The sequence below is a fragment of the Nelumbo lutea genome, chromosome 3, assembly GCF_056320005.1.
Source record: "Nelumbo lutea isolate HS-2025 chromosome 3, American lotus-T2T, whole genome shotgun sequence".
Taxonomy (NCBI): domain Eukaryota; kingdom Viridiplantae; phylum Streptophyta; class Magnoliopsida; order Proteales; family Nelumbonaceae; genus Nelumbo; species Nelumbo lutea.
Genome location: NC_142686.1, coordinates 67,330,661 through 67,402,749, shown reverse-complemented (window position 1 = coordinate 67,402,749; position 72,089 = coordinate 67,330,661). Strand labels below are relative to the sequence as shown.

The 72,089-nt window shown below is 40.8% G+C and overlaps 2 pseudogenes; both read left to right on the top strand.

Annotated features, from left to right (window-relative positions):
* The first annotated feature begins 24,662 nt into the window (after positions 1-24,662).
* LOC148865411 (ESCRT-related protein CHMP1A-like) lies at positions 24,663-44,065 on the top strand (annotated as a pseudogene).
* A 46-nt stretch (positions 44,066-44,111) lies between these two features.
* Positions 44,112-44,545, top strand: LOC148865410 (heat shock 70 kDa protein BIP1 pseudogene; annotated as a pseudogene).
* Positions 44,546-72,089: the final 27,544 nt, after the last annotated feature.

Below are 72,089 nucleotides of genomic sequence, written 5' to 3'. Positions count from 1 at the left end.
TGTGTCCATGCTTAAATCCATTAGGATCCTGCTAGCTGTAGCAACATACCATGATTATGAGATTTGGCAAATGGATGTCAAAACTGCATTCCTGAATGGAGATCTTACTGAAGATATCTATATGCAGCAGCCGCAAGGCTTCATAGCTGCGGGTCAGGAAACCATGGTATGTAAACTTAATAGATCCATTTATGGACTTAAGCAAGCTTCTAGAAGTTGGAACATCCGTTTTGACTCTGTCGTCAAATCGTTTGACTTCGAGCAGAATCCAGATAAACCCTGTGTTTACAGGAAGTACAGTAGAGATAAGGTTACCTTCTTGGTTCCGTATGTAGATGACATTCTACTCATTGGGAATGATGTAGGAATGTTGACTACGGTGAAAGCATGGCTTTCACAGCAATTCTCCATGAAAGATCTTGGAGAGGCCTCCTATATACTAGGTCTTCGACTCTGTAGAGATAGATCGAAGCGGATAATAGGATTATCCCAATCTGCCTACATTGACAAAATAGTCAAAAGATACAGCATGGAAAACTCCAAGAAAGGAAATGTTCCTTTCAGGCATGGAGTCACTCTCTCCAAGAAGATGTCTCCCAAGACTTCTGAGGAGATTGATGGCATGAAAGACGTTCCCAATGCCTCTACCTTAGGGAGCATCATGTATGCCATGCTGTGCACTCACCCTGACATTGCTCAGGCAGTGAGTGTAGTAAGCAGATTTTAGGCCCACCCAGGGTAGGAGCATTGGATTGCTGTGAAAAATATAATTAAGTACCTTCGAAGGACAAAAGAGTTTTGTCTAGTAGCTCACTACAGATCCAAGGGTATACAGATGCCAATTTCTAGTCGGATCCAGATGATAGAAAGTCTGCATCCGGATAAGTTTTTATGATAGGATCGTGTGCTGTTTCCTGAATGTCAGCAAACAGGGGTCTTGAGTAGCAAAATTAAGAGTCCACAACCCAAGCCGAGCGAATTGCCGTAAGTGAGGCTGCCTTATGAATGAAGGTGTTCATTCCTGAATTTGGAATTCGGCACATCACCCATTCCACTGTTGTGTGACAACACTGGACCTACAGGAGGATGATATTAAGAGGTAGCATCAGCGGAGAATGTGGTAGACTCATTGACTAAGCCACTTTCACAGAAAGTGTTTGAGAAACATGTGGAAAGTATGGGAATCCGGCTAGTACCTGATTGGATCTAAGTGCAAATGGGAGCTGTTAGACAGTTTTGTATGCCCTTAGCTTCAATCAAAATGATGTACTTTATGAGTTTATTGTAAATGAATAAAAGTGCATATTTGATTCATGTTCCCTTGATATGTTTCTGTGTAATACCCTTAAACTGGACACTTAATGAGACTCGTGTAAGTTTAGAATGTTCACAGCCAGTGGGTTGGTCCGGGGAGACCTAGACAAGGCTGACACTGTCGTGCCACCAAGTCGATTGGGGTGGCTTGTCTCAGCTACCAGGGTGAGACCCTAGGCACATACAGTGTGGGATTAATTGAATCTTTGAACTGGACCAGATTTTCAGTATTGCCCTGGACCTTGGATATTGATGGGCAAAACTGGAAAGTTACACCCGACCCCTAGACTTGATTATGATACTGCACTAGGTGTCGGATTGGGATGTTTTTGATGTACCAATCAGTGAGATCCTTAGCAGGGGTCAAAACATGGGTATGTTGGGACAGTCTGAGAATTCATCTAAGTGGGTGATCATAGTAACAAGATCAGCCCCTTTATCGGACAAAGGTAATGATCGGGGATGCACTCTCACTGATGGAAACCAAGACTGCCGACAGCCGATTTCAATCGTTGAGATTTGTTTTGCAAAATATATTTTAAATGAGATATAAAAGTATATATATTATGGTTTCGAAATGTTTGCAAATAGGTTTTAATTCCTGGGATCCATGTTTGAGAGAGTGCAACACTGTTCCTTGCAGCCGAGAGAGAGGTCCTCTTTGGTCGGACAGTGTATGATCATTATGGGCTGAGAGGTTAAGTGTAAGACCATTGAGGATAATACCTGATGGGCTAATCTTGCATCTGCCCACAGTCCCTGGGTGTTACAAGGTGGCTTGGCCCAGGGACCACTTAGGGTAAGTGTTGGGCCCATAGAGCCCATTCGATGGGTTTCAAGGGGTGCACTGTCTTTAACAGTGTATTGACCAGGCCTTGTAACAAAGGCTGGGCCGTACCCATGTGGCTGATGTGTAGATCAATGCTTGAGTCCCACGCCATACAAGGAAGCCCAACTGGGCAGCAGTTTGGAAGGCTTAATGAATACATAACCCTAAATGGGCCTAAAGCCCATTTCAAATTGGGCTGATTTGATTAAAGGGGCGAATTTTGAGATAAGATCAGCTGATAGGATTGGTCCCACACCCTATCCACTCAGAGAGTCCAAGATCTAAATGAGATTTAGATTTGTAAACATCCTAATTAGATTAGGAGCAGGCTGATCTAATCTGCAGATAAGATAAGGATTATCCCTTATCTTAAAGGGACTTCTTATCCAGATATAATTTGGGTTAGCAACTCCTAATGGGATTAGGAGTTGATCCCTTTAAGTCTATAAAAGGAAGAGGGGGGCGGCAGCCTTTAGACACAACATCCAACAAACTCAAGTCTTGTCTTCAGAGCTGAGATCACAGAGGAGAGAATTTTGCACCCTGCAAATTCTTTCTAGCCGCCTCCTTCCTACAGCTGCCGCTATTGCAGTTCGATCTCCATTCCTTAGGAGAAATCAAGATTGAATCTTGATTCCAATCTTTTGGAGAAAAGATTGGTAGGAGTTGTATTTTCAAACCGTCCAGGTGATTCTTAGGAAGAATCAAGTTCTTAGGAAGGACACTATTGATTCTGCTCTACCTTGCACTGTGCCATCTTCAGTGTGAGCAGATTTTGGTTTCTACCTTGGGCGTGAACACCTCCATTGAGGGATACTGTTTCTCTGTATCAGGTATTATCTCTCTCTCCTCCTTTTGGTTTCAGATTTGGTTCAGTGAATGATCATTGAAAATATGATTTTCTAAATAAGGAATTCGATTCCCAGTTGAAGGGAAAAGAAAAAATTTTGGAAATTCGCCCCCTTTATTCCGCAATCTTGGGCGTCCATGTGATGGATTTCCTTTCCCTTCACAATTAAGTTATGGTTTTTGATTTTCAGCTCCCTTGTGTCTTGATAGAATGCTTTCTACTGAGGAACATTATTTTGAGTTTAATTGAACATGATAACTTTGTATACCCCCCTGTGTCCAGAGAAAGGTGTGCTGTGGGGGGAATTACTATCAGATCACTCGGTTGTGGTATGGAAAAGGCTTTGTTGGGCGATATGTAGCAGTCATGGTACTTCGCCCCTCTGTGAGTGAGACTGGTCATTGTGGCTCCATTTAAGTTGTTTTTGAGAGTGTCACACCTTTTTAAGTGTATTCCGATAATTTTCTCTTGTGTCATTTCTTTTCTCATTGAATCAGCGAGGGAATGGTGTTAGACAATTATGCCCATAGCTCCAATCAGATTGATGTATCTTTTGACATTTATTGTAAATGAATAAAATACATAATCGATTCATGTCATTGTGGTGTGTTTCTGTGTAATACCCTTAAATTGGACACTTACAATACTCGTGTTAGTTTAGAATCTTCACAGTTGTTGGATAGATCTAGGGAGATTTATCTTGCCAAGGCTAACACTGATGTGCCACCAAGTTGGTTAGGGTGGCTTGTCTCATCTACAAGGGTGAGACCTAAGGTACATGCAGTGTGGGTTTTCTTGAAATCTTGAACCAGACTAAATTTCAGTATTACCTTGGATCTTGGAGATAGATGAGCAAAACTGAAATGTTACACTTAACCCCTAGACTCGATTATGGCACTGCACTAACTGTCGGATTGGGCTGTCTTTGATATGCTAATCAGTGAGATCCTTAGAGGGGGCCAAAACCTGGGTATCTTGGGACAGTCTAAGAATTCACATGAATGGGTGATCATAGTGACAAGATCAGCCCCTTTGTCGGACAAAGTGAATGAATAGGGAATGCACTCTCTCTGGTGGAAACATAAACTGCCGGTAGTAGATTTCAAACTTGTTGAAATTTGTTTTGCAATATATATTTATATAAAGATATACATATACATTACGGTTTCATAAAATGTTTGCAAAATGTTTAAATTCCCGGGATCCCCATGTGAGTAGATAGTGCAACACTGTACCTTGTAGCTGAGGAAGAGGTCCTCTCTTGTCGGGAAATGTTTGATCATTAAGAGTTGAGAGGTTAAGTGTAAGACCATTGAGGGTAATACCTGATGGGCTAATATTGCATCTGTCCATAGTCTTTGGATTTTCATAAGGTGGCTGGACCCAAGGACCATATAGTGTAAATGTTGGGCCCATTAAAAGCCCATGGTGATGGACTCAGGGGTTCACTGTCTCCTACAGTGAATTCGGCCAGGCCTTGTAACAAAGGTTGGGCTGAACCCATGTGGCTTATTTGTAGATCAATGTTTGGGTCCCATGCCATACAAAGAGAGCCAAGTGCGCAATAGGTTAAGGGGTAAGTGAGCACATAAGCTTAATGGGCGTAAAGCCCAATTCGAATTGGGTTAAGTTAGTTAATTAAAAAGAGGCAAGATATGATTTATAATTTGATTAGGATTAGCTGAATGATAAGATAAGTCTTATCCATTCAAGAGTCTGGATCCAAATATCAGATTTGGATCAAGAAACTCTCTCTCCAAATTAGATTAGGAGGCTGATCCAAAGAAGATTATAAATAGGGGGTGAACTTTTTGTTTTAACACACAACAACCTGTAGATTTCTCTCTTATTCTTGCCATCCCTATCCAGTTCGACCTCCTCTTATGGAATTGATCAAGAAAGGTTCTTGATATTGTTTTTTGGCTGAGGAAACAATCTAAAGTCGTGCTCACCAGCCTTTGTTCGATTCTTGCTAAAGAATCCTGGTTATTGCTAAAGAGCCATCCTACTAATCCTGCTTCATCACATACTGTGTCATCTTCAGTGGAAGCAGGTTTTGGTCTTCATCTTGGGTGTAAACACCTTCATTGGGAGTTATTGCTACTTCGTGTCAGGTATATCCCTCTCCTCCCTTTTGGTTTTAGATCTAGTCCGGTTTTGGGTTCAAGATTGATCATTGAAAATGCAGTTTTCTAAAATAGGGAATGCGATTCCCAAACGGGAGAAAGAGAAATTTTTGAAATTTCTCTCAATCTTCCTGTAGGGTTTGGCCATCCATAGGATGGATCTCTCATCACTTCAGTGGTATTAGAGCCAGGTTCAAGTCTTGAACCGAATTAAATCAGATCTGGATCTACGCAAATAAGGTAGAACTTGCGCAGTTAGCGATTTTTCCTATGAAATTAGTTCCCAGTTTTGGGCGAATGATCTGGAAATAAATCTTTATTATTCTGTTTTATATTTATAATTATTCTATTTATATTTCTTGAATTTTGGGTTGTTCGTATGGAGGAGATCGAAATCTTTCTGCGATGCAAGAAATCTGCACATCTACATTTTTTTCTATTCATTCTTGGTTTGTAATTAATTTTTTTTTTAATTTTAGATGAAATGTATAGGAATTCGATTCTGATGCAATATTAATAGAAAAATTAGGTTTTCTATTTTATTTCATTGAAGACAAAGTTGGAAGCGCGCTGAAGAAAATTTTGCAGATTTGGGTTTGGCAATCTGCGATTTACAGTTTTGGAAACTACAAATTGCAAACTAACTTTTGTTTTGTAGGGTTACAGCCTTATGAACAACCCTCTTGCTATTGTTTACTGATTCTTGATTGTCATGTATCCGTTTCTTTATTTTAAGATCATGTTTCTTGAATTGGATCTTGAATTAAACATCAAACGCCAGACCCATTCGAACCAGATTGGACCAAACTGGTTGGACCAAATCTGTGGTTCGATGGTGGCTGTTCTCAGCCCTAAAATTTCCTTCATGGGCCGAGGTTATATGGTTAATTGCAAAATGCAATTCAGCAAAAATGCTATATGGGCCAAACTGCTCTTTGCAATTCAACCCATATACCTAGATAATATTATGGGCTTTAAATGGGCTGGAAAGGTTTTTAAATTTTAATTATGAGTTTTACAGTTATTTAATTGATTGGATCAATTATGGATTTAATGCATGCGATGTATGTGATGTGATGTGCTATGTACATGGGCCATAAGTGCTTGGCCCATGTTAATTTGATAATGGCTCTTTTGAACACTATGGCTGAATGTACATCATTGTCATGGTCCCATTAAGATCATTGGATGATCTCCCTTTCTCAATGGGGCCCACTTCAGTTTCTCCCCAAGAGGAACACCCCAAAACCCTAGCCATTTTGGGCCCACTTTGAATTTGGCTTTATGAAATTCAATGGGAGCCACTTTGGTTTAACCTAAATCAAATCTAGGGGGTTTTCGTTCCCTCCATTAAATATAAGTAAATGTGATAGGGGATTTCATATAATGAATTCTTTAAAGGCCTTCCATCATTAGTATGTAATTTGACTATATTTGTGGGTGGAGATGCACCATAAAATTGGGCTATCCATCTGCTAAAGCAGTTGGCTTGATTGCTTCATGAGAGGATAGGGGCGTCATAGACCGATGTGGGAGGGGGCTATCCTAAAATAGAAGACTCTCTCATGGTACCTTGGCATTCACGAACATGATGGGTGAGCACTTACTGGATAGAAAGGTTTAACCTAAAATGGCTATGAACTTTGTTTGACAGAGACTAAAGGGAAAGCTCATAAGATGAGTGGATAAGATCCTTCATAAAAGGTGGTGGGGTTTTGTAGTTGAAACAATTGGCTCCATGCACCCCATGTGATTTTCCACATTTCCAAAGGCACATCTATTTCCATCACTAAGATTGGAGGGAATCTCAAAGATGCCCAAAATGGAAATGGAACATAGATTAAAAGCCCTTTCTATGTGATGGCATGAATCAATTAGGTTGTGGACTTATAAATCTACTTTGCCTTTACCAGAAATGGCAAACAAAAGCTTCACCAAATTGTTGGATGATAACAAACTCAAGGGCCTAATTATGCTGACTGGTTCTGAAACCTTATGCTGGTTCTGACGTCCGAGAAATTGGACAAATTTGCTAAGAAACCTACTTCGGATCGTCCGAGTGACAGAGCTTCTGAGGCCCGAAGAAGAGAGTATCAAGAATGGGAAGAGAAAAATTCTCTTGTTCGGTGTTATATTATAGCCTCTTTAGACAATCCGGTATAGCGACAATTTGATAAAATTGAAGTGTCTAAAGATATATTGGATAGTCTAAAGATTATGTACAAAGAGTAGAACCATTCTACTTCACAAAAGGTCTTAAAATTGTTTATGACTGCACAGATGACCAAGAACCAACAGGTTCATGACCATTGTCTAAAGATGATGGGTTATATCAATGAATTGGAGGCTCTTGGGTCAGGGCTAGATCATGACACCAAAATTGATGTTGTCCTCTATTCCTTGCTTCCATTCTTCAATCAGTTTATCATGAATTACAACATAAATAAGCTAAATGTTAGCCTTCAGGAACTCAATAATATGTTACAGAGAGCTAAAGAACTAATTAAGAAGGATAAGCCGATAGCCATGATTGTTGAAGGTAGCAAATCGGACGAGAAAAAGCAAAAGGCTAAAAGGAAGACTTGGAAGAAGGGTAGCAAAACTAAAATGCAGAAGAAAGACAAGCCATCGGATGCCTGTCACTTTTGCAAGCAGACCAGCCACTAGAAAAGGATTTGTCTTCAATACTTGGAGACTAAGAAACAAGGTATATTCGATTCTTTCATCATTGAAACCAATCTGTTGGTCACTTTTTCTTCCTGGTGTATTGACTCCAGGGCTTCGACTTATGCGTGTAACTCACTACTGGGGTTCAAGATAAGCAGAAGACTGAGTGATGAAGAAGCGATAATTTACTTGGGTACTTCTGTAATTATTGCAACTATGGCCATAGGCACTGTAGAATTAGTTTTCAGATAAGGGACTATTGTATTGAAAGATTGTCTTTTCATACCTAATTTAATAAGAAATTTGATTTCTGTCTCAAAATTTTGCATGGATGGTTATTCTATTTTGTTTAGTAATATGATTACTATTAAACGGAATAACAAATTCTTCACATACGGGGAACTTGAGAATGATCTCTATGTTCTCCATCCCTCTCTAGAAACAAACATTGCTGAAACTACATAAAAAATAATCCCCAAGAAAAAAAACTGTGATACAGTTAGCCCCACGTGCCTATGGCATTACCGACTTGGCCACATTAGCATACATCGTATCACAAGGTTGGTAAAGAATGGTCCTTTGGATTTTCTAGCCATAGAAGATCTTCCAAGCTGTGAACCTTGCCTTTAGATTAAGATGATAAAGCGACCATTTAACAGTAAACCTGAAAGATCTACAGGCACTTGACTTGATACATACTGATGTAAGTGGTCCCTGAATGTTAGGACACATAATCAACATGTTTATTTCATACCTTTAACGATGATTATTCTCGGTATGGTTATGTGTACCTAATGAGACATAAGTTTAAATCCTTTGAAAAGTTTAAGGAGTTCAGGCAAGAAGTCAAGAAACATTTAGGGAGAGAAATCAAAGCCCTTCGATCAAATCGACGTGGTGAGTATCTCTCTGACGAATTCAATGACTACTTAAAAGACAATGGGATAATATCACAATTAACCTCTCCCGCTACACCACAATTAAATGGTGTGTCAGAGAGGAGGAATTGGACCCTATTCGATATGGTCCGATCACTTCACATCCACTCAGAATTACCTACATCATTTTAGGGATACGCATTGGAAACTGTGATTTACGTGCTAAACTGGGTTCCAACCAAATCCGTTCTGAAAACACCCAATGATCTTTGGACTAGTATGAAACCAAGTGCGAGACAATTGAAGATTTGGGGTTGTGCAGCACATGTTAAAAGAACTAGTGTTGAAAAATTGTAATTTAAGACCATTCGTTGCCTATTTGTAGGTTACCTCAATGACTCTATAGGTTACCTATTCTATGATCCGAAAGAACAATAGGTGTTTTGCAGTCCAAATGCCTGTTTCTTAGAAGAAAATTACATATTGGAGAATCTTTAGCAAGGAGTTGTTCTTGATGAGGAGAGCCCAAGAGTAGTGGGAGATGTTCCATAAGCTTCAAATACTCAACCTAGAAGGTATACTCGGGTATCCAGGCCTCTAGTTCGTTACAACTATGACCAAGAAAACTACTCGGTGGAAGCCACGATAAGTGCGGAGTATCCCACGACTTATGCGGAAGCTATGTTGGACATAGATTTCCTGAAGTGGGTAGATGCCATGAAAGCCGAGATGGACTCGGTGGAGACCAACAAGTTCTGGACTCTTGTGGACCCATTCTCTAGGGTGAAAGCAATTGGTTGCAGTTGGATTTACAAGAGGAAGAAGGGCCCAAATGGTAACATTGAGACCTATAAAGCTTGTCTTGTGGTGAAAGGGTACACTTAGAAAGAGGGAATCGGCTATGAGGAGACCTTTTCACCGGTGGCTATGCTAAAGTCTATTAGGATCTTGCTAGCTGTAGCAACATACTATAACTATGAGATTTGGCAAATGGATGTCAAAACCACGTTCCTAAATGAAGATCTTACTGAATATATCTATATGCAGCAACTGCAAGGATTCATTGCCGCAGGTCAGGAACACATGGCATGCAAACTTAACCGATCCATATATGGACTGAAGTAGGCTTCTAAAAGCTGGAACATCCGGTTTGACTCTATTATCAAATAGTTTGACTTTGAGCAAAATCCGGATGAACCCTGTATTTACAGGAAGACTAGTGGGGATAAGGTTACATTCTTGGTTTTGTATGTAGATGACATCCTACTCATTGGGAATGATGTAGGGATGATAACTATGGTGAAAGTGTGGCTTTCGCAGCAATTCTCCATGAAAGATCTTGGAGATGCCTCCTACATCTTGGGTCTTCGACTCTATAGAGATAGATCGAAGAGGATAAAAGGATTATCCCAATCTACTTACATTGACAAGATAGTCAAAAGATACAATATGGAGAACTCCAAGAAAGGAAATGTTCCTTTCAGGCACGAAGTCGCTCTCTCCAAGGGCATGTCTCCCAAGACTCCCGAGGAGATTGAGGGCATGAGAGAAACTCCCTATGATTCAGCCATAGGGAGCATCATGTATGCCATGCTGTGCACTCATCCTAACATTGCTCAGGCAGTGAGTGTGGTAAGTAGATACTAGTCTAACCCAAGACAGGAACACTAGATAGCTATGAAAACATACTGAAATACCTTTGAAGAACAAAAGGAGTTTTTTCTACTATTAGATAGTAGTTCACTACAGATTGTCAGGTATACTGATACTGGCTACCAATCAAATCTAGATGGTAGAATATCTACATCTGGTTACATCTTCATGATGGGGTCCTGAGTAGTAAAAATAGTAGATTCCACAACCCAAGCCGAGCACATTGCCATAAATGAGGCTACCTAATGAATGAAGGTGTTCATTCTTAAATTTGGAATTCGACACATCACCGATTCCACTATTGTGTAACAACACTTGATTTACAGGACATTTAGATTCAGAATGTATTATCAGTGGAAAATGTAGCAAACCCATTGACTAAGCCACTTACATAGAAAGTGTTTGAGAAACACATGGAAAGTATGGGATTCCGGCTTGTACCCAATTGGAACTAAGTGCTAGTGAGAACTATTAGACAATTATGCCCTTAGCTCCAATCAGATTGATGTATCTTTTGACATTTATTGTAAATGAATAAAGTACATAATTAATTCATGTCATTGTGAAGTGTTTCTGTGTAATACCCTTAAACTGGATACTTACAATACTCGTGTTAGTTTAGAATCTTCATAGTTGTTGGATAGATCTGGGGAGATTTATCCTACCAAGGCTGACACTGATGTGCCGCCAAGTTGTTGGATAGATGTGGTTTGTCTCAGCTACTAGGGTGAGACCTAATGCACATGTAGTGTGGGTTTTCGTGAAACCCTGAACTAGACCAATTTTTAGTATTGCCCTAGACCTTGGAGATAGATGGGCAAAACTGGAATGTTACACCTAACCCCTAGACTCGATTATGGTATTGCACTAGCTGTCGGATTGGGCTATCTTTGATATGCCAATCAGTGACATCCTTAGGAGATGTCAAAACCTAGGTATGTTGGGATAGTTCGAGAATTCACCTGAGTGGGTGATCATAGTGACAGGATCAACCCCTTTGTCGGACAAAGTAAATGATCGGGGAATGCATTCTCTTTGATGGAAACCTAAACTGCCGGCAGTTTATTTCAAACGTTGAGATTTGTTTTGCAAAATATATTTATATAGAGATACACACACACACACACACACACACACACACACATATATATATATATTATGATTTCAAAATGTTTGCAATAGGTTTTAATTCCCGGGATCCATGTGAGTAGATAGTGCAACACTGTACCTTACAGCCGAGCAAGAGGTCCTCTCTTGTCAGGCAATGTTTGTCATTAAGTGCTGAGAGGTTAAGTGTAAGACCATTGAGGGTAATACCTAATGGGCTAATCTTGCATCTGCCCACAATCCTTGGGTTTTCATAAGGTGGCTGGACCCAAGGACCATTTAGTGTAAATGTTGGGCCTATTAAGAGTCCATGGTGATGGACTCAGGGATTCACTGTCTCATACAATGAATTCAGCCAAGCCTTATAACAAAGGTTGGGATGAACCCATGTGGCTTATGTGTAGATCAACATTTGGGTCCCATGCCATACAAAGAGAGCCAATTGGGCAGCAGGTTAAGGGGTAAGTGAGCGCATAAGCTTAATGAGCCTAAAGCCCAATTTGAACTGGGCGTAAGTTAGTTAATTAAAAGGAGGCAAGATATGATTTATAATCTGATTAGGATTAGATGAAGGATAAGATAAGTCTTATCCATTCAAGAGTCCGGATCCAAATATCAGATTTGGATTAAGAAACTCTCTTCTAATCAGATTAGGATGCTGATCCAAAGAAGACTATAAATTGAGGGTGAATTCCTCAGTTTTAACACACAACAACCTATAGACTTCTCTCCTATTCTTGCCATCCCTACCCAATTCGATCTCCTATTGTGGAATTGATCAAGAAAGGTTGTTGATATTGTTTCTTGGCTGAAGAGACAATCTGAAGTCGTGCTCACCAACCTCTATGAATGGATAGGATATCCATCACATGGATGCCCAAAGATTGCGGAATAAGGGGGCGAATTTCAAAAATTTTTCTCTCCCTTCAACTGGGAATCGAATTCCCTATTTAGAAAATCATATTTTCAAGGATCATTCCTGAACCATAAATTGAACCAAATCTAAACCAAAAGGAGTAGGGAGGGATTATACCTGATACGGAGAAACAGTATCTCCCAACGGAGGTGTTCACGCCCAAGGAAGGATCCAAAATTTGCTCCCACTTAAGATGGCGCAATGCAGGGTGGAGCAGAATCAATAGTGTTCTTCCAAAAGAACTTGACCCTTCGCAAGAATCAACTGGATGGATTGTGAATACAACTCCAACCAATCTTTTCTCCAAAAGATTGGTATCAAGATCAAATCTTGATTTCTTCCAAGGACTAGAGATCGAACTACTGGAGGCGGCGGCTGTAGGAAGGAAGTGGAAAGAGAGTGTTTGTAGGGTGCAAAATTCTCTCTTCTTGTAATCTCAACTCTGAAGACAAGAGTGTATTGGTTGCATGTATGTCTAAAGGCTGCCGCCCCCTCCTCCTTTTATAATCTCAAAGAGATAAACTCCTAATCCCATTAGGAGTTGCTAACCCAAACCATATTTGGATTAGAAGTCCCTTTAAGTGATAAGGGATAACCCTTATCTTATCTGCAAATTAGATCAATCATTTCCTAATCTAATTAGGAGGCTTTTAGATCTAAATCTTATTTAGATTTTGGACTCTCTAAGTGGATAGGGTCTGGGCCCAATCCTATGAGCTGATCCATCTCAGAATTCGCCATTTTAAGTGACTAATCAAATTAGGCCAGTTCGAAATGGGCTTAACGCCCATTTAAGGTTATGCCTTCATTTAACCTTCCAAACTATTGCCTAGTTGGGCTTCCTTGTATGGCGTGGGACCCTAACATTGATCTACACATCAGCCACATGGGTTCGGCCCAGCCTTTGTTACAAGGCCTGGCCGAATACACTGTTATGGACAGTGCACCCCCTAAAAACCATCTCATGGTCTCTATGGGCCCAACATTTCACCTTGTAACACCTAGGGACTGTGGGCAGATGCAAGATTAGCCCATCAGGTATTATCCTCAATGGTCTTACATTTAACCTCTCAGCCCATAATGATCATACACTGCCCGACAAGAGATGACCTCTCCCTCGGCTGCAATGAACATTGTTGCACTCTCTTTTATATGGATCCCGGGAATTAAAAATTTCTTACAAACATTTTAGAAACCATAATATATATACTTTTATATCTCATATAAAATATATTTTGCAAAACAAATCTCAACGATTGAAATCGGCTCCCGACAGTCTTGGTTTCCATCAGTGAGAGTGCATCCCCAATCATTACCTTTGTCCGACAAAGGGATTGATCCTGTCACTATGATCACCCACTCAAATGAATTTCAGACTGTCCCAACATACCTAGGTTTTGACCCCCGCAAAGGATCTCACTGATTGGTACATCAAAGACAGCCCAATCCGACACCTAGTGCAGTATCATAATCGAGTCTAGGGGTCGGGTGTAACTTTCCAGTTTTTCCCATCAATCTCCAAGTCCAAGGCAATACTGGAAATCTGGTCCAGTTCACAGATTCAATTAATCCTACATTGTATATGCCAGGGGTCTCACCCCGCTAGCTGAGACAAGTCACCCCAACTGACTTGGTGGCACCACAGTGTCAGCCTTGTCAAGATAGGTCTCCCCAGACCGATCCACTAGCTGTGAACATTCTAATCTAACACGAGTCTCATTAAGTGTCCAGTTTAAGGGTATTACACAGAAACATACCAAGGGAACATGAATCAAATTGCACTTTTATTCATTTACAATAAACTCATAAAGTACATCATCTTGATTGAAGCTAAGGGCATACAAAACTGTTTACTACTCTGTTTGATTATTGTTGAAAAATCCTGGTTTTGCTAAAGATCCATTCTGTTGATCCTGCTTCATCACATACTATGTCATATTCAGTGGAAGCGGGTTTTAGTCTTCTCCTTGGGTGTGAATACCTTCATTGGGAGTTAGTGCTATTTCATATCAGGTATATCCATCTCCTCCCTTTTGGTTTCAGATCTGGTCCGATTTTGGGTTCAAGATTGATCATTGAAAATGCAGTTTTCTAAAATAGGGAATGCGATTCTCAAATGGGAGAGAGAGAAATTTTTGAAATTTCATCCAACCTTCTTACAATGTTCGGCCACCCATATAATGGATCTCTCATTCCTTCAAATGCTAGTCGGCGACATTAATCAATTGTATGTTGTGGTTTCATCTTCCTACGCATGTTGTGGTTATGTTTAAAAGGACATCCATGGGGAGAAGTTTTCTTTCTTCCTAGGTTTCACTTCGAGTTAAGGGTTTTTGTCTGTTGTATGCTTCATTTCTTGTTGTGGGTCTTGGTCTTGGTTATGCTCTCCTGTTTGTTGTGGTCTATCATGGGTTTCTTATTTTGGATTGAATGGCTCCTCGCAAGCAGAAGAAAGTCATTTGGACAGTCTTCCCTTTTGTTGATTTTGTAAGAAAGGTTCATAGGGCAGAGCTTTTATCCGAGTACAAGCCTGCAATGGTTTCTGATCTTGGCAAGGGTTTCTGGCCCCCTATGCTGGTTTCGAAAGGGAAGGATGACACTTACTATGTTGTGGATGGAAATGATTTTCTATGCTTATATGGTCGATGGAAGCGCAGTATTGTGTATAGGTGTTCTATGCCAAAGACAAAAGGCAAATAGTTCTACTGGTTTCACATCCCGAACTGCATTTATACTTGAGAACCCCATGTATTGTAGGATTCTCTAGGACGCCAGTTCATTAAGGCTTGTGGACTACTTCATGCATTTCCCAGGCCGAGATGGTGCATATTTTATGGAGCCCCTTGTGGCGCATAGATGTTGTCATATGCACACACATTCATTGGTGCCTTTGGTGAATGCAGGGTATTAGTGGAGGGCATTGAAGCTCTTCTTGTGCTTCCCCTGGTTGGGATTGTTTCCGCACATCATCTTCAATATGCTGTGTCTATTCCCAATAGCCTGTCTGGTCTCCATGTGGAGTTAGTGAGGGAGGTCGACCAGTTTAAGGCTCTAGTGGATCTAACTACAGCTCATGGGAGGTGACCACTTGAGGGGTGGCTCAAGTTCTGGTTCGAGTGCAAAAATGCATCAGACACTATGGTTAGGGAGGTTGATAGTCAGTATCATCTCGTTGTGTTCATCCTACACGTTGTATCACAGTTTCTATACCCAAGGAGCCCCAATTACGGCCTTCGTATGGTGCTGGTTCCATTTTTAGTCTTGGTAGCCGACGAACATCAGCTTCCATTAGCTTCCATGTTTTTAGGGTATCTTTATGAGCATATGGACGATACTGTCCATCAGATTATGGGTCATACTTGCAACCGCGTGATTCAGTTTGGATATGGTTCCTCGGAGGTTGTCTCCTCTTATTGTTCATATGGCTATGTTGAATGGTGGTGTTAAGGAGATAGAGGCATGGTTTGCCTCTTCAGAGGGTTTTATAGCCCGTCTATATGCTGCTGGGTATATTCCCCATTCCATGCCTTTTTCTAGAGGTGTAAATCAGGCCAGGTCATATGGCACGGCAAGATAGTCCATGAGCCGTGCTAGGCCCGACACGATGGTCCGTGTCATGCTAGGCCTGGGGTTTGAAGTCCACGGGCCGGCCTGGCATAGCATGATCAAGCGGGCCGTGCCACCCGTGGCCCGCGTGCTTGCACAACCCATATATACTATTTATATATATATTTTATATTATATATATACATAATATTTATATATTTTATATATTTATATATAAATTATAATTTCAAAATAATATATAATATATAATATATTAATAAAATAAACAAATTTTTTTAATTTTATTATACTAATTTATTTAATTATTATATATAAGCAATTGTATACATCAAATTTCATATAAAATTAAAATTTTAAGTTTTTTTTCAATTTTTTTAAATAAATAGGCAAAAATAGCTTTGATCCGGTCTATGGCCCGACTTGGGCCAAGGCTTGGCCCACGTGCCAGCCCGACCCGCGACACAGTCCCGCACGGGCCTAGGTCGTGGGCCATGCCGGGCTGACCCCTAAAATTTTCACCAGAGAGGGCAGCACGGCCCGTATTGGCCCGCGGGCCAGCACGATACGACCCACAATTTGCGCGGGCTACCTACCAGCCGTGCCATATCAGCCCGACATGGCCCACTTTACACCTCTACCTTTTTGTATAGGGATGGACGTTACTGAAGGCAGTGATCAATAATGCGTCGTTGCTGTTGACAATCCCGTTGGCGTTGCTCGTCTCATCTTGTGGTTCGGCGTCATTGCATACTTGGACGGGTCCTGTGAGGCGCAGTTGATTGCGTACCGTCCAAATCATCTTCTTCATCAATTTGGCTATGATAGCATGGACTCACAATTTCTGCAATCTGATTGTGAGGATGTTTTCTGGTAGTGTCATATCAGCCTTGCCTTCACGAACGTCGCACGCTTTCCTTCCATCGAGTATAGACGTACAAAGGTATGCAGATCTTCCTGCCTAGGGTATCTTTTATCCTTTTTAGATGTTTTCAGTTGTTTCTGATTATTGACCCTTGTCCTAGTCATGTTAAAGCACCATAGCCAAGTCACGCGGTGGGTTAGGATGAAGATAGTCCTCTCAGTACCCATAACTAGTGGGTTAGGATCGTACCAATTCCTGAGCCTCGTATTGTGGAGAAGGTTTTTGTTGGAGACAAAGGGAAGCATCCAATGGAGGAAATGGGGGAGAGCAGTTAGCCCCCAGCTTTGAAAAAACAAAGGGTTGTGCACCCATGCAATTAGTACAGCATGTTGCTTCGACTGTGGTTGGTATCCTCCAACGTGCGAGAACTCCAATAGGAAGGATAGATAGGCATCGTCGCGTAGCTTGTCCTTCGTGTGCACCAACTGTGGGGGTGAGATTGTGGCCACTGCTACTACAAAATGTCCTCAGTATGCAGAAGTGGCTACAATGTTTTCCTCTGAGTCGAGACATAGGGGCAGATTTGTTAGACAGTGTATGCCCTTAGCTCCAATTAGATTGATGTACATAAACATTTATTGTAAATGAATAAAAATACATAATTGATTCATGTTATATATGGTGTGTTTCTGTGTAATTACCATTAAACTGTACACTTATGAGACTTGTGTTAGTTTAGAATGTTCTCAGCCATTTGATAGACTTGAGGAAGTTTATCATGTCAAGGTTGACACTAATGTGCTGCCAATTTGGTTGGGGTAACTTGTCTTAGTTGCCAAGGTTGGACCTGAAGAACATGTAGTGTGTGTTTGTTTGAAACACTAAACCTGGACCAATTTCCAGTTGTGCCCTGGACCTTGGAGACTAGTGGGCAAAGCTGAAAAGTTACCCATAACCCCTAGACTCGATTATGGTACTACATTGGGTGTCGGATTAGGCTATCTTTGATATACCAATCAGTGAGATCCTTTGGGGGTGAAAACCTGGATATGTTAGGGCAATCTGAGAACTCATTCAAGTGGGAAAGGATCAGCTCCTCTATTGGACAAAGTGAATGATTAGAATTGCACTCTCTCTAATGGAAACCAAAACTTCTGGCAGTCAATTTCAAACCTGTTTGAGATTTGTTTTGCAAAATATATTTATATGAATATATATATATATATATTATGTTTTAGTAAAAAGGTTCGCAAAAGGTATTAATTCCCGGGATCCATCCGAGCAGAGAGTGCAACACTGTACTTTGCAGCCGAGAGAGATGTTCTCTCTTGTCACGCAATGTTTGATCATTAAGGGCTGAGAGGTTAAGTGTAAGTCTGTTTAGGGCTTTAATACCGGGCTATATGTTACTTAAGTCTATTGTCCTTGGGCCTTTATAGGATGGCTAAACCCAATGACCATTTATTATAAATGTTGGGCCCATTAAGAGCCCATAGTAATGGACTCAAGGTATACTGTGTCAACAATGAATTCGATCAGGCTTTGTTACAGAAGTTAGGCTGAACCCATATGGACTTTTGTGGGGTCATTGTTAGGGTCCCACACCATACAAAGATAGCCAAGTTAGTTAGTATTTAATAAGGGACATGAGACACTTTCTTAATGGGCCTAAAGCCCAAATATTAATTGGATTAATTAGGGTGTCACATGACAGTTTAACCAGTCATGTGACATGGGCGAATTTGGGTATGGATATGGGTTTGGATTAGTAGATAGAATAAGATGAAAGGTATTATCCACTTAAAGAGTCTAACTCCAAATAAAGATTTGGATTAGGAAACTTCTAATTGGATTAGGAGAACTATCCTATAAGGTCTATAAAAGGAGAGGGCAAACTACTCCGGTTCACACACATCATTGCTTTCAGTTCTCCCTCTCTCTTTATATTCTTGCCGCCGTACATACCCAATTCATTCTACACCTTTTGGACTAGTAGAGGCTAGTTCCTACCTCTGATTTTGCAAGAAAATCATATCATATTTTGTGCTCATAATCCCTTGCTTGATCCAACCTGTTGGATTGTAGTTATTGTTGAAGGATTGCATTGCTGAACATCCTAAGCTGCGCCATCTTCAATGGAAGCGGGTTTTGGTACCCTCTTTGGGCATGAACACCTACTTTGGGAATTATGCGTGTGGATTTCGTATCAGGTATTCCTCTCCCATTTCTTTTGGTTTCAGATCTGGTCCGGTTTGGTTCAAGAATGATCCTTGAAAAATGTAGTTTTTCTAAAATGGGGAATATGATTCTCGGAAGGGAAAAAATAAATTTTTTAAAATTCACCCCACCATCTAGTATGGTTCAGCCATCCATATGATAGATTTTCCCTTTCCTTTAAGATTAGTGAACCTATGCTTGTGAAGGATGTATTATCTTCAGGGCTTGCTTTGGCGATTCAATCGCAGGTGATCATAGAAATTGAACGGGGTCTTGGGTAGAGGGAAGGAATGCCTGACACACCTGAGTGGGTCCATCTTGATGTGGTGTTAGATGATGCTCATGAGACTAGTGATAATCATGCCCAACCAATTGAGGTTGCTTTTTCACCTGTCACTATTGTCATCATCCTTTTTATGGGCAGTCGTATTAAAAAGATTGTCACCCGTGCACGAGAGAGAAGCGCTAAAGCACATGTTTTGGTAATTCTTTTGGCCTCATTTGTTTGGTTGTTGATTTGTGTATATGTCACTATTAATGTGTTTGTAAGTTTCATCGCAGTCTTTTCTTTTGAGGAAGGTGGAGGTGGAGGATGATTACGAGCAACATGGATTTGTAGGCCCTTGGATCCCCGATGGGCGTGTTAGTCGCAATGAGGTATGATTACTATCTTGAGCATGTGTAGAGATAGTTAATAGCTCTTAGTGTGTGTGTGGTTCCATCCCCACACTTATTTTATTTTATTATTTATTTACTTTTATTGCAGTTGGGCTAGTTGGGCCTTGTTTATCTTTGTTTATTTGTCTTTTATTTTAAGTAGGGGTATTAGAGTGACTCCTACATTTGTAAGGACACAAATATGTATAATATCTAATGGGGCGGCAAATCTATCTAACTGAACCCCTTTTTATTTTCTCTTCTCTCTTCTCTCTCTTCCCTCTTCTTCTTCTTCTTCTTCTCTTCGAAGCCTAGTTGTTTTTCATTCTTCTTGAATTACATCAGAATACATATCTGTTTTATTTTATTTTAATCAAGTTGGTATTAGAGCTCTTGGCGAGAAAAGACAAGTTCTCATGTGAGCCTGATGTGGTCGACTACATGAGAAATCTTTAGATCAAGATCTTCTGCAGTAGTGCTTGGTTCTTGGAGGTTGCTAGAGTGTTGGAGACCGCCCAAGAAGGTGAAAGACTCTTGGAGATTGCCTAGTGACCAGGAAGAAATAGAGTTTTTAGTGCGACCAAGATTAGGGTTTCAAACTAAGGTGGTGATCAGATTTTTTTTTTGAGAAAGGTACACTTTTTAGTTGAGGCGATCTTAGTTAGAAGTTGTCAAGACCTTTTCTATGCAGCGGCTGATGAATCTGGGTATTCCTCGTTGTTTTATCATTTGCATAAAACCCTTCGACCTTTTTTTTTGAGGATTCAAGGATTGTTTTTTTACTGTTAATGAACTGGGGAGTTGATCTATGACTATGATTGCATTGTTGGAAAGAAACCATTGACTGAGATCAAGTTCTTGGTGTCTATTCATTGCTGTGATTAAATTTTGGGTTGTTTTTCTCTAAATTTCTTAGTGTTTCAGCAAAAAAAGAATCTCTTTTTGGTCTTCTTCTTGGAGTTTTTTGGCCTATTAGTGCTCTACATAGAATTGAGAAGGTTGGAAGTGAGTTAAAAACAAAAGGGGAAGAATTTTTTGGGACTAGTAACATGACTGAAAACTCATTCCAGATTACCACTGTTAGGTTTGATGGAATAAATTACTTGGAGTGGGCCCAATTAGCAATGATGGCCATTGGAGGTAGAGATAAATTAGGTTATGTGACTGGAGACACAAAGAAGCCAACCAAGGAAGATACATTACATCCGAAATGGGTTCAAGAGAACTATTTGGTGATGACTTGGCTATGCCACTCTATGTAGCCCCACATCAACCGAAACTACCTTTGGGCAAAAACAACCAAAGATATTTGAGATAGCATAAAGGAGACTTATTCTCAACCTCTTAATGTGGCTAGAGCTTATAAGCTGAAGTGTGAGGTGAATAACCTCAAGCAAGGGGAGAAGCTAGTCTTAGTGTATTTTGCTACACTGAAATCCCTTTGGCATGAAATTGGTCACTTGAAAACTATTGAGTGGGAAAGTCAGAGGGATGCAACAACATATAGAAAATTGGTTGAAGCAAATAGAGTGTTTGAGTTCTTAGCTGGTCTGAACTCAGATTTTGACATTATAAGACAACAACTTCTCACTAGGGACAGTGTGACTTTATCTCAAGCATACTCATTGGTTCACAATGAAAAAAGTAGGAGGAAGGTTATGCTATCATTTCAGCCTACAAAAGCAACCTTAGCAGCAACAAAATCTAAGGTTGGAGGGGAGAAGGAAAGGGAGATTAAGAAGGAAGACAAAAAAAACATTTTTTGTGATCATTGCAAGAAGCCTAAACACATTAGGGACACTTATTGGAAGTTGCATCCTTACCTAATGCCAATGAGACTTAGAAACAACAAGGGGAGTGCTAATGTGGAAACTATTGCAAGTAGTGCATCCACTTCCAATACAAGGACCACATCCTTAGATGCCTTAATTGCTGCCCAGGCTGCATTGACACAGTCAGAGAATGAAGTTGGTATTTCTGGATCCTCATCTCAACCTTCAGCTACCACATCTGTAGTTCTGCTCATCCTACTTCAGCCTTGGTTCACGTAGGTACAAGAACTACAACATGTCATGCTTCAGGCCTAGGTAATACTAGACTATTCTAGGTAATAGATTCAGGTGCTTCAGACCATATGACCAGTTTATCTACCTTGTTTACCACCTATTGTTTATCTACTACCAAAGATAAAGTATCTATTTATGCTGGCTCCCTTGTGCTGATTTCTATTAAGGGAGGCATCAGACTGTCTGATCCCATCTCCCTATCCTTAGTTTTGCATGTTCCTAATCTTAGTGCTAGCTTGCTTTCAGTTAGTAGTATTACTAAGAATCAAAACTGTTCAATGACCTTTTTTTCCTGACCATTGTGTTTTTCAAGATCTAGAAAAGAAGAAGGTGACTAGGATTGGCTATGAGATGAATAGAGTTTACTTGCTTAAACATTCATAGGGAAAGTAGAGTGAAGTTGGGAAGTTGTTTGTTTCGCAGTCTTGGAGTGAAATTATGCTTTGGCGTATCCGATTAGGTCATTTGTCTCTTGGGTCTTTGAAGAGTCTTTTTCCAAATTTATTTGACCCAGTCCAAGTGTCTAGTCTGAGGTGTGAAAGTTGTGAACTTGCAAAACATTGTAGATCAACTAATCCTTTGAGCAATAAAAAAAGCAATCTTCATTTTGAAATTGTGCATACAGATGTTTGAGGGACATATCATAATCCTACCATGCGAGGTACAAATATTTTTTGTTATTTGTTGATGATTATACCTATTTCTCATGGGTTTACCTTATGCACTCTCGAGATGAGGTCGTTTCTCTAACCCAGGCTTTCCATCAGATGGTACTGACCCAGTTTGAAGTCAATATCAAAATTCTTAGATTTGATAATGCTAAGGAGTACTTTGTAAAACCCTTGGCATCATATCTCCTAGATCATGGGGTCATTCATCAAAGCACTTGTCCCCATACACCTCAACAGAATGTGGTTGCTCAGAGAAAAAATAAGCATATCTTAGAGGTAGCCAAAAGCATCATGCTTAACTTTAATGTTCCCATACGCTTCTAGGGGGATGCTATCCGTACAACAGTTTACCTTATTAAAAGGATTCCTTCATGGATTCTAGATATTGAAAGACCATTCAGCCTTCTGTATCCAGACAAGGACCTATTCACTATTCCCCTTAAAACTTTTGGGTATACTTGTTTTGTTCAAATCCTTGGACCTCATTACTCTAAATTTGATAACAAAGCTGCTAAATGTATTTTCCTTGGGTATGCACAAAATCAAAAGGGATATTGTTGTTATGAGCTTGTTTCAGAGAAATGTCTTGTGTCCATGGATGTCACGTTTTTTAAGGATATACCCTACTATCATAGGGCTTCTCCTTAGGGGGAGAGTAGTGAGGAAGGGATTTTAGTATCAGCCCCAAAAGTTCCATTACATGTCCTATTTACTGAGGGGGAGTGTCGTGAAGAGGATTGTCAAAAGTGCATGGAATTGAGAGTGTATCACAGATAGTGGTGGAGGCAAATTGATTCCGGTCCTCAACAGCAATCCAAGCCAATCCCAACGTCTTCTACAGGCCTGGATCCAGACACTACCATTGCTCCCACTGTTGAGTCCACTACTGTAAATACCTTGCTTGACACTGTTGATCCTTAGCGTCCTCCTTCAGATGACCTTGATCTTCCAATTGCAAATCGTAAAGGGAATCACCATTGTACTTCATCCACTGTCCACTGTCTCTCCAAGTTCTTTTCTTATGATTGTCTCTCAAAATCCTATAGGTCGTACCTGGCATTTATTGCTACTATTCTTATACTTGAAGAGATGCCTAGGGAGAGGCATACTCTCAATGAATAGTGGTCACTTGAAAATAGAAATATATGCAGATGCTGATTAGGTTGGATGTGTTGATGACAGAAGGTCTACCTCTGGGTATTGTGCATTTGTGGGGAGAAATTTTGTTTCCTGAAGAAGCAAGGAACAAAATGTTGTTGCTCGCTCCAATGCAAAAGTTGAATATAGGTCCATGGTTAATGGTGTTGCAGAAGTGTTATGGCTGGAATCCTTGCTTAATGAGCTGTAAATTGATTATGAGAAGCTTCTGATGTTGTATTGCGATAATCAAGCTGCAATTAATATTGCCCACAACCTAATACAACATGACAGGACTAACAATATCAAGGTTGGCAAACATTTTATCCGAAAGCAAATTGCATCTTAAGAAGTGTATATTCCTTATATTGCCTTAGACATGCAGTTAGTTGATCTCTTTACTAAAGAAGTCACAAAAATCAAGTTGGATATAGATTTATGCAAGTTGGGAATGACAAATATCTACTCCCAACTTGAGGGGGAGTGAAGAGATAGTTAATATCTACTCCCAAGTTGGGTCGGTTGGGCCTTATTTATCTTTATTTATTTGTCTTTTATTTTAAGTAGGGGTATTAGAGTAACTCCGACCTTTGTAAGGACACAAATATATATAATATCTAACGGGGTGGCAGATCTATCTAACCGAACCCCTTTTTTTTTCTCTTCTCTCTTCTCTCTTCTCTCTCTTCCATCTTCTTCTTATCTTCAAAGCCTAGTTGTTTTTCTTTCTTCTTCTTCTCAAATTACATCAAAACACATATCTATTTTATTTTATTTTACTCAAGTGCATGTATATGTAGTATCGATTGGTAGTACTAATTTTTGTCTATTATTCTAGGTTCCGTTTCATTCTACTCCCACTAGTGTTGTTGTGTTACCCATTATTAGGCGTTTCGTGGAAGAGTTGAGTTGTCTTTGTCCCGAGGGAGGTGAAGAGAAAGTGCTGGTAGACGATGCTGCTACCGTCGGTGATGTAGAAACATCCCCTATAAACATTGTTGGTTGTCTGGGAAGTGATGTCGTTCAGGAGGAAGTTGCAAGTTCTACTGCCCCCGTAGTCAACAGCCTCTTGAAGATCCGGAAGAGACCACTATTGTGAATGACTTCGGAAACTGACTAGATCACTTAGTTTGGAGCAAGGGCCAATGGCTAGTTATGGGGCACGCGTGGCAGGGGACATCGTCGGTAGCGCAATGCCAAAGGAGGTTGGAACCTATGATGTGTGTCCCAATGACTCGGTACTCCTAGCTGAGCTCTTTGCTATAGAAAGGGAGTTGGCTGAGTATTATAAGAGAAAGGAAATGCTTCCCATTGCATTTGTTGTGGTTGACCCATCAACATCCAAGGTCTTAGGAGGCATTAGCAATTTGTTATCTCTCATAATGTTGTTGATATTATTTTTCTCATTATTCAAAATGGTTGGCTTCCCTTAGATGAGATCCCTACTATGGTCATGAGCGCCTCCTTGAATACTGTGGCCGGATTGATGAATTCGGTCATGTCGCAGTTGATAGATACACTATCTTGGTCGTTGTTCGCTCAATGGCTTAAGACATGTAGTTCTTTTGTTGTGATGGGTTCTAAGATGGAGTGTATTCGAGAGTGGGTTATCTCTCCATGTGTTTTGGAAAGCTAGCTATAAGGACTGCAGTCCTTTGTCTCTAGAGGATCAAGCCGACCTACGCAAGCAGTTGAAATTCATAGATGCGATCATTGAGAAGAGTGAAGAAGCGATAGTAGTTCACATCGAGGAGGTGACACAAACAAGAAAGGATATCACAACTACGAGAGGAATACACAAGCTCACTGAGATACAAAAATAGAAAGTGAAACTCAATGTGATTTCTGAAATGCAGGATGAGTGGTTCTGCCTTGGTTGATTATATCCAACATTTTGTTCCATTTTCATGATCTTTTGTATTTTCCAGACTCTAGAATTATAGTTTTTTTTTTGTCTTGTAATTGTACATCCATTTTGTTGTGCTTAAAAAGAAAAGAGGATTATATATATGATTGGTTTAATCACTGTTAGCTATTTTGTATTTGTCGATTTCCTTGGTTTTATCTAGATGTGTAGGGCCTCTTATGGGCTCGATGACTATATCGCTTTGTCGCACATGAGAGTGTCTCTTTTATTTAATTGCCCTCTGATGATTAGTATTGGGATCTTATAGTAGGAGGTTTTGCATCCTTCGAATCGTTATCCCTAAGTTTGGTTACTTTGCATTATCGTTGTGTATTTTCTTAGTTTCTAGAGTATCTATCTATCATGATCGTTTCCTTGGTCTATAGTTTTATGGGCGATGGGTTGTTGGTACCACCGATAGGCTGGTCTGCTCTAATGAGTGCTTGGGAGCCACCATGGCAAATGGTCTCCTCAGGCACTTGGTGTCACCTGGGCCTCCTGGTAGAAGGCATCTTATCAAGAACCATTTGAGAGTGAGAAGAGGTGTCAAAATTGCAGCCCCCTATTTTTCAATAGAAGTCTTTCTAACAAGAAACATTTGAGAGGTGTATGTAGAACCCCAGGTACGTTGGTAGATGTAGAGAGTTGTCAGAATACTCAAAGCGTTTGTTGCAAGATTAATGTGATTGATGCGTTATTGGTGGGTTCTAAAACGTTCAGAGATAGTTTTGAAATATTAGGACTGTATTTTAGTAAAAAGTATGAGGTAGGGGAAAATACGGTGTTGGCTTGGTGTAATAGGAAGCCCCCATTTAATGTGCAGAATTTCTAAAGGGACATAATATTCTTGTGGTGTGTGACTTAAGGACCTGTTGCGAATACTCTGTTACAACGTGTTGATAAAATGATAATATCGTGGGCCATGATGCATATAGGTTTACTGGGACCATGTTCGGGATATGTGGTCACGTTGATTGGTTGTTAGTATGTTGAAAGGTTAGCAAGCAACTGAAATAGTGCATTCTCCGCTAGTCTTGGCATGAGATGGATGGTGCCAAAGCTTACTAGTGTCAAGCTCTTTTGCGATAGTTTGATTATAGTGAACCTTGTGGTCCGCTATATTTGTGATTGTTTGTGCTATAGGAAAATATAGAGTAAATCACTGGTGCTTGAGACTAGTTATCCAGGGCTTCATAGGAAATGTGCAATGCAAGGGCCTGCCATGGCCTTTTGTAAGACAACTGCCTAGTGTTGCTATGGGTTTTTCTGGGGTTGCTGGGGATTTGAGTTATGCTCCTGGGTTGCTAAGGAATTGAGGTGTGCACCTGGGTTGCCAAGGCCTTTTTGGGTTTGCTAGGAAATTGAAATATGCACCTAGGATTTTCAGGGAACTAAGATGTGCGCTTGGGGTTGCTAGGCAATTGATATGTGCATCTGAGGTTGCTAGGGCCTTCTTGGGGTTGCTAGGGAATTGAGATGTACACCTGGGGTTTCCAAGGCCTTCATAGGGTTGCTAGGGAATTGATATGTGCACCTGGGGTAGCTCGGGCCTTCCTGGGGTTGCCAAGGAATTGAGATGTGCAAATATGTTAGTCGTACATGGCAAATAAATTTGCTTAGAAAATACCATGTTACTTGTAAACAATGACAAAAATTTGTTAAGCACAAGCTCTGAATGATTGAACTAAAAAAGAATTTCATTAATAAATAATGACACAATCATTATATCATTATCCATTGTACAATTTTAGCCAAAGGACGTTCATGGGTTCATCCTATTCATTTGTTTTTGGGTTCCATAATATTTAGTATCCGGTTGGATGGACCTCTTTTATGACGTACGGTTCAACCCAATTGGTTAAGATCTTTCTGGCCAGTTTTCCTTGTTGTACATGTAGGATTGTCTTTAAGACTTTGTCTCCTTCCTTGAACCTCTGGGGCTTGACCAATTTATTAAAGTTCGATGCCATGAGTTGTTTGTATTTTATCTATTTTTTAAAGCACTTCTCTCTATTTTTTTCTACAAACTCTAGGTCATCCTAGAGTGATTCGTCCATTTCATCCATCTGAAAGTGTTTTCCCACCGTGTGGGCTATTCTGGTAGATATTGTTTGTATTTCTGCTGGTAGGACGGCTTCTTGGCCATAGACTAAGGCATAAGGAGTTACTTGAATTTTCCGTAGTGATGCTTGATATGCCCAAAGTGTGACAGATAGCTTATTGGCCCAGTCCTTTTGATTTTCGGCCACCATTTTGCTTAGCAATTAGCATCTTTAACAAGGTCTTGTTGGATGCTTTGGCTTGCATGTTCCCTTGTGGGTAGTACATCATCGAGGTACCTAGCTGTGCCCCATATTGTCCAAGGTGATTGTGGACTTCTTGATTCTTGATTGACAGCCTATTATTTGTTAAAATTCTCATCGGCACTCCAAAGCAGTGAACAATGTGCCGCCTTAGGAAGTTGGCAATGTTTTCGACAAAAAATCCTTCTTAATGGTATTTCTTCTGCCTATTTAGTGAAATAATCTATGGCTATTATGGTGAAGCAATATCCCTTAGAGGGAGGATGGATTTTGCCTACTCCCCAAGTATGGAAAGGCCATGGGTAGTCATGTTGCATATTGGTAGGCCAATGATAGCCCATTCCTTGCAATCTCCTACATAGGGAATTGGTTATGTCCCCACAATATGCTTCTTGCACTTCTTTCATTATTATCAAGACTTATGTCGGTCCTAGGCATCTTGCCCTAACCCCGTCTACCATGTTGTGAGATAGCACCCAGTTACTAACTGGGATTGCAACAATACCCTATTATCATGCATCATAGAGGTGGGGTTCTTTAACTTTTCCAATATTGCTAGCCTCTAGTCACCTTGCCCTACATCATCCTTGGACTCAATCCAATGTGCTAGTCTCTCTATCTATGGCTCACTTTGCATTTGGATACTTATGGCTAAGGGTTCCTCACTATGAGTGTCGGAAAATCGGCTCACTTGCCACTTGGGCTGAAAATGGAGTCGCCACCCATCAGATTAAGAAAAAGAGGTGATGGGACCTCCGAGAATGATTTTTTAAAATGTTTTGCTTTAATAATAACTCTAAAACCCAAGGCATTGGTCCAAACTAGTTCATGTAAGTCTCGGATGGGAGAGGGAAGGGATTAGGCACCCCTCTCCCTGGTCCAAAGGTGGGGCCCATATGGTAGCCCATGAATTAGATCAAAGATAGCACATGAAATAAGAAATCTCCCTACAAACTCAATGAGCTTAACAGTTATTTAGTTCAGATTCAAGAAAAGAAAGAGAATAATAGTTAACCTATTACTAGCTAAACAAATAAATTTTGGATGAAGATCAGCAAGCATCAACATGCAGTACAGCAATGGACTAAAGACTAAAACATATCAGCTAAAATATTCAAAGAAAAAGGGGATGAATAAACTTCGAGATTAACTAATTCAATCTACTAACCATTTTTTGACTGAACTAAATTAAACATCGCATGGGAGCAAGCAGCAAATTTCAGATCGGATTGGGTTGAAGACAGACGGTCTACGGGGGTGAGTTCGATGGAACCCACTCCACCGACCTCCTCCTCAACCTCAAATCCTCCCTGTAAAGAAAAACAAAACAAAATAGGTTCAGTTTTAATTTACTTGAATGATGCTAGAGGCATTTTCACCTTCTGAGGATGGGAAAACCAGGAATGACCTCTACAACTCGCCTGACTCGAGCACATGGACAGGGGAGGTTTCGGTCTGCTATCGAATACCCAGATCAAAAAGGCAATATACCGAACTCTAAGCAAGATGATTGCCATGATCGACTTAGGTTCGATGCGTTCAATTAGTGGTCGTTTTCAGGTGAGTTTTAGTCTATCAAGCAACATGGGGTTGGGATTTTGTCTTGAGATAACTGATGCTGCAGGGAAGATCCGAGAACTCTGTTGTCTAGATCGAAGATTGATGAGAAGATAGTATTCTAGATAGGATTTCATATGATACCTAGAACAAACACAGCCACAAGCCAAGAGAATCACCGCTGCTATAACTCTCATCCTCTGCTCTCGTCAAGAGGGCAGTGAACTGTGGGCAGAGATATGGAGGGAAAGAAACAAAGAAGATAATGAGGCAAAGAAGAAAAAAAAAGAGACAGAGGGTGGCGAGAGAGAGAGCCAGTGGTGGGTTAGATCAGAGTAGAGGGGGCGGCAACTGGTTCAGTGGTGACAGAGGGGATGGAAATTGTGAGGAGCAAAAATAGAGAAAAAAATAAGTGAATAATAAAAAATAGAGGAGAGAGTGAGGGATATGGGCCAGTGGTGGAAGGTTAGAGAGGAGATCCCCGCTGTCTTCGAATAGTTGCAGTGGCGGAAATGAAACAAAGGAAGAGAAGAAGAAGAAGAAGAAGAAAGCCAGAGATGGGGGTCGCTGCCGCTCCCCTCCAATCTCATTGATCACTAGTTGGAATCACTAATCACTCTTACTTTCTTTGCCCTAGAATCTCTTGCAACTATCAATCCTAATAAGAGAGCTTCATACTCCACGATGTTATGGGAACAGGGGAACTATAGTTTAAAGGAATAGATTGTGGTTTATCCACTTAGGGAAGTCAATGTGACTCCTACCCTTGTTGAGGATTTAGTGCAGCTGTCATCGAACATTAAGGTCAATTTGGCACTTTCTACTGTTGCGATGAGGGGAAGTTCTCTGGGTATGTCTTTAGAAATGTGAAACTTGCCACTAGAAGGGAAGGCTACTAGGTGGTTTGCTACAGCTTGGCATTTAATGGCCTTAAACTAGGTATATTCAATGTTATACTCACGCAACTACATCATCCATTTAACCAATCTTCCTAATAGTGGAGGTCTATCGATGAAGTATCAGACCAGGTCTCTTTTCGTTATTAGGACCACCTTCTGCCCTAATATGTAGTGCCTGAACTTCTGAGCAACGAAGACGAATGCTAAGCATTGTTATTCTACATGGGAGTAGTTCTTTTCTGCTGGTTTGAGTGTTCTCCTGGCGTAGTAAATGGGGCACTCTTGTTTCTCTTCATTTTCTTGGGCTAGCAATCATCCTACAGCTTCTGAGTTGGATGCAATGTTCAATTTGAACTCCTGGCCACACTTCAAAGGAGAGATGGTCGGTGCTTTTGCTAGGGCTTATTTTAAATGATCTAAGGCATGTTGGTGTTTTGATGACCATTTGAATTCTACAGACTTCTTTGTTAGCTTTAAAAGAAGGGATGCCACAAGTGCTAAACCTGGGATGAACCTTCTGAGGTAGGACACTTTCTCTAAGAATGTTTTGAGTTGCGATTCGATATTTGGGGGAGGAAGTTCAAAAATTGCTTTCACTTTTCCTTCATCAAGATGGACCCCAGTTTGTTCAACCTTGTTTCCTAAGAACTTTCTTGATCGCACCCCAAATTTGCATTTCAAAGGGTTCAGTTTCAAGTTGAAAACTCTACACCTCGTAAATACCTTTTTTAGGACTTCTACATGATCTTCTCTTTTCTTGGATTTTACTACAATGTCATCCACGTAACACTCAACCTCCTTGTGTCATATGTGGAGCGTCTATGGGATCCATATAAATCTAGTTGTTACCACTATATGCATCTAAGAAAGAGAAGAGTTCATCCTCTACTGTGGAATCTATCAATATGTCCATATTGGGCAGAGGGAATTTGTCCTTCGAACATGCATTATTTAAATCTCGGAAGTCAACACAACACCTTAACCGGCTATTCTTCTTTTTGACTGGTATGATGTTCACCAACCATTGAGAGTATGCAATGGGTTTGATGAAGCCTACTTTTAGGAATCACTCCTTTAATCTTCAAAGCCACTTTTGGCTTGAAGATGTGTTAAAGCTATTTTACGAACCTGTGCTTGGGGTCGATATACAGGAAGTGCTTGGCCAAGGCTAGGTTTAACCCTGACATCCAATTGTACGACTAGGCAAAGACGTCCAAAAACTCTATCAATCGCAAAGAAAGTTTTAGCACAGTGCGTAGTAATGACTTTTAATAGTTAAACAAGTTTCGTTCTGTCTTCTTGTAATTTGGCTGAAATGTACAATGACCTACTATCCACCTTCCCTGCGGCTCGGTCAATTTCCTCTAACGGTTTTTCTACTGTGCTGTTTGAATCTTGCATGTGCTTTGGTGGTGCAAGAATCTCATCATAGTATTCAACAGTCTCTTTGTGTTTGTCCTACTGAGGATGTTGATTTAGTTACTTAATTGTGTTTGTGTCATTCGTATGGTCATATATTTTTTATGCAACGGGTTATGTACCTTATGCATCACTAGCTGCCGCCGGGGTGTCGTATTCTCTTGCGGTGACGTGGCCACCATGATGTCATTGTGTGGTAATTCTAGAAAGTGTTCTTCACAAAATATTTATGATGGAGAAAAGAGGATAAATAATATATTCATTGATAATCAATTAATTACAATAGTCATAAATTAAAAAAAAAAACGAAATGGTCATGCCTCTGTAGTTGATTTCATTGCGATGGGGACACTCCTTTCCTCATACTCGCCGAAGATCATGTAATAGCTTTTCCCATTTTCATCAGTCATTCGCACACAACATGACCGCTTCCTTCGCTCTGTGGGGCCTTGTTTGCTTGTCTGTTAGACCTGTTCATTGGTCGGGCCGGGTCGGGTTTGGGTCGGGATTTTTCTCATCATTAATGGAAATACGTTAGGCCCGAGCCTGAGCCTGGCCCGACCAATGGGCCTATAACTTGGGCCCAAGCCCGGCCTTGATGAAATGTCTGAAGCCCGAGCACGAAGTCCGACCTAATAAAAAAAATTACAATTTTCCCTATTCAAATTAGAATTAAAAATTCATATGGTTTTTGATGTAACCGTTTCTGGTCACGTACCAATGTTTTGTGATGTAAAAATTTTTTGGCTAAGTACCTCGTTATTTGACCCGGTGGTGACGTGCCTTAGTGATGAGCTACTTGGTGGCGAACTGCCTGGGGGGGAACTGCCTGGGGGCAAACTGCCTGGTGGCGAACTACCTGGTGGTGAGCTCCCTAGTGGCGAGCTCCCTGGGGGCGAACTACCTGGTGGCGAGCTCCCTAGTGGCGAACTGCCTGGTGGAGAGCAACCTGGTGGCGAACTCCCTACTAGGCGGCCTGTGACTTAGAGAATGGTGGAGCTCCCTGGTGCAGTGCAACCCGACTGCCCTCAACATGAGGTGGTCTTCTTTCCTTTATAGGCAGTGGGAGCCGAAGGACCTGCTAGAACTCCATATTTTCCTCCTCTTTGTAGGTGGCGGGAGCTGAGGACCTACGAGAACTCCATCTTTTCCTCTTCTTTGTAGGCAGCAGGAGCTGAGGACCTGCGAGAACTGAATTAGAGGACCCGGGGGAATTTTCCCGGTGGGGGCTCTCTGATGCTTAAGTTAGCACTCTGATTATAGAGAGCTTTGAAGATAATATTGGAGAAACGAGAGAGCTAGAGAGCAGGGATTACTTCCATTTTTTCCCTCCCTCCCCTTGTCTTTGGGGGTCGGAGTCCTTATATAGTGGTGTCCTGTCAAATCAGGCATAACAACCTCTGTCAAGTCAGGCGTAACTGCCTCTGTCTCTCTGTTGTGGACGTTGCTGTCAGAGCTGAGGTGGCGGGTGCAAGCGGTTGCTGTAAAGTACGGCTCTGCCAGTCAAGGGACAACTGTCAAGACTGGCAGGCACAATGCCGCCTAAAGAGAGACGTAAGCGCAAGTCTCCGGATCTGTCAGGTACAACTGTCAGGCAGGAGATCTTCCTGCGATATGCCGAGCTGCCCCTAAGTGCCAAGCTACCTGTAAGTGCCGAGCTACCCCTAAGTGGAGAGCTCTTCGTAAGACGCCAGGCTGTCTGTGGAGTGGCCAGCTGCCTGTGGCAAGCTGCCTATGCCGAGCTACCTGTATGTGCCGAGCTGCCCCTAAGTGGCGAGCTCTTCGTAAGACGCCAGGCTGCTTGCGGAGTGGCCAGTTGCCTATGCCGAGCTGCCTATTCCAAGCTACCTGTAAGTGCTGAGCTGCCCCTAAGTGGTGAGCTCTTCGTAAGATGCTAGGCTAACTGCAGAGTGGCCAGCTGCCTATGCCGAGCTGCCCTAGTTATACCGAGCTGCCTATGCCGAGCTACCCGAGCTGTACCGAGATGCCTAGTCGTCAAGAGGCTGCACTTGGTTTGCATGAGGTGCCATGTGTCACAATTCCACTGGAGGACTAAATCTGCCCTCATCAGTTGCCCCCCACTCCCGAGCTGAGAGTAACTCAGCGAAGGGAGTAGATTTCCTTCTTTTGGCCCGTAAGTCGACGAGCTAGTAAGTGCTGATCCAATTCCTAGTGTGGCCGGTAGGCTTTGGGAGTGACTCGTAGTCTACTCTTCTTTGACTTTTGCTTGTGCCAGAGAGGCGACCGGGTCTTAAGCAATAACATGGCCCGTAGGCTTTAGGAGTGACTCGTAGTCTACTCTTTTTTGACTTTGCCCGTGCCGGACTGGCGACTGGGTCTTAAGCAGTAATGTGGCCCATACGCTTTGGGAGTGACTCATAGTCTACTCTTTTTTTACTATGCCAGTGCCAGAGAGGCGACCAGGTCTTAAGTAGTAATGTGGCCCGTAGGCTTTGCTTGTGAGGTGTCGAGCTATGATTGTGCTACATCAGCTTCGTAATGCCGATCACCCACTCCTACAAGAAGCTACTAGGAGCTCGACCTTCGGGGGCAGCACTACCAACTTTTGGTCGCCAGCTCACACGGGAGCCTTGGAAGGCTCGACCGGTAAGGACGCCTATGTAGCCGATTGGCCGCCAACTCCCATGGAAGCCACGAAGAGCTCATCTTTGTAGGGGGGACCTTGCAAAGAGGACTGATGAGGCATTATCTGAATTGAAAGTAAGGTTGGTAGAGCTACTTAGTCTGTTAGCTCCCTGCATAGTCTTTGAGTTCATAAAAGATGTAAACTATAAAGCGATAGCTTCGATTTCTAAAAAGTGAGGATTTAGGTTTCTGGGAGAAGAGGACTTAGCTTTTGTAAGATGAGAACTTAGCTTTTTGTAGTGTTTCCCACAAACGACACCAATTGATGTAACTGTTTCTGGCCACGTACCAATGTTTTGTGATGTAAAAATTTTTTGGCGAAGTACCTCGATATTTGACCCGGTGGTGACGTGACTTAGTGATGAGCTACTTGGTGGTGAACTGCCTTGTGGTGAACTGCCTGGTGGAGAACTGCCTGGGGGCGAATTGCCTAGTGGCGAACTGCCTGGTGGCGAACTGTCTAGTGGCAAACTGCTTGGTGGTGAGCTCCCCTAGTGGTGAGCTCCCTGGTGGCGAACTGCGTGGTGGCAAACTCCGTGGTGGCGAACTGCCTAGTGGAGAGCTACCTGGTGGCAAACTCCCTACTAGGCGGCCTGTGACTTAGAGAATGGTGGAGCTCCCTGTTGTAGCGCAACTCGACTGCCCTTAGCATGAGGTGGTCTTCTTTCCTTTGTAAGCAGTGGGAGCCGAGGGACCTGCGAGAACTCCATCTTTTCCTCCTCTTTGTAGGTGGCGGGAGCTGAGGGACCTGCGAGAACTCCATCTTTTCCTCCTCTTTGTAGGCGGCAGGAGCTGAGGACCTGCGAGAACTGAATTAGAGGACCTGGGGTTATTTTCTCGTGGGGGCTCTCTGACGCTTAAGTTAACACTCTGATTGTAGAGAGCTTTGAAGATAATATTGGAGAAATGAGAGAGGTAGAGAGCAACGATTACCTCCATTTTTTCCCTCCCTCCCCTTGTCTTTGGGGGTCGGAGTCCTTATATAGTGGTGTCCTATCAAATCAGGCGTAATAGCCTCTGTCAAGTCAGGTGTAACCGCCTCTGTCTCTCTACTGCGTCCGTTACTGTCAGAGCTGAGGTGGTGGGTGCAGGCGGGTGCTATAGAGTACGGCTTTGCCAGTCAAGGGACAGCTCTCAAGACTGGCAGGCACGGCGCCACCTAGCGAGAGACGTGGGCGCAGGTCTCTGGATCTGTCAGGTACAGCTGTCAGGCAGGAGATTTTCCTGCGATATGCTGAGCTGCCCCTAAGTGCCGAGCTGCCCCTAAGTGGAGAGCTCTTTGTAAGATGCCAAGTTGCCTACGGAGTGGCTAGCTGCCTATGCCGAACTACCTGTAAGTGCCAAGCTGCCCCTAAGTGGCAAGCTCTTCGTAAGACGCCAGGCTACCTGCGGAGTGGTCAACTGCCTATGGCGAGCTGCCTATGCCGAGCTACTTGTAAGTGTTGAGCTGCCCCTAAGTGGTGAGCTCTTCGTAAGACACCAGGCTGACTGTGGAGTAGTCAGTTGCCTATGCCAAGCTGCCCTAGCTATACCGAGCTGCCTATGTCGAGCTACCCGAGCTGTACAGAGCTGCCTAGTCGTTAAGAGGCTGCACTTGGTTTGCATGAGGTGCCACATGTCACAATTCCACTAGAGTGCCAAATCTGTCATAATCAGTTTTTTTTTTCCTATTTAAATGAACAATGGGCCTAAAAGATGGTTTTTTTCCCTTTCTTTTACGTTTTAAAACACAGTTTTACATTCTTAAATCAAAAAATTTATTCAAATGGACATAATCACAGAACACATTTTAAGTCGAATCGGGTCGAGCTATTTTGACAAAACCCGAGCCTGGCTCGAATTTATTGCGGGCTAGGCTTTTTGGTCCGAGTTTAAGCGTGTGGGCCTATAAACACATACAAGCCCATCCGGGGACCGGGTCGGACTGGGCCAGCCCGTCGGGCCACCCGGCCCATGAACAGGTCTATTGTCTAGGCAACTGTATCACTTCAACCTTCACTACTCGTGTCTCTCCATCCTCAGCGAGCTCTGAATAGTAAATCGCATCATGTAGCTAGGCTTATGATTTCTCAAATGGGACACGGGTTGTTGGAATTCAGATTATCATTCCTCTGTGTTTTGCTTTGGTACATTGATGATAGGTGGATGGTACTAGCGCTAGGTTGTGTATTAGTGGTCGTCCGAGGAGGGCATGATAAGTGGTTCTCCCCGAAATCACTTGTAATTCTTGCTTTGTGAAAAAAAGGCCCAATGACGACTAGAAGCATGAAGGAGCCTTCAGTGATAGATGGCAGGCCTTTGACCACATCCTCCTTTATACTCATTAGTTTCAAGGTGTGTAACGAGATGAGGTCCACATAGCTAGCTTGATCGATCAGCGAATGTCGCATTCGTAGCCCCCTATCCTGGCTGTTATGTACGGGTGTCGATTGTGGTGGGGGTAAGTGGCTTGCATGTCTTCTATCGTGAACTTGACGTTTAGCTTGTCCATGCAGCGTGGCTCTAATGACTTTTTTTAAGGCTTCTACAAATGCTCTGATGGCGAGTCTTCAGGTTGTTGCTTGTTCCTTGTTTACTAAAAAAGTGTTGGAGATAGACGCTCTGCTCAAAACGTTGGACTAGTACATGTGTTGGCGCTATCACGAGTCGATGTGCATATGACGTTGATGCTTCCCCTTATAGACGCGCAGGGAGGGGTTCAGTCTCTACTTGGGCAGGTTTCCTTTTAACTTAAGCATCCAACTTGACTTTTTGGGTGAATAATTGTTGTAAGTCAAAGTAATCATAGTTAGGAGACCGGTGATAATTGCACCACCTTGGTCTATACCTATCTTTGTTGGGGTTAATCCCAGTGGTGGTGGAAGTAGGTTGATAATACCGTCCTCCACTACCTTATTCTTGATCATGATTATGCCGCTTTTACTACAGGCTAATGGTGGGTAGCTGCGATAAATTTCATCTGTTTCTATCCTAGTGAATGACAGCCCTGGTGCCACAGACAAAAACAAAATTGGAGTAGGATGGAAAAATCAAATTGCAAACAAAAAGGAACTTAGGAGTTTACTTAATGTATGTTGGCCTGAAAATTGTTCGATGAAATAAATGGAGATTTCGATCTAAAGAACAATGTTGCAGCAGGGAACTGAGGATCTTCTGTTCCTAACTTCCTCTTCGAATAAGCTCTTGAATGGGATCAAACCTATGTTGCGGGCAGGAGCGAATTGATTGTCAAAAATTCCTCTAATCGATGACGGACCGAGATTGGAGTCAGAGACACGATAGCTACCAAGTTACAGCGGTAGGCAAATGTGGCACAAGTGATACAAGGAGTGAAGTACAGCTGCAGCTGGTGGTGATTGTTGACAAAGGTGTGAAATAGAGAAGAGGAAGAGAGAGAGATCAATTGAAGAAAAACAGAGAGAGGATAGGACGAGAGAAATGATGGGAAGGAATCAGATCACTGCTGCCAAGAGTTGCAGTGGCGATCGGAAAAAGAAAAGAAACGAAAAAAATGGAAAACAAAGGAGGGGGTTTGGGGAGAGAGATGGGAGAATAGGGAGAGGAGGACCAGTCGAGTTAGTCCGGAGTGAATAAAAATCGTTGTCGTCGTTGTTCAGTTATCACGGCGTACCAATAAGTAGATGATGGCGATAGGTGCTTCAATCAGTTTACTCAGTTGATGGGAGACAGAATAGATTGAGAACGAAAGGTCGAAGAGAATGGGAATCATGAAAGAGGGAGAGGGGGAGACAAAAAATAAAAAAGAAGGAAAAGAGAGAAAGAGACTACCTCCGTTGCTAGAATTTGCAACAGCGGCGGTAATCTCAATTGACCAAGAATAGGGTAAAGGGGGAGGAGGAAGTAGGGGAAGAAAAGGAAGAAAGAAAGAGAAAGGGAAAGATTAAACGAGAGAGGAGAGAAAGGAAGTGAGAGGAAATTGGAGAGGTCAGATTCTTTACCGTCATTATTGCCTTTGTTCGGTTGAAAGAAAAGGACGAATAGTGCATTAGCTTAAATTGAAAAGTTTAGGTTTAATTTATAGGTAGGGTCAAAGGGTATTTTTGTATTTTTTAAAATTTAGTGGTATTTTGGTAATTTAAAAAAATGGGTCAAATCGGGTTCCGATTCAATGATGGGGGTTTGGATCAATGATGTGTGAGGGTTGAGATTGGTGTTGGGCATAAAGAGGGGTTTTGCATGTGCAAGTTAATGAGATTAGTCAAAATGAAATCTTTCTAGATAGATTGGTAAAGAAGGGTACTTTTTGACTGAAATTTGACAATGTGTGTTTTTGGACATTCTGAGTTAATTGGTGGGGTTAGATTGGGCCAAATGGGCAGATCTGGAAAGGGCTTAATTTAGTCAATTTAGAGTATCGGAATAGAATCTTAGTGCGATGGAAGGGAACACAAAGGTATTTTTGGTTGAAATTTTATAGGTGGGAATTTTAGGGTATTCAGGATCTAGTGGTAATGTCTAATTAGTTTAGAAGGGTCAAGATCATAGAAATTTGGGTCAACGAGGGGATCCAAAATTGAATCTTTGTTTGATAGAAGGGTAAGCGGAGGAATTTTGATTTGAAATTTGTTGGGTAGGTATTTTGGGAGGTCTTGAGTTTAACAATGGTGTATGATCTAAGAATTGAGATGTAAATGGTGGTTAATCAGAACCATCAGATTGGTATCGGGTAGATTTAACTATGAATTTGAGGGCTTTGGGACTAAAAGTTGGCTTTTTGGGCATTTGGGTGTTTCAGAGAGGTCAGATGGGTCTGATTGGGTCTTTAGGGTATAGTAGAGGTTTAGGCAGTGGACCAAAAAAAAAATCGAGTGCTGACAGAGTGGCAGTTTGCGTTGTCTTCTCGGTGCACTTCCAAAGCTAGATAAAGGTCTTTATTTCGACGTTTTCGATGTCGATCCTATAAGCCAGGTGCATCCCCTATATACACTACTCCATGAAATTTCATGTGCTATGTAGTAGAAAACTCATGTGTTATAAAGCAGACAAACATTTGCTAGTAGCGGAAAACACTGATTTGTGATGTGTCAAAGGTGAAAAATCCATGTGTTATCTAGTAGAAAACTCATGTGCTATAAAGTATAGAAATCAGTGACTTATGATGTGCCAAAATGGTGGAAAAACCTATGTGGTATGAAGCAAATAACTCTGATTTGTGATGTGCCAAAGGCAAAAGATCCATATGTTATTCAACGAGAAAATCATATGCTATTTAGTAGCAAATACCCATGTGCAATAGAGTGGATAAACTCTTGTGCTATGAAGTAGAAAATTTTGACTTGTAGTGTGCCGAAGGTGAAAGCTCCTTATGCAACTCAATGGGAAAACCATGTACTATTTAGTGGAAAATCATGTGCTAGGCAATAGAATTCATGATGTGCTAGAGGGCGGATACTTCATGTTCTATGCAATGGAAAACTCTAATTTTTGATGTACAAAAGGGTAGAAGAATCATGCGCTATGTAATAGAAAATTCCTATTTCAATATGTACTTGTGAAGTGTTAAACTCAATAAACTCATGTGCTATAAAGCGAAAAGAAATTCGATATGGACAATAATGTGCAAAAGCGAAAAACTTGTCACCCGATTAAACAACAAAGTAAATGATGTGATTAAAAACTACAATTCATGATGAGAATAATGTAATTATTATGATGAAAACCAAAATTTGCAATGAATTGCACATCAATAGACATGAAACTATCACAAAATCACATAAATGTAAAATGTGATCAAAGAAGCTCAAGAAATATCACCTCGATAGATTTAGTTTAGTTCAATTGTCATTTCTCGCTTGATCATTCTCCTTGTTGGGAATCATTTTTTTATACATTTTTACCACACTTTGCACATTTCTTTTTATTACTTATCCTTTTATTATTTTTCTTCTTCTTTCCTTTTTTTTTAATTTTTTTGTACACAATGAACAACTAAACTCCTTTTTGAAAGACTTCTGTAGTGGTGTGGCTTGAGCTTTTTCTTTAAGAAACATCTGCAGTCGATTCAAATGCCAAACTCCCCAGGATGACCTCATTTTATCTCTTCCTCTTCTTTTCTTTTTCTTCTCTTTTTTTTTTTTTTTTATTCTTGTAACTTCTAGAGTAGAAAGATAGTACGAAAGTTCAAACAAAAAGGAGACTAAAATTTTCTTCTTTTATTGCACATTTTTTGGAGGCTATAGGATCAAAACAAGAGATGCCACTAGTATTGATTCCGGATAGAACAATTATGTCAAACGGGGCCCACATTGCACCTTAGCAAGAGATAAAAGAATTTTCCTTGTCTTCAAAAGAGCTAATCGAAACCAAAGCAATTATAAAGGCATATGCATCAAAAGTGCAAGGGAGATAATCATAGATTCACTTTGGGAAACACTTGGGTTTTATGGGAAACTGCCCCAGTACTTGGTTAATAGGAAGAATTGTGATGAAAGATATGCTTGATTGAAGAAGTTTCAAAACAAAGTCTCTTATCACCAATCAGTAGGTTTATCTCGTGTTGAATTACCGATTTCTAAAGGATTGAGGAGGACTTAGTGAATGGGACAAAATGTGGTTTAGGATAGGGGATCTAAAATAAAGGGTAAAAGGCTTAAAAACTTATTTACAATGGGACACCAGATGCTTGACCTTTATTTAAGGCTACTATTTTCTCTTCATCATCATTTTTTTTGTTTATATTCTCTTAATCCTTTTGATTTTTCTCCTTTTTTTTTCTTCTCTTTTCTTCTTCTTTTTCTTTACATACCCTTTAAATCTTCAAATATGAACCACATTACTTCACTGATCATGGAGGGCTTCATATGTTAGAAAACTAATAAACAAATACTCGACCCAATTGATTATAGAATGATTGAAACAAATAGTTTGCCCCCATTTTTTTTCTTTACACCACCTTTTTCTTTTTTCTACCTTTTGCAAATATTTCTCTATCATTCTCCCTCATTTTTTTATCTGCCCCAAATTCACTAGTTTGATATTCTTTGATTTCCATTCCCTTAAAGCTTTTCAATTTTTCCATACTTTTTTGAACATTCCTACATACTAAGTTGCCCCAGTTTCTTCTTCTTTGCTCCTTCCTCTATCTCTTTTCCTTTTTTTTTCACTTTTTTCTTTTTATTTTTGTTCTATTTTTTCTTTTCTTTTTCTTTTTCTTTTTCTTTTTTGTTTTGCCCTATAAAAGGCACACCAAGAGTTTAATAAGTTCACCAGGAAAAAGGTATTTATGCATTAGGTTAATTAGGATAACTAGTAGATTTTAAGAGATAAAAGGGTCACTTGAGAATTAAAACGGCCAAAGATGGCCTCTAGTCCTTTCCTTTATCAATTAGTGAAGCAATAGGTTTTAATGATACCCTCACTCTATGCTATCTCAAGGGGATAGGTAGAGGATACATGCTTGAATGGTCAAAACTGTCCCAGTTTAAGATATTTGGATGCTTTTGGAAAAATATTGGGATGCAAGCTTAGGGTTATTTGAAATGTCCAATGAGGTTGGTAAGGGTGGGAATCGGTGATTTTTATTCATTGGGTTATTCTTTTTTGTCGAGTATTTCCATATGCAAGTCAATGATTGCCAGTTAGCCTTTTATGAAGGCATATCTTTGTGATTCATTACAAATTCACAATTATCTTAGGTTTCAATTGTGCAACTTTCTTAGAAAGGGGAATCTTCATCTTCTTCTAAGGGTAACAGGACCCAATAGGATTTATTATTTAGTCATGACTATGTATTTTAGGCTAAAAGAGAAAGTAAAAAAAATGAATTAGGAAAACTGATATTTTATTGATGGAAGTGATCAGACCCATGAGATGGGTTGCTCTACGTACCCCTTTGAAAGGGATCAAGCCAAACATAGTTCAATGTGTGTCTTTGAATGACATGAAAACAGGAAAGGGATAATGACTATGTTCAATGATGCAAAGATGCTCCGATGAATGTGGAAGTAGGATAGAGAGCATTGCCTCCCTACTCTGGAAGCTACATTTAAACGGATGAAGGTGCCCCAATATCAGAGGCAACATTTGAAATAGTAGATCAAATATTCTTAGCTCCTAATGAAACATTCGAATTGATTACAGAGATGCCTTCCTTAGGTAGGCTTTCAATAACACATTTTGTAGTCTGTGCAAATGTGTCAAGTCCTCAATTACCAATGATGGCTCAAAATTGGAATTGGTGACTTTGGTCATTCGAGGCTGAATCGACATCAAAATTCTCACCATATAATGACTATCTTCTCTAAGAGTTGGTGGAGAATTAATGGTATTTTTTGGTTAAGATCGAGAGATCCAAATAGTTAATGGTTTATCTCTAAGATGTCGAGCCGCCAATGGAGCTCCAACGAGAGTAATAAAAATGCTAGGATCACAAAATGCCTTCCCTACTCCTAATAAATTGATGGAAGTGTTGAATTTTTCCCTTGAATCAGGCAGTGGGTTCTAGTTGATTTATATAAAATGCTACATTTGCACAAGGTCCTGGTAAGTAAGAATGTTTCCATTAGACCTGTGCATGGGCCAGGTATCCCGACGGGCTGGCCCGGCCCGACCCATTATTAAGTCAAGCTTGATCATAATTTTAGGTCTACGGGTTTGGGCTCAAGCCTAAAGCATCGTGCCTGACTTTTTTTGCCCGGCCCGACCCATTATTAAGTTAGGCTTGATCATAATTTTAGGCCTACGGGCTTGGGCTCAGGTCTAAAGCATCGGGCCTGACTTTTTTTCGGGTCAGGCTCGGGCTTCCTCAAAATAGCCTGGCCTGAGCCCGAGCCCGAGCCCGACTTGATATTATATATTAAATAATAAAAATATATTTTATTTAATAAAAAATACATATACAATATTTTTTGGGTAAATTACAAAGACCCCTTGTACTTTGTTTTGCGACAAAGACCTCCCCTATACTATGATCATGAGACAAAACCCCCTTCCATTAGTATTCCATCCAAGAAAGCCATTACAATATTTTTTAATCCCCATATTCCCCATACCGATATTTCATCAAACCAAAACCGATAAGAACGATTGAACAAACTCCTCTCTTTTCACCAAAAGAAGAAGAAGAAGAAAAAATTCCTCTTCTTTGTTAGATATTCCAGCTGAAGCTCACATCGAAATCACTGGTTAGGCAAGCGAAGAAGTATGAGCAGGAAGAGAAATCAGAGAGAGGCAAAGTAAAGAAAGCGATTAAAAAGGGCAACATGGATGGCGCAAGGATCTATGCTCAAAACGCGATCAGAAAGCGCAATGAACAACTCAACTATCTGCGCCTTCCATCCCGCCTTGACGTTGTAGTTGCACGACTCGGGAGCCAGAGCAACCTGTAGACAATTGGGAAGTCGATGAGCGGAATAATGAAGTCACTTGAAGGGGCGCTTTCTGTTGGGAACATGAAGAAGATATCTCAGACCATGGATCGATTCGAAAAGAGCTTTGTAAACATGGAGGTGAGGCTAGTTTCATGGAGAAGTCAATGGTGGGCACCACAACTCTGTCTACTCCTGAGGAGGTGGGGTCCTTGATGCAGCAACTAGCTGATGATTACGGGTTGGAGGTATCTCTAAAACTCCCACAGGCCGGGAATAAAGAAGTTGAGCTAAAGGAGAAAGGAGCAGTAGTTTTCGAGGAGGAAATGAATAGGAGACTAGCAATCTTGAAAGCCAAAGGCTAATCTCTCTCATCAAATGATCAAATATGAGTATGACCATGTTAGACGAGTTGTTTCGAACTTTCTATGCTTGTTAGTATCTTTAGAATGGATTAGCAAATTAGCAATCAAAAATTAATTTTTATAACGCAATTTTATTCTGTTAAAAAAACAAAAAAAAGAAGCATCCAATGAAGATGGGGGCAAATTACAGGGCAACAACATTGTTGGTTTTCTTCGCTATGGGTAACATGCTCGACGAGCTTGTTTCAGTTGTTTGATTGCAGAGTCTTGCTCTCTTCTTCTCTCACTGTCGACTTACTTTCTTTACCTTTTTCTTCTTCTCTTTCGATACTTAGAATTTCTGTTAGGATTAGCTGTGGCTTTTGAAGAATCTCCGAAGGTCGGGATTGTAATTGGTATCGATCTTGAGATGGCTTATTCCTATGTCGGTGTCTACCGGAATGGACACGTTGAGATTATAGCGAATGATCAAGGGAATCAGATCACCCCCTCGTGGGTTGAATTTACAGACACCGAACGTCTCATTGGGGAGGCGGCCAAGAATCAAGCATCTTTCAATGCCAAACGGACCATCTTTGATGCTAAGAGACTTATTGGGAGAAAGTAAGAGGAGAAGAAAGGGAAAACTAGGTTAAATAGGTTTTAAGAGAAAAAAGGGCAATAAAAAAATAGAAAAAGTTTAGTGGGGTATTTTGGTAATTTAACGCATTCCGTCATAATGGTCAAAGGGGGTCTTTGTCTCACAGTCATAGTACAGGGGGGTCTTTGTCACAAACTCCATAGTACAGGGTGGTCTTTGTAATTTACCCTATTTTTTCTTTGTTCTCCTCTTTTTTTCCAAGTAATAATGAGATGTTTATTATTTTTGAGTTTTGAAGGTTTTTAATATAAATAAAACACTTTTTATTGAATAAAAAAAATATGTTTTCAAATTTCTAGCCGAGCTCAGGCTCGGGCCCAAGCTTCAGGCTTTATATGAGGGTCGGGCTCGGGCTCAAGACTTAGGCCTAATTATCAGGCCGGGCTCGAGCTTGGGCCTGAGCGTATTCTGTTGATACATATACAAAGCCCGACCCGAACTCGGCATGTCCCATGAACAGGTCCATTTGCCATCAATCAAACCTTGAATTGCAAACTTTAATTGCCAACAATGGTCGGTGGTGTTATCGTGCCCTTGATGATAATCACAGTGAGCATTTTCATCATAATTTTTAGGCTCGTGGAGGTCTCCATGTAAGCAATTGCAAAAGTCCTTGAACTAAAGCATGGGATTAGTTGAGAATGATGACATTGTAGAGGAGGGAGTTTTCTTCTTTCCTTTTGAGGTGACTAATAAGTGATCAACTAGTTTGAGAAGATCCTGGATGGGCTGCAATTTTGAAACCTTTTGTATAATGGGCTTGGGGTACTTGAGAGTCAAAAGCATATATAACTTGTACTTCATTCTCCTCTTGATACTTAGGTGAGGGTTTCCCAAGCAATGATGAATTTCTAGGGATTATCACCGGATTGATTTGACCTTGTCTAAGAGCCTCTTCGATTCTAATAGCTCCCTTCTTGCCATCACTAAAATCCTTTAAAGGTTATGCAATCAATAATGTATGAAATTGATACTTTAATGTCTTGATAAACAACCACACCATCTCTTCCTTTAGCATCGGGTGCCATAATTTAGCTACCATTTCGTGCCACTAATATGCATAATTCAAAAAACTTTCTCTTGAGTTTTATGTCATAGACTCAAGGTTTGCTTGATTAGGTGCTAACTCTATGTTGTAAGAAATTTGGTCCAATAATGCTTCCGAAACACCTTTCTAAGTCATTTTCTTTTCATCTGCCAAATTTGTAAACCAAGTTCTAGCACTCCTTGTAATGCTCTTTTGAAACATCTGAATGAATAACTTCTTATTTGATCCATATTGAAACATATCACCGTAGAAGATTTTCAAATGGATTTGCGGGCATCCCTTCCCATCATACTTTTCAAGGCCTGGCATCTTGAACTTAATAGGTAATTCTGCATCAAGGTATAAACATAACTCTCAAAACTCTATAACTCCCAAATTCCAAACTTCTTTTAGGCTCTTCAATTCATCTTTCATCTGCTCTAATTCAATCTTGAGGGAATCTTGAAGTGGTGACCGGATGGTAGTCATATTCAAACTCTTTCCTTCCGATGAATCAAAAGTGGATTGAGGTATGACTGGATTCTCAAGGTTATGAGTGGGAAATATCCTAGAATGATGAGAATGTATGATTCTTGCAATAAAAACAAAGGGAGATGACTAGTATGTTGTTTCTAGCATGGGACCAGGGTTTTAGGATGAAGAGGATGCAAAGACATAGGATGTAGGAGGGAGAGATGGTTGGGTTCCCATTGCAGGAGCAGATTGAGCAATTTGGGATTTCTCGGCTTCCAATTTGCCAAATTAATAGACATCTAATTCAATCTTTCTTGGAGATGGAGGTAGTCACTATAAAGGACATGAGTTGGCATTATCGTCTTTGTGTTTGGCGGGACCGCTGCTTAAGAGATACAATCAGTCTTATGAGAGACTTTAGACATGGTAAAGAATCTAGGCTGAACTATAATGCTTTCCGAATTTTGGCTCTTTGAGAATAACACTTCTTCTGAAAAAATACATCAATTAGATCATTGTACACCATTATCTCATATTTTTTCTTTTGCATTATTTTACTAATACCATTTTTACGTTTTTATTTTGTGTTTTTTTACTTTACTTTTCTTCACTCAACTTTTTTTTTCCCTTTCATATATCTTCTTTTTCTTCTTCTTTTTTTATGATGATATCCTTTTTGTTCATATTTTTTCTTTTTTATTTGATAAGTTTTATTTACATTTTCCAAAACTTTTGTTGATTAAAACAAATCCAAATCAAAATCATTCCAGCTTTAGGTATTAAGATAAAGGGGTAAGTAGTGTCAGATTTGGTGATCATTTTTGCATTCTACGTACCTATGGTGTTGGATTTCTTATTTAACATAAGATGAATTTCAAGATCAAAATGATCCCAATCGGATGATTAGAATCGGTTCCGACTTTGGGTCTTGAGATGAAGGGGTAAATGGTAGCAGATTTTTGGTGATCTGGGTGTTGTTGGAGTTGGTTTTATGGGATCTATGTACTTATGGCATTGGCTTTCTGATTTGACATGAGATGAGGTTCAGGATTAAAATGAACCCGATTGGATAATTGAAATCAATTCTAGCTTTGGGTGTTAAGATGAGGGGGCTAAATGGTGCCAGATTCATGTGGTCTTGGTGTTATCAGATTTGAATTTTTGGTCTCTACGTACCTATGGCCTCAGATTTTTTATTTGACGTGAGATGAGATTCAAGATCAAAATGACTTTGATCGGACGATTAAAATCAGTTTCGACTTTTGGGTCTTAAGATGAAGGGGTAAATGGTGTCGGATTTGTGTGATATTGGTATCATCCAATTTGGATTTTTGGGCTCTATGTACTATATGTGTTGGAGTTTAAAGTTCAAACTTTTGTGAAATTCTAAAGATACCCACAAGTCAATTGAGAGGTTAGTTGAAGCATGCTTGAAATTTGAAGTGTTGTAGAAAGACTAAATGATGCAAAAATGAGGTGTCAATTAAAGATAAAGTCTTGATCCAAATTTGATTTGGATCAACTCCTAACTTGATTAGGAGAGTGCTCTATATACGGGACTAAGAGGGGAGGGGAAAATTAACTAGTTCACTCCAAAACCCTAATTCGACCCAGTTGTGATAGGGACTGATTTCCATAAGTTCTCTTATGTGTTTTTGTAAGAAAAACATTAGGGATATCAGGTTAGCAGACCGACGTCGATCCAAAGCAAGTTGGTACCAGTTTTGCTGAAACGATGTTATTGAATTGGCTTCACGTACACACTGCACCATCTTCATTTAGAGGTCGATTTTGGGACTGATATTGGGCGTGAACTACCACTCTGGGAGTTGCATATTATGGCCTTTGTATCATGTGTGATCGATTGTAACTTAGTTTTCAAATGTGGTTCTGTTCAGTGCATGATCGTTCCTGAAATTTTCGATTTCAAAATCGTTGAGAAATCAGTTCCCGAGTTGGGTTAGGAAAATTTTAAAAATCCGGCCAGCCACCAAGCTTGGTTCGGCTATGTAAAACCTAATTTCCAACCCTTCCAACATGATTATTATTATTATTAAATTTGGTATTCCATTTATATCATAAATAAAAATAATTTTTATTTTAACAATTATTTTTATATAATATGATGAATATATAACATTAGAAATGTTTTCAAATGTTTTAACAAATTTTTTTACTTTTTCATTTTTTTGTGTTTTATATTTTTTAAATATTTATTATTCAATTATGACATCATGAGTTTCTTTGAAAAGTTGGATCATTAACCCACCATCTAGATAAGAAAATACCTTTGCTTTCAGATCAGTTTGAAATTATATATTTCATATACTTTTTATAAATAACTTTTACTTATAACACTTATTTTTTGTTTGACTATGACATCATTTGACACAAACCACTAGCCCACCATGCAATGATGGGAAGAAACAAAAATGACTTTAATATATGATTCAATGAAGATGAATGCAAGTTAATACCTTAAATTTTGGATTTAATGATAGGGAATTGAATGCATTGAATGTCTTAAAATTACCTATTTTGAACTCATTTAATATCAAGATCCAATCACCTTTTTTGCCCTCATTTTTTTTTATAAGTTTAAATATGGAGGGGTAAATTTTGTTCTCCGAAAATTCCAAAAATATTCTTGAGGCTATTTGTGCCTTTTAAACTAGTATAGATTCCTACAACTATTGTTGTTTTTGATCTTTTTTCAAGGAGGTTGGGGGTACTTTAAAAGTTTAGATCTCTTACCTACATCTACCCATGCCTCACTACAACTGTACACTGAGAACATCTCCTCTGTTTGCATGCCATTCTTGGGGAGACTTTCCCAATGTACAACTATAGTGTCATGTGGGTAGGAGATATGAATTCCTATTTTAAGGGGTAGGTGTCCAAAAATATTTTAGTGCTCATTGAATGTGCTTACATTGTTATGCCTACCATAAGAGTGTTCCTATGTAGGTGGTTCAAGCAAATAAAAATTGAAGGGATGAGATATCCATCGTATGGATGCCCAAATCTTGCGGAATAGAATGGGCGAATTTCAAAAATTTCTCTCCATCCTACTGGGAATCATACTCCCTATTTTAGAAAAATCATAATTTTCAATAATCAATCTTGAACCAAGAACCGAACTAGATCTAAACAAAAGCAGAAGGAGAGGGATATACCTGATATGGAGAAATAGTATCTCCCAATGGAGGTGTTCACGCCCAAGGAACCAGTCAAAAACTGCTCCCACTGAATATGACGTAGTACAGGATGGAGCAGAATCACCAGCGTTCTTCAAAAGAACTAGATCCTTTGCAAGAATCAGCTGGACAGCACGTGAGCACTACTTCCAATCAGCCATTTCACAAAGGACTGACATCAAGATCCAAACTTCATTCCTCCTACTGACAAGAGGAGACCGAACTAGCAAATATGGCGGCGACAGGAAAGAGGTGGTAAGAAAGAATTTGCGTAGAGGTGTTGAATTCTTTCTTCTATGATTTCAGCTTTGAAGAGGATGTGAATATTTTTGTCAAAAGGTTGCCACCCCCTCCTCCTTTTATAACCTTAAAAGGATCATCTCCTAATCCCATTAGGAGTTGTTGATCCAAATCATATTTGGATCAGAATTCCCTTTAAGTGATAATGATAAACCCTTATCTTATCTGTAGATTAGATCAACCTTCTCCTAATCTCATTAGGAGGTTTCCAGATCTGAAGATTTGTATCACATTTAGATCTGGACTCTCTTAGTCAATAGGGTTAAGACTCAATCCTATCTGCTAATCCAATATCAGAATTCGCCCCTTATTTAATTGATCAAATCAACCCAGTTTGCAATGGGCTTTAGGCCCAATAAGTTATGTGCTCACTTAGCCTTCCAAACTGCTGCCCAGTTGGGCTTCCTTGTATGGTCTGGGACCCAAACATTGATCTACACATTAACCACATGGGTTCAGCCTAGTCTTTATTACAAGGCTTGGCCGAATACACTGTTATGGACAGTGCACCCCCAGAAACCCATCACATGGGCTCTATGGGCCCAACACTTACCCTAAGTGGTCCCTGGGCCAAGCCACCTTGTAACACCCAAGGATTGTGGGCAGATGCAAGATTAGCCCATCAGGTATTACCCTCAATGGTCTTACACTTAACCTCTTAGCCCATAATGTTCAAACACTACCCGACAAGAGAGGACCTCTCCCTCGGCTGCAAGGAGCAATGTTGCACTTTCTGCTCACATGGATCCCGGGAATTAAAACCCTTTTACAAACAATTAGAAACCGTAATATATATACTTTTATATCTCATATAAAATATATTTTGTAAAACAAATTTCAACGATTGAAATCGGCTGCCGGCAGTCTTGGTTTCCATAAGAGAGAGTGCATCCCCGATCATTACCTTTGTCCAACAAAGAGGCTGATCCTGTCACTATGATCACCCACTCAGATGAATTCTCAATCTGTCCCAGCATACCCAGGTTTTGACCCCCGATAAGGATCTCACTGATTGGCATATCAAAGACAGCCCAATCTGACACCTAGTGTAGTATCATAATCGAGTCTAGGGGTCAGGTGTAACTTTCCAGTTTTGCCCATCAATCTCCAAGGTCCAGGGCAATACTGGAAATCTAGTCTAGTTCAAAGATTCAATTAATCCTACACTGCATATGCCTTGGGTCTCACCCTGGTGGCTGAGACAGGCCACCCCAACATTTGGTAGCACACCAGTGTCAGTCTTGGCAAGATAAATCTCCCCAGACTTATCCAACAGCTGTGAATATTCTAAACTAACACGAATCTCATAAGTGTCCAATTTAAGGGTATTACAACCATAGGAACATGAATCAAATATGTACTTTATTCATTTAAAATAAATTCATAATGTACATCATTCTGATTGGAGCTAAGGGCATACAACTGTCTAACAGAAATATCATTATGTACTCTCTCTTCTCAATGTGCCTAACAATAATTTCTTCACCATTTGTTGTCGCATTGCTAGGCCTCAAGATAGGTCCACCTTTGGGTCTATGTATTGAGATTCACCCAAATTGGAAAATTATATAGACTAGCTTTCTTTATGGGTCGATATGGGAGATCCAATGGATTCCAATGTGCTGTCAATTTTTGCTAAATGTTTTATTGTTATGTAGCAGTTGGATTGCTAGATGCCGCTTCACCATGAATGGCTTTAGTTTTGATCCTCACCATGGATTCTCCATCTTCTTTGGTGTTCTAAGTTGTTGCTTTTCTCTGCCTTTTTGGCGTAAAATAAAAGAAAAAAACAACAAAAGAATTTTAGATGCTCTAATATACCATAAAAAGTCTAATTACTATATGTATTGCAAAAAAGTCTAGTTACTCTATTAATTAGTCTTTGTAACACAACCTATAAGATCATTGCCAAGGTATTGGTCAATAAGCTCAAAACAATCATAGGAGGCCTAGTGGGACCCTTTTAGAGTGCCTTTATCTCAAGAAGACAATCTCAGATAATGTCTTAGTGGCCCATGAGATATTACATTATATTAAAAAGACAAAAGGGAAGAAGAGATATATTGCTCTAAAGCTATACATGAAGAAGGCGTATGATAGGGTGGAGTGGGCCTTTGCGGATGCGGTGCTGGATAGGATGTGTTTTGGAAGTAAATGGAGGGGCAGGATTAGGCTATGCTTGTCTACTGTTTCATACAAAGTTCTTGTTAATGGTACACCTAGAAGAGTAATCAAACCTACAAGGGGGTTGAGACAGGGAGATTCTCTATCCCCTTTCCGTTTCCTCTTAGTTGCTGAAGCCTTCCCTGTTAATATTCAAGTCAAACAATAACAAAAGAAAATTTCAAGAATCAAGATGAGCTCTAAATGCCCTGTAGTTTCCCATCTTTTGTTTGTGGATGATTGCTACATTTTCACTGGAGCTACTATGGGTGATTGTCCTGAGATCTTGAGTCCTTTTAGTACATCAAATATAGGGTTCAAGAATGGAAGGAAAAGCTTCTTTCTCAAGCAGGGAAGGAAATTCTCATTAAGTCAGTAACTTGATCCCTTCTGGTTTACTTGGGCAAGGAAATAAACTAACAACAGAGATCTTTCTAGTGGGGAACGATTAATGACCACAGAAAAATTTGAAAGTGGAAATATATATATATATATATATATATATATATATATATATTCCCAAGACATATTTCTAAACATTCGAAAAAGAAAACAAAATTAAGGCTTACCTCCAGCCATTGTCTTGGTGCTTCGCAAGATACCTTTTCTCTCACTTTTCCTCTCTATTTTAGATGGTGTAAGTGAGCAGAAGAGAGTAGTGAGAGGACCAAAATAATGGGCTTATATAGTCGTCTACCATCAAAATAGCTTTAGTAAGAAGAAACTGAAACTTAATTTCGCATTACTCCCATTTTTTTGCATTACTGCCATTACCTGCCATCATTTGCACCACAATTATGTAACGTTTTCACGTTACATGTTACACTACAATAATGTTATTAATTGGTGCAAATGTAACGTAAAAACATTTCATTCTCCCACTTGGTGCAAATGTTAACTAATAACCTTCATGAGAAAACAAAATACACGAATCATAGTGATAGGTCCTCTAGATGTGAGTAATATCAATTATGTATTACAATGCATTTTACTTCCCAAGTTCTTCATGTCGTAACAACACTTAATGAATAAACCTTATGTTTATTCTAGGTCCAGAATAAAGTACATTTTCTCAAATAATTTAAAGTGCATACAAATATGAGAAAACATCTGAACATATATAAGAGTTTCATCAATAATCTTAATGTATATATACAATTACAAAGTAGAAACAAGTCCCTTTCTTTCTACATGATCCTTGAATTTCAATGGTGGCATGCCCTTAGTCAAAGGATCAGTAATCATCAACTCACTGCTAATATGCTCAATGACCACTTTCTTTTCTTTAATATGTTCTCTAATGGCTAAGTACTTAATGTCGTTATGTTTGCTTCGACTCCCACTCTTATTATTCTTAGCCAAAAACACATCAGCTGAGTTGTCGCAGAAAATCCTTAAAGGCCTAGAAATAGAATCCACTGCTTTAAGCTCAGAAATGGAACTCTTAAGCCATACACCATGCGAAGTAGCATCAAAATAGGAGACGAACTCGGCTTCCATTGTAGAAGTGGCAGTCAAAGTTTGCTTAACACTTCAACATGAGACAGTTCCACCGGCCATAATAAAAATATACCTAGATGTTGATTTACAAGAATCAACACAGCCATCAAAGTTTGCATCAGAATAGCCAACCACGTCCAAGTTGTCTATTTGTCTATACATAAGCATGTAGTTTTTAGTTCCTTAGATATACATCATGACTTTCTTTGTAGCTCTCCAGTGGTCTATACTTGGATTACTTTGATATCGCCCTAATATCCCAACTGCATATGCAATGTCAAGTCTTGTACAGACTTGAGCATACATAAGACTCCCAACTGCAAAAACATATGAAATATTTTTCATGGATTCTCTCTCAAAGTCATTCTTCGGGCATTGATTCAAACTCAACTTATTGCCCTTCACTATGGAAGCAACACTTGGTGTACAATCCTTCATCTGAAATTTCTCCAAAACCTTGTTGATATAGGTTTCCTGTGATAGACCTAGAACACCACGAGATCTATCTCTATGGATCTTGATGCCAATGACATAAGATGACTCACCCAAATCTTTCATATCAAAGCTTTTAGAGAGGAATTGTTTCACCTCATACAGCATTCCCTTGTCATTAGTTGCAAGCAAAATATCATCCACATTTAAAATGAGGAAACAAATTTTACTCCCACTGACCTTCTGGTATATACATTGATCCATGGGATTTTCAACAAAACCGAATGAAGAAATTACTTCATGGAATTTGAAATACCATTGACAGGAAGCTTGTTTTAAACCGTATATGGATTTCTTAAGCTTACAAACCAAATGTTCACCATCACTAGAAGAGAAACCTTCAGGTTGTTTCGTGTAAACCTCCTCTTCTAGATCACCATTAAGAAATGTTGTTTTCACATCCATTTGATGCAACTCGATGTCAAAATGTGCAACTAATGCCAAAATTATACAAAGAGAATCCTTCTTAGATACAGGAGAAAAGGTCTCTGTGTAATCAATTCCCTCTTTCTGAGTGAACCCCTTAGCAATGAGTCTCACTTTGTATCTCTCAATGTTCCCTAATGAATCTCTCTTGTCTTAAAGACCCATTTACAGCCAATGGCCTTCGCTCCATTAGCATCATTCCACGAATCAGACTCTTTGCAACTCATGGCTTGTGAAAACGTTTCAGGATCATTTTCGGGTCCAATGTCAAATTCTTGTAGATACACTATATAATCACTAGGAACTACTGATTTCCTTTCACAAGTAGATCGTCGTAATGTTGAAAAGCTCGTGGTTCAACTATTTGTTCAGGAACTTGAGGTAATTCCTGAACTGGTTGATCCATTGGAAGATTCTCAGCAACTTGTGGAACTTCAGCGATTGGTTCTTCAACATTTATTTGAACTTAAAGAGTGTTATGAACTATTACCAATCTATCTGAAAACGTGGAAGATTGAGTTTCTGTATGATCGTGATCAGGAATTAAGTCCCTGAACCGATCCCTCCCACTAATCATGTCATTTTCCAGTAACTTGGCATTTATTGATTCCACAATCCTAGTAGAGTGAGATGGACAGTAAAATCTGTAACCCTTAGACGTTTCAGCATAGCCAATGAAAAAACCACTAATCGTCCTTGGGTCTCTTGTGGGTTATATATTTTTACTTCAGACGGACATCCCCAAACATGCATATATCGCAAACTCAGTTTCCAACATTTCCATACTTCAAAAGGTGTTTTTGGGATAGCCTTGGTTGGAACACGGTTCAATATATACACAGCCATCTTTAGTTCTTTAGTCCACAAAAATTTAGGAAGATTGGAGTTATTAAGCATATTCCTCACCATGTCCATTAGTGTTCGGTTCTCTGCAACACCATTCTAGTCCAGAGATCTAGGCATAGTGTGTTGGGAAATAATCCCATGTTCTTGAAGAAACTTAGCAAAAGGACCAGGTGCTTGTCCATTCTTAGTGTACTTACCATAATATTCACCACCTCTATCAGATCTCATTATTTGTATTTTCTTCCCAGATTGGTTCTCTACTTCAGCCTTAAAGACTTTGAAGGCATCCAATGCTTCATGCTTGTGTGAATAATCATTGATAAAGGTGATGAAATATTTCTGACCGGGCATATCCATGTCTGGACAGCATATGTCAGTATATATGATTTCTAATATGTTTGAACTCCTTTTGACACTCTTCTTAGACTTGTTTGTCTGCTTACCCTTGATGCAGTCTACACAAGTCTTGAAATCAGCATAATCAAGAGTACTAAATACTCCGTCATTTACTAATTTCTTAATTCTATCTATAGAGATGTGACCTAATCTTCGGTGCCATAACATAGAAGAGTCCTCATTAATATTACACCTTTTAGTGCCAGTATGAACATGCATTGAACTATTAGTAGCATCATTTTGTAAGTAAATACGATAAAGACCATCAGATAAAATACCATTTCCAACACAACTTGATTTATAAAATAAACTAAAAGAGTTGTCTTTAAAAGTAAAGGAAAAACCAAACGACATAAGTCTCGAAATAGAAATTAAGTTTCGTGAGAAACTTGGTATATAAAAGTTCCTTTCTAAAACTAAAACAAAACCACTACGTAAAGTTAGGGTGCATGTTCCTATAGCCTCCACATGCGAGCCCATCTTGTTGCCTGATAAGATGCTCAGCTCACTTCCTACTGGCTTCCTTAGGTTTTGCATACCCTACAAAGAGTTCGCAATATGGATTGTAGAACCAGAATCAATCCACCAGGTGTTAATATTAACATTAACTATATTAGATTCATAACAAACAAATGAAGATAGATTACCTTTCTTCTCAAGCCACTTCTTGACTTGGCACAATCTTTCTTTACGTGTCCCTTCTTTTTGCAAAAGAAACACTTATTCTCCTTCTTAATATTAGCCTGGGGCAGTATTTTACCTTTCCCCTTCTGATTAGCCTTAGAAGTGGTGGCCTGAGATTTGTCAGCTTCGTTCTTCCCGTTGATCGTGGCCAGCATTGCACTTTCACCCAATTCCATCACAAGCCTCTCCTCTTCTTGAACACACATGGTCATTAATTCATTAATGGACCATTTATGCTTATGTGTGTTATAAGAGATCTTAAAAGGCCCATACTGTTGTGGAAGGTTGTTCAAAATGAAGTGCACCAGGGAGGACTCTGATAAATCTACCTCAAGTTTTTTCAGTTGAGCCGCTATGTCCTGCATTTGCACAATGTGCTCACGCACACCCTTAACAGTTGTGAGATGAAGAGAAGAGAATTTCATGATTAGGGTGCTTTCCAAGGCCTTCTCTGAAGTGACGAATTGATCGTCAATGGCTTTCAACAAGTCGTAGACTTTGTCATACTATTCGACAGAACCACGAATACCAGCAGTAATTTTTGTCTTGATGAACACTACGCTAAGCCGATTGGATCTCTCCCATCGCTCATATAGCACAATTTCAGTAGGAGTACTTTGTTCAGTTACAACTGGTGGTTTGCCTTTCCTTATAGCATAGTCCATGTCCATCCACCCTAATTGAAGGAGGATTCTTTCCTTCCATATCTTATAGTTGTCACCCTGAAGTTCAGGAATGTCAAGACTCATATCAGAGTAAGTAGTAGGTTGAGATACTGTAAAAGGTCCAAATGTTTATGTCAAAATTTGAGGATTTCAAAACATAATTGCATGTGTTCCCAATGTAAAACATGCACAAAATTAAATCTAATGACATAAAGATTGCCTGTGGGTTAAATTTTTATTCAAATAGATCAATATGTCTTTACAATATAAATGTCAACTTATTTACTTTTTGAGTACTTTATGAAATAATTTGATTTTCTATTTTCAATGATAAAACTACCAAACTATATTCCAGTTCATAATCCCTGTGGGTAAATTATGAAAATAATATGATATTTTATCCTAATTAATTATATAGATATAACAAAATTTCCTATAGGATAAATTTTATTATATCAAGTATAATTAATCACAATTTATATGATATTAACTTAATATATAATTTTTAATTAACTGAAGATGTTGTGGCTACTCTTCAATTAATCAAAATTATATTGATCACTAGACAATTTTTCTTATAGTTTTCTAGGCTCTACTTAATGCATAAGAACTATTATTCCTCAAGTGATAAGCATTTACCAAGAATAATCACATAATTCATGCATAAACTTAATTTGAGCAATATAATAAAAAAATGCTCAAAAATAATTGCTTATGTGCTGAAATAACTTAAACTAAAATTGTATGCATAAAATAAAATTATACATACATATTCACAAAATTTAGGCACATATAAAACTAAACACTAAAAGTGTTATTTTCAAGTAACTACCAACATATTGTAGCCCAAAAAATTATTTATGCACTAAAAATTGCATGCATAATGACAAATTAAAATTAAACATGCACATAATATAATTGTTTATGATCTCAGATCAGAAATAGTCAGAGAAACCCAAAGCAGCACATTTAATTTAGCAGCCCAAAATATATAGGCACCGAAACTGTAACAATTTTGTTTACATGTGAGCCAATCTAACATGACAAGGCAGAGAGGCAAAAGCAAGGCTCTGATATCAAATGAAAGTGGAAATTTTATATATATATATATATATATATATATTCCCAAGACATGTTTCTAAACATTCGAAAAAGAAAACAAAATTAAGGCTTACCTCCAGCCATTGTCTTGGTGCTTGGCAAGATACATTTTCTCTCACTTTTCCTCTCTATTTTAGATGGTGTAAGTGAGCAGAAGAGAGTAGTGAGAGGACCAAAATAGTGGGTTTATATAGCCATCTACCATCAAAACAGCTTTAGTAAGAAGAAACTGAAACTTAATTTCGCATTACTCCCATAATTTTGCATTACTGCCATTACCTGCCATCATTTGCACCACAATTATGTAACGTTTTCACGTTACATGTTGCACTACAATAATGTTATTAATTGGTGCAAATGTAACGTAAAAACATTACAAAATTAATTAGATCAGGTGGGACAACCTTTGTAGAAGAAAGGAGGAAGGGGGTTTATATAGGATTTAGAGACCTCCATAGCTTCAATCTAGCTCTCCTAGCTAAACAAGCTTAGAGACTCTTTCATTCTCTTGATGCCTTACGGGTTGAAGTCCTAAAAGCCAAATACTTTCTAGATGGTAATCTCCTACAGGCCAAGAAACTAGCATGGGCCTTTGGGGGTTGGAAAAGTTTGTGGGGAGGCAAAGAGCTCATGAAAAAAGGGTGCATCTAGGGCATAGGGAATGGCCAAAGGGTGGCCATTTAATTTGGAAAGATGCTTGGTTAGTGGACAGACCAGGTCAAGTACTTGAACCTTATAGACCTGCTGAGTGTCAATATGGGTACATGACAAGTATGGGATTCTTATGGCAAAGTCAGCCTATTTCCTTGCAGTCCAATACTTAGCTATTAAGGATAACCTCTAATTCCAAAAATTAAAATGTTTATATGGTGAGTTATGCACAACAACTTAGCTATTAAGGATAACCTCTCCAAATGGGGAATTGTTAATGATGGACTGTGTCGAGTTTATGGTGAAACTATAAGAAACTGCCTTTTCTCCTGCTATCTGGCTCCCGCAGTTTGGTTTAGAGTTTCTTATGGTTTCCACTTTCAGAAATTGCACATAAATTCAGTTTTACAAGCCTTTTATGTCATTGTGCTTAATAACTCTATTAATAGAGAAGGAAAGGACAAGTGTGTATTCTTTTTGCTTATGTCCTATGGATGTTGTGGAATCCATTTGGTCTACATATTACAAGAAGAGATGGAGACTATCAAACAAAGGAGGCTGACCCCCTACCAGAGGGTTAATTTCTAAATCTTATGAAGACTACACCAGTGCTCACTACACGTGTTTTGCCAAAGTTATTGTGGATGGCAACTGAGATTTGGATATGGGTGTGCTATTTATATGACACTTACGGAAGGCAACTGAGATTTGGTCTGTTCTCTAAGATATAAGGCAAACGATGTCTGACTTTGATCAGTTTACATGGGTCCATGTACCCAGGAAAACGGTAGCCTATGCCCACTTTCTTGCTAGCAAAGATTGTAATGATGGGAGTTGGTTTCATTTTCCTGATACTCATCGAACACTGTAATGTGTGGGAGTTGCTCACCGAATTTTTGGAGGTTTCCCTTCCACATAGGCTATGTTTGGTTTAAAGGAAAATGTAGGGAAAGGAAGGGAAATGTAGAGAAATCTTTACATACCTTGTATTGGTTTCCCTGCCTCTCTTTTTTTCCCTATCTTTTCCTTCAAACCAAACATAGCCTTAATTAATCTTGAGATCATTTTTACCAAAAAAAAATATTAAACAATCAATGCCATTTCTTGAGAGGCGTATTCTCAGAAAACCTTACTATATAGGCATGTTGATTTTTCAGCTTTTTTGTTTGATACCACATAGGTGTTTTTCAATGCCATGTCAAGATACTATTGCTACTGGTGGCAACAATAGAAAAATGAGGAAATATTAAAACAAGGCATTTTCTTATACCACACATTTCCTGATTTCCAAGGTATGAATTTATGATATGAAGAAACATTTTTCAAAAAATGACTAACCAAACAATAGACTTTTTTTTGAAAAAAAGGATTTTAGACATAGAACTGATGTGGCACTAGAAACAACATTGATGCCAAACACCTAGCAAATGATAACGATTTTTTCGGTCTATGGCCGATTATTGGAATTGCAAATGTTCAGAACTTATAAAAAAAGAAGGGCAAATTTTTTAAACTACCGTAATGGTTTAGCTAACTGACTAACTATACCCCTACTATTTAACTATCATCTTGCGCTACTCCTACTTTTTTTGAAAATTAACATCGTCATTAACTGTTAACGGAAAGAAATGAAATGTCAAATTTACCCTTCATTATTCCTCAAATTTTCAAAATAAAACTCAATTGATGAATTAGATACACTTTTACTGGATGAATCCAAAATGTTTTTGTGCTAACTATATGAATTGGATACGCTTTCAGTTTGCTACTACTCTTGAACCACTTCATTATCTCGAACTCATCCACTACTCCAGCACAACTCGTAAGTAGGTGGAAACAACTCCCTTATTGTCGTTTCTATTAGAACTTTTTGAAGTTATTGTTGGGTTTTATTGATTGTTTTGTTGTGCAGCGATCAAAGGTTCTATGTCTTTCGTTGCTGGCTTCTCAATTGTTCTTCTCTACCTTGGAAATTTTCTCAAGGTAACTCTATGTTGGTGCTCAGATTAGCCAAGGGCAATGAGGTAAATTCACTCCCAAGTTCCAAAGACTCTAAAGAGGGTAAGCCAAGGCCAAGGACTGTAGGCCGCAGTGATATGCTCCCTTCTAAGTATAGTAGAAGCCGAGGACTGCAGGTCATAGGCTTGGTAACAAGGTTCCTGGAGATCCAATGTATTGCAAAACAAGAGGCGTCAAAGCCTTGGGCGGAGACCTGAGGCCGAAGCTCCAACGCTTAAGTTAGTACAAGGTGTAAGGTGGGGGAAGGTGCAAACGAGGCCTCAATGGTAGTTCTTGGATGCACTGGGTCCCTAGGAGTAAATGCTAATGAAGCAAGGTAGGTGCAATGATGTAAACTCAAGGCGCTGGAAATAAATGAGAGAGCTGTATCAGAATTTTGGGCACTGGATCCCCTGGCAAGGGGGGTTTTCCTCATATTTATACTTGAGCGAGCTGGAGGCAGGTGGAGATGAACGGACTAGATGAGGGTCGTACGAAGTTAGGCGACAGGTCCTTGTGAGTATGCCTAACTGTTCCGTAGTTGGCTCCGTACGAAGGACGTAGGGCTTACCCCCCTATTGTGGCTAGCACTGTCAGGCGTTAATGGGTTGGGCCTCCCAGCCCATAACCCACATTACTTGCCCCCCACTCCCGAGGCCGAGGCGATGTCTTGGCTTTGGCTAGCAATGGAGATGATAATCGGGGTAAGGCCTTGACTTCGATCGTCGGGAGTAGCAATCATTATGCCTTCGGATTCGTCAACCGAGGGGTATCCTGTAATGGTGGGCTTTCACTTCGTATGCGTCTTCCCTCATCGGTTTGGAGATGCGTGTGGCGTGGATGCCTTAGGTTAGTGGGGATGGTCCATATCACATATGGTCAGGCCACGTCAGGGGTCCATCGTGTGGAGGACGGCCACCTAGATAGGCGTACATTTGTCGGGCTGAGCGGTCCGCTCGGTTGGTCGCGATGGGCAAGCCCCGCAGTTCACTCTACAGGTTGCAGTGGGTGAGCCTCACGGTTCACTCAGCATCATTTTGTCTTCTGAGGGCATGCGCTAAGAGGTGCGGTATAGTTGGTTCGCAGAAGTGGAGGGTCCCCGTGACTGTTGGATCCATAGTGATCTGAGTCATTGCTTGAGCGTTGTTTTATCTTCCGAGGACGAGTGTCGGGTGACACATTATGGTTGGATGGTGGAAGAGGAGGTGCCTCAGTTGTCGGATCCAGCGAGATCTGGGCTGTCCATTTTCCTTTAAATAGGGACCTTGGTGGTGACTTTCCCCGTCATTTGAACTTATGCGCCCTTGTTGTCGAGTGAACTCAGCTCCCAAGCTCTCAATCCTTCAGAACATTCCTAGGTTCTCAATCCTTCAGGACACCCCATCTTCACTTTCTTCACTATCTAGGTAATTCACTATGTCATTCTCAACTCCGGCCTGAATGCCATTAACTCCCGAACACCTCGAGAAGGAGCTCTCCTAAAACCCCTCCCCCTCTCTCCTCCTTAGGTTCTTTGGCCATAGCCCCTCTTGGGCGAGAGGTAGCCATACTGAGAGAAAGGGTAGCCTCGGGGGGTGTCGAGGGCTGCTACCAGGGTAATAACTCTCCCCATGAAAGCGTCGCATCGGCATCGTTGAGGGAACCCGAAGGGTCTCCTCTCTCTGAGGAGGAAGATGTTGTAGAGATCGCCACTGGACCAGTGGGAGGGACTGCTGTCCGAAGGGTGGCTGACGCTGGTGTCCCACGCTCGGAGTTTGACAACTCCTTGGATGTGGGTCAGGTCAAATCCTTGTAGAGGAGATTCCACATACCCCGGTCCTATGATCTTAGGGTCCCCGATGTAGGTGATCAGCCACGGACCCCTGATGAGGGGGAAATCTATGTCTACCAGCATTTTTAAGAGTCTACCCTTAGATTTCCTCTCCCTTCCTTAGTCTCTGAGTTACTGGAGCATTACAGTATCACTATCAATCAACTCGTCCCCAGTGCCCTTAGGACCATCATAGCGATGTTAGTGTGGGCTCGGCTTCGAGGTTTGGAGCTGACATTAAAAATGTTCCTCGCCATGTTGGCGTCGAAGAAGCACGCTTCCGAGGCCAACATATATTACTTCAACCCCTAGAGAGGGAAGCTAGTGTCCAACCCCTCATCCGTCCATGGGTGGAAGGACAAGTTCTTTTACGTCTCCTGCCCCAAAGGCTAGAGGTTTAGGTCTAACTGGGGGGAGGCCTGTGTAGTCATTGAGAGATGTCCCCCTCTACTCCAAGATGAAGAGGCTACTACCATGGCTCATCTGCTTGTGATAGGGATGTTCCAAGCGAAGCCGTTAGTAGAGGAGGAGGTCACCCTACTATTCATTGGGATTAGCCTTGCCCCCTTGGTAGGAGAGGTTTTGAAGTTACTAGCACACCTTCCACGTCTTTGTCTTGTTATACTGACCATTTTCTTTTGTTGTTCGCAGAAGTGACAATTGACATTAAGCAACAATTGCTTGAGAAGGCTTGCGTAAAGCAGGCCGGGAAGAAGGCTGGGGCACAAACTCCAAAGTAGCTTGGTGAAGAGGTTGCCCCCCTATCTCGGCAAAGGGGGGAATTCAGCAGGTCCCCACCAAGAGGAAGCAACCTATGGTGGCACCCCAATAGCTTTCCGGTGGGGTGAAGAGGCTCTCGAAGGGAGCCAAGGTGGGTCAAAAGAGGCATGCCATAGATACGCTGAGGGAGGAGCTACCGCGGAAGAGGTGGCGAGGAGGTCCACAATCAAGGAGTGCCCTTCTGGGCCTTCTTTAGCTCTGCCACCGGTACAGGGTTTACATGAGAGAGCCGAGGGGGCTAACAAAAATGTACACATATACATTTTTGTTTTTTGTATTTCCTTCTCTTCCTCCTCTTTCGTTCGCTAACTGGTTTTGTTGTAGCCCTGCCTACAGTTCATCGATTTGGGGGACCGGACAAGGCTGGCGATGTCCCACCTCGACAAACAAGACAACGAGAAGAAGGTCGCCGAGGAGAAGCTCTAGAAGGAAAGAGAAAAGTTCTAGAAGACAGTTGTCGCTGTCGAGGAAAAATACCAAAAGTTTAGGAAGGCGTTCTTGGACGAGCAATCAGTTCGGGAGAACCTCGAAATACAGCTAAAGGAGGCGTGGCAAGGTCTTTCCAAGGAACAGGTGGAAAGAGTTCATTTGGAGAGCATTGTCTCCAAGGCAGAGAGGCGGGTAGCCAAGGCTGAAGGAAGGGCTACCGAGGCCATGGCGTTAGTGGAGTAGTCTAAGAAGGCAGTGGCCGAAGCATTGGAGGCATACAAGAAGTCCTCCAACTATCTAGATGCACTTGCGAAGTACACTTCAACATCATACCTCGATGGGATTGAAGACACGAAGAAGGCACTCCTGCTGGTGATGCCAGATTTTGATGGCGAGGGGCTGCAGGTAATCCCAAATGCTCCCAACAAAGCCCAACATGCTAACAACTCCGCTCCTCCTCCTACTGGTAGCAAGGCCTAGGTGTGGATCTCCCCCCCCCTTTGTCTTTTTGTTCAGTTGTTGTTGTTTTTGTTTTATTTTTATTTTTGTGAATGTACATATATTTGGCCTACGAGGCCTTCGAAAACTTTTTGTAAGGGCAACATGGAATTTAATGATGAATGAAGCCATTTTTTGCATGCATTGTGCCTTGTGTATGTTGTGTCTTTCTCCTTTGCCCCTTTGAACATCGAGTTCACAACACACAAAACATGCACAGTTCGTTCATAACACACGTAGTTTGCTTGCACGCTCACTTTAAGTAGTTAGGGCATTGGGAGCCAAGGTGGGGCCACACATTCGAAGTGAGACTCACCCAGCTCCAGACTTCCTTTAAGCATCAACTTAGGTAAGGCCGAGGTGACCTGGCACCGTAGCTGAGGTCGTTGGCTGAGGTACATCACCGAGGTACTTGGGAGGATGAGGAGTCGAGGTGGATCAGCACTATCAGGGCGTAGTTCACTTGGCTTGTTTCTCACCAATTATTTCCTCAGGGGAGGCCGAGGCGTCCCACCAACGAAGCCAGGGGCTCGAGTCGAAGCGAACCGCCAAGGTAGTTGAGGTCACTATTTTTGTTGCACTAAGTATAGGTAACCAAGGGGATCACCGTACTCTATAGAGGTGATGAGGCATGTAGGGCCTCATTCGCCCTGGCATGCCGAGGGGGCCACTGTCCGTCAAGGAGGTGATGATGCGTAAAAGGCCTCGTTCACCCTGCCATGTACGCTTTTGGTGAGGTGGTCATCCTAGGGTCGTCACAATCTTTTGCATCGGTCCGTACCGAGAGCTCATCCCTCGGAGGAGGGTTTCGTGCATCATCAAGTCGCGAAGCCAAGGGTTTTTTAGGACTTAAGACACACATTCATTTAATATTTGAGGCAATGAGGAACTCTTGCTTCATTCATTCATCACTTCGTCATAGGCAACTACATTCATTGAAAGTACATTCAGATGTTCTTTGAGTTCCATGTCTAGGGGACGAGTCTTCCATCCAAGTGTTCCAAGTGAAATGTTTCGGGGCCGAGGACTCACTTGGCTCTGTAGTGGCCCTCCCAGTTGGGGCCCAACTTTCCTACTTCGGGTTCGGGGGCCATGACCTTTCTGGGGATGAGGTCCCCTTCTTGGAAATGTCTTTCCTTTACTTTCGAGTTATAGTAGTCGGCCACGCATTGCTGGTTGGCAGCTAACCTGATCTACACATGTTCCTAGTCTTCTTCCAGCAGATCCAGGTTGGCTCTAAGGGCTTCATTGTTCTCTGTTTTGTTGTAAGCTTTGACTTGGAGCGACGGATGACCGATCTTTGCTAGGATTACCGCTTTTGTACCATAGGTTAGGCTAAAAGGAGTTTTTCCCGTGATCGTCTGAGGTATGGTTCGGTATGCCCAGAGTACACTATTCAATTCATCGGCCCATAAGCCTTTAGCTCGGTCTAACCTCGTCTTCAATCCATCTAGGATGGTTCTGTTGGTGACCTCGGCTAGGCCATTTGTTTGGGGGTAGCCCACTGAGGTGTACTGTTATCTGATGCCGAAGGAGGCACACCACTCCCAAAATTTGGCATCACTAAACTGCTTCCCATTGTCAGTAACTAGAATGTTGGGGAGGCCGAAGTGACAAATGATGTTTTTCCAGAAGAAGCTCTGGATTGCCCGAGCTATGATAGTGGCTAAGGGCTCGGCTTCGACCCACTTTGTGAAGTAGTTCACAGTGACAATAAGGTACTTCCTGCCCCCCATTGTTTGTGGGAAAGGGCCGAAGAGGTCCATTCCCCATTTAGCGAAGGGCTAGGGGCTGCTGAGGGCTAAGAGGGTTGTCGCAGGTTGATGAAATATGTTGGTGTGCCTCTAACATTGATCACATCTTCGCACAAGTTTGGCTACATCCTTGTGAAGTGTTGGTCAGAAATATCCCTGTCTCAATGTCTCCTAGGCAAGGGCCCTTCCGTCGAGGTGGTTTTCGCAAATGCCTTTGTGAATTTCTCTGAGCACATACTCCCCCTCCTCGAGGCAGAGGTATCAAAGGTAAGGCAGGGTGAAGGATCTCCTATATAATTTTCCTTCAAGAAAAGTATAATGGGTTGTCTGATGTCAGAGTCGTCTAGCCTCGTTCCTGTCGTTGGGCAACTATTCCTTCAGGAGGAAATTGATGATGGGGTCCATCCATGATGGCTCGACCTCTATTGGTAATACTTGAGTTTCTTCAATGGACAACTGAGGTAGCTTCTCCACACAAATAGTGCTGCCAAGGACAGTACCCGAGGTGCTTGCCGACTTGGATAGGGCATCGGCCCTCGTGTTGTCAACTCGCGGGACTTGATGTAGGGTAAAGTGCTGAAAATGGCGGGCTAGCTCTTGGACTTTGGTGAGATACTTGGACATGCTTTTCTCTCTGGCTTCATACTCTTTGTTCACCTAATTGAACACCAACTGAGAGTCGTTGAAGGTTTTGACATGTAAGGAGTCGAGGTCCTTTGCCAGTTGTAGTCCGGTGAGAAGGGCCTTATACTCAGCTTCGTTGTTGGATGTTGGGAAGTTGAACCTCAGCACATATTCGATGGTTGAGTTGCCTGGGGTGAGAAGGATAGGGCCAGTTCTACTTCCTTTGGCATTGGATGACTCATCTACAAAAAGCTTCCAAGTAGGGGGAGCATCTCTAGCTGGGTGCCCTTTTCTCGGTTCATCTTTTGGGTCAGGGGGAAAGTTCGATTGAAGGTGCACTCCATCACAAAATCTATGAGGGCTTGTGCTTTGATGGCGGGCCTCATCTGGTACCGTATGTCGAATTCGGAAAGCTTGATGGTCCATTTGATCAAATGTCCCAATGTCTCATGCTTGGTGATGACAACTCTGAGGGGCTGATTTGTCAACACCGTGATGGCATGAGCTTGGAAGTATGGCCTAAGCTTTATGGCTGAAACCACGAGAGTGAAGGCCATTTTCTCCACTTTAGGGTATCTGGTTTTGGGGTCACACAGTACCTTGTTGACATAGTATATTGGTTTATGTGCTCTGTCTTCTTTGATTAGGATTGAGATAACTGCTTCATCCTCGACTAACAAGTATTGGTATAGAGTCTCTCTTGGGACCGGGTGGGCCAGAAGGGGAAGTGATGTGACTCATTATGACACTAGCAAGTGCACTAGCCGTTCAAGTAGTAAAGTAGTGAATAGAGTATCGTTTCCACGAGGATTTAGGTAATAAGTATCAATACTAAATTGAGTACTTTTTATCTAATTAACAAATAAATCAAAACTTTAATGAAAGCTAAAAATCCTAAACCAAAATCTATCTAAATCATTGGCCCAATTGCCAGCAATTTATCAATTTGGATCATTCAAATAAATCATGATTGAACCTTGGTTTGGTGAAACCCCAAGGTCATGAACAACCTCTCTCAAGTGCATGTTCATCCTATTCATGAGTGACGGTTCTTCTATCTCTAGCAAGAATCTAATCCCCATGCATGCATTTCTTCAAACACTTCTAAGGCATCAATTCAAATCCGAATTGATCACCAACTGAATTGTGCAAGTTATCTCTAACTTTGCACTCAATTCAATTCTTGAATAGTAGATCTGAATTCCTAGAGTCTCTCTCAAGTACTCTAGGAATTTCAACTTTGGATCCATTCGGCCAATCTGAAATTTGCAGATCTGAATTCTCTTTCAAGCAATTCAGATCTTGCGATCTCATATCTGAGAATTCATATATGAGTTTTGAAGGTTAATTGGCCGAATTAATCTACAATTTAACCCCTATTCAATAAACTTCAAGTACAATTTATAACCATTCAAATGAATAAAAAATATTTTGATTGCTGAACTGAAATTTTACAAGTTGAAATACATCAAGAAAGAATGGAAGAAGGAGAAAGAAGAAAGAAAATATAACAAAGAAACTGAATTCAAATTAAAGGAGAATGAAATTACAATTGAGTTATTACAAAAGATCTTTAAATCACAAACCCCCAATTTTGAACTCACCTTCTTCTTCTTGCTTGCTTGACTTGAACTTCCTTCAGCCCTTCTTCTTCTTCTTCTTCCTTGCGCCTAGCCTTCTTCTCTTCTCTTCTCTCAAGGTGTCTGAACATCTAAGAGTGGGAGAGCCTTCCTCTCAAGAAATTGAACACCTCTCCCCCCTCCTAGAGGCCTCCTTATATAGTTTTTCAAAGGGGCTTTTGCCCCTTCTTAAAGCCTCTAGAATGGGGTGTATTACACCCCTTTCTTGAACTTTCTAAAGTTCTCTTGAAAGCTTCATAAGGGTTGCTATTTGGGCTGCACTTAGGCTCTCTCTTAGCACAGGATAGCTATGTTTTGAACTACTCTTTTGGGCTAAGAATGGGCCTTCTTTGCCAAGCCAAATTCTACTCTTAGCTAAGCTTTCTTTTCTTGGGTTTTCTCAAGGAATCCACTTGCTCTTTCTTGGGCCGAAGTACTCTCTCTTGCTTCCACAATCGGGCTGGGTTGAAATTGGTCTTTTTGAACATTCTTTTCTTGCCATTTTCCTTCATTTTCTTGGATTAATTATCCCTGAAACTTATTCTTAGCATTAAGCTAAATTAAGGCAAAAATTAATAAAACCGACATAAAAATCCATGCTAAAGTCCTAAAAAATTATAGATAAATTGTAGGTTCATCAGGAAGTGAGGTGAGGTACTGCTTGAGTTCGTCAAAAGCTCGCTGACATTCCTCCGTCCACTAGAAGTCTTTCAGTTACTTGATGGCTTGGAAGAAGGGATGACATCAGTTAGCTAACTTTGACATGAAGCGGTTGAGCGCCGCCACAAAGCTAGTGAGCTTTTAGGTTTCCTTCACCGACCGAGGATGTGCCATGTCTAGGATGGCATGTATCTTCTTAGGGTTGGCCTCAATGCCTCGATAAGTGATGATGAAGGCTAGGAACTTGCCTGAGGTGACACCGAAGGCACGCTTGTTGGGATTTAACTTCATTTTAAACTTCCATAAAGTGTCGAAGGTCTCGGCCAGGTCCGAGATGTGCACTTTGACTTTCAGGCTCTTCACCACCATATCATCTACATAGGCTTCAACATTCCTCCCCATCTAATCCTTGAATATATTAACAAGGCGCTGGTAGGTAGCTCCTACATTTTTAAGCCCAAAGGGCATCACCTTGTAGCAGTATGTACCATATTCGGTGATGAACGAGGTCTTCTCTTCCTCTTCAGGGTGCATCTTTATCTGATTGTATCCGAAGAAGGCATCCATGAAGCTAAGCAATTCGTATCCTGTAGTGGCATCAATAAGGTGGTTTACTCTTGGCAAAGGAAAACTGTCATTGGGGCAGGCTCAGTTAAGGTCTATAAAGTCAATACAGATTTGTCATTTCCCATTAGCTTTCTTAACCAAAAACACATTTGACAGTTAGTTAGGATAGTATACCTCTGATCACTCTGTATTTTGATGCCTTAAGGAAATCATTTTAAGGGTATTTTAGACATTAGACTAACTAATCTATACCTTTTTTTTGGTTAAATTCAATGTTGTGACCTTTAAGGGTCCCTGTGCAAATTCTGGGTAAAAACTAGGAAATTTATAGAGTTTTCTGCAAATTTTGGGAAACTGGTGAGAATTCCATCTAAGAAAGGGGCTGTTTCTTTGAAAAACCGAGCACAAGAGGGCACCTCCTATCTGCTAAACCCAAAAAGGTGCCCCTCCTACAGTATTAGCATACTCCCCTCTCCTTAGCAAACCCTAGGGCACCTCTCCACTCATTCTTTTCACCTCTAACAAACCCTAACCACCCCTAACTACTAAATCTTCACCTTCCACTCCTCTCTAACATCTAATCTCAACCATCCAAGCCTTAGCAATCTCTCATACTCTTAGATCTTCACTCTCTATCCCAGCCACTCACCCTAGGGTGCCACCCATTCCTTTTAATCTCCACCTTTCAGCACTAGGCACCCAAATCTCCACCATTAAATCTTAGGAGCTTAAATCTCAGCCTTCTATACTTATAGGTGCCCTCTTCTTTTCACTCTAGCCATAGGATCCCTCTAGTTTAATCTTAACCCTCCATTCCTAAACCCTAGGGGTGCCCATTTTCAACATAAACCCACTAGCCTTCCCTTTCTTTCTCTCTAATCCTAGTTTTGTCCACCCTTCTCTATAGAAAGGACCTTAGGGGCCCTTGAGAAGGGGTTGTTGGTTAGCCCAATACACAAGGCCAAGGCTTCTTGAGGGAGTTCAAGGGTTATAGGAAGGATGATGCCTAGTTCTTGTCAGGAGGGGTTCTTCCAAGCAATTTGTCCAACCTGCAACTGCTGCCATTGGAGCTGATCCACCATTTTTATTTTGTTTTATTTTCTTTCTTTTTGTTATTTAGTTTTTTTAGCAATTTAATTTCTGCAAATTTTGATTTTGGTTTGATTTAATTTCAGTTTTCTTTGTTTTTTGTAGATCTGAATTTGCCTAGTTCAAGGCTAAGGTCCCTCGAGGGGTTCGGGGGCTGAACAGTGGAGGAACAACTTGCAAATTGTCTTCTCAGAAAGCTACCGCCACTGGATCCGAATTTCAACATAGTTTTATTTATTTTCTTGTTAATTTATGAATTTTATTTCTTGTTTTTTTCAATTATGAATATTTAATTTCAGCTTTAATAAATTTTATTTTCTAATTTTCTACAAATCCCTAATCTGTTTTCTTTTTCTTATTTGTCCAGAACAAAATAATAATTGTTAACCTTGCTTCCCTGAGGATTCGACCCCTTCCTCAGCAATAAACTACGTTCTTTATTTAGTTTTGATGATTGGAAAATATAAATTATTAAACTGATGTCCTGGGTGTTTGACGATGCATCCCGGGTGCACTAATCTCTCGGATGAATTCGACATCGAGTAGCTTGTCAACTTCCTCTTCTATGGATTTCCATCGCTTTGGTGCAAAGTTCATCTTCTTCTGCCGAACCGGCCTAGAGCTCGGGTCCACGCTTAACCTTTGAGTAATTATCGAATAGTCAATTCCGGGCATGTCAGTGGCGAACCAAGTGAAGATATCAGCGTTAGTTTTGAGGAAACTTACCAGCTCAAATAGGCTCTTTGGGGGAAGGTTGGACCCGACACATAATGTCTTCTCGGGCTTGTCCTCGTCCAAGGGAATCAACACGAGGTCCTCGGCTCGCTGGCTCCTCCCTGAGGTCAAGGCCCTCAAGTGGCAATGCTTCTTTGCTCTTGCCCTTCAGCGCTGCCACATAGCATTGACGGGCGATATGTTGATCCCCTAAACAACTCTAACGCCACAGTTAGGAATTTGAGGGCAAGGTGGTATGAGGACATGGTGGCTCACAGCACATGAAGGGTCGGTCTCCCCATGATTACATTGTAGGGGGAGCCAATCCTCATGACAAGGAACTCTGTCATCCTCATCACCAGCCGAGGCTCAGTTCCTACCATGATTGGTAGGGTGATCTTTCCTTTTGGCCTAATGACATTGTCGGAGAAGTCGGCCAGTGGGACGTCGATAACATGAAGACACTTTGACGCTATCTTCATCTTTTCATAGGCTTCATAGAAGAGGATGTCTGCCGAGGAGCCACTATCAACGAGAATCCTCTTGACTAGGAAGTTAGCTACTATGACCGAAATCACCAGTGCGTCATCATGGGGGACTGTAATCCCATTAAGGTCCTCGTGCTACTTTGGCGTCTTGGGGGTTGGCCCTCGAATGTTCAACTATCTGGCGTAGGCCTTGTGGGCTGAGGCCGATGCTCCACTTAAGGCCGAGCCCCCGATAATGGCGTCGATGACTTCGACAACCTGTTGGTGTTATTGTTGCTGCTAGGAGGATGAAGTGTCGGCTTCGCCCCCGACGAACTGCTTCAAGTGTCTACGGCGAATGAGGGACTCTATTTCATTCTTCAACTCATAGAAGTCCTCGGTGTTGTGGCCAACGTCGCAGTGAAACTTGCAGTACTTTTTGGGGTTCCCCCTCTTGGGCTTCCTCTTCATCTTCTTTGGCCACTTCACGAACTTCTCCTCGCCTATTTGCATCAGGATTTGGGTCTAGGAGGAGTTGAGTGGCGTATATTGGTTGTAAGCCATGGTCAAGGCCAACGAC